The following is a 72,089-nucleotide window of genomic DNA, read 5'->3' on the forward strand; positions in this document are numbered from 1 at the left end:
CGAAGCTTTTTTTTTCATGCGGCGATTTATTCTCCTTGCAAGTATGAACAAGCGCCACTCGACAATCGAACTATGAGAAACATTTATTAGAACTTTTGCAACATCCAACCGAGACTGAGAGGCTTCTCCTCTCGGTCTCGACACTCACAAACGAATACACCACAGTGGCTAACGACCTTAATAAAGAAGTCTTGACACCAGGCATATAACGGAACACACGATAGCCGAACCCTTGCCTTTGTCTCCTCTCCCTGTCGACTCGAGTTCATCTTTTGTGGACTCGGATATTAAGAGGCGCAAAAATCATCTCCGACACTCTCCCCCCAAACCTCAAATTCCTAACATTGAAGATGAAGCAAAGACTATTATTGATTTTGGGCTAAAAATCGTTTGAATTTGAAAAAAGAAAAGGTCACATATTCGGAAGCAATTGCCATGACTACAAAATTCTCAAAGATGCCAAAAATTTGTGACTCCTCGAAGTAGCCGATTTTGAAGTTTTTTCAAGATTTTAGTCTTTCTTCTCTTGTTGTTTTTTTATCTGTTGTTCTTGTGGTTCTTTCGAGCTCTCTGTTATTAAAAAAACGAACTACGATGCGAATAGGAGGCATAATGCTAGTGCTATGGCTACTAGGGTTTTGGTCAAACTGTGTTTATGATAACCCTAATACAGTCTTATCACTTCCTTTTATACTAAAGCAATGACATGAATTATACATTGCACGTTAACCCTAGCCTATTCGCGATAATCTATTGTGGACCTCATAGACTATTATTATTTGATCGTGGGCATAATACTATACTCATCCCAACAAATTATAATTTTTCTTTAACAAGATATAATTATCCAAATAATGTAGAATAAATTTCTCAATTAACCTATTAATAGGTTAATCCTTTCATTACAGGCTATATCTTATTTGAACATAGCATGCATCAACCTCAACTATATACTGTCCTAATATTATTCTTTCAATTCCCTAAGTAAACTGTTAAAACGAACAACAGTGCTAATAACACTTTATATATGTTCATTCCAATATGATTATACATTTTCTTAGTTTTACTTAATCAAACGGCCTAATATCTATCTATCGAGAGTAACAGGTCCCGATTGTGTAATCACTACTCCTCTTAAATCTCATAGTGTACGACCATAACTTTTATAGTCATCCGATTAAAGATGTACAAGTTTTGATCATGTCAAGACATAATGATCAGTATGTAGTAACTATATATGACACACACGTGTATAAGGTATGACAATCACAACTATCACGAGAATCACTAATGATGTTAACATACAATGATCTCGTAAATGGTAAGTAAAGTATATTGTTCTCTAATAATTAGATACTAATTTGATTTGTATTATATACATAGTTATTCCATAATTATTGATCAAAATCGTACTAATATTACATCATCCATTATCGTATTATAGATGAACAATTAGAGATACATTTTGTATAACATACAAATTAACAATATAATAATTACAGTAATAATAAACATAATTTATAAAACTAAAATGTAACTAACATTAAGCTAGGTTCATAACGATCTAGAGCACAATCATTAACACATTTTGGCATGCTTAATTCTCTCAAGTTTAGTTACAGTACATGTTCAAAGGAATAACTCGCCAGATAGATTCCGAAGAGCTTAAGGGAAAACCAAAAAAACCATTGCCTAAAATAATATTAAAATTGACTGATGATGGACGACGATGAAGCCCAAAAAAGAAATTTTATGGATTTTCAAATCTTTGAGAAAGAACTGTTTATTCCATTAAAAAAAAACTGTTTATAGTTATATCTAAGAGATTGGGAGAGGAAGAAGAAGAATTAGAAGATGTGATATCGGAAATTAAGGGAAAAGATGGAGAGAGAGATCGGGAATTAAAATTTATTTTGCCAAATTATATTTAAGTTACATGTAAAGATGAGTTATCAAACTTTACACATGTCAAAATATTACTTGCATTCCTAAATACTTATGTGATGGGAACCTAGAATTTTCTCCAAGAATAAGTGTACAGCCGCAATATATTTTGTTGTATTTAAGTGTCTTGTCTTAAACCTTTAATCTGGGAGAAGTTTCCTTTTATATGTGGCATATATAGCACACTCTGCTAGCTCACACACAAATGAAATGGGCTTACCAATAGATAAGCTAATTAAGTCTGTACAAAACTTCAATGAAAAATATAACTGAAATAAACTTCTCCTGCAAGGCTTCTTTCTTCTCGTCTAAGCTTCAGGCGCTTTTGTTGTTCCATTTTCTCACTTCCTACACAGTACTGATGATTGAAGTTTATTCTTCAAAATTAAGCTTTAATTCATCAAACTAAACAGTTTCTCCGGATTTCAAAACAAAATTATTATTCTCTTCCATTTTGGTAGCACTCAAAACACTTTTGAAAACCTAGAAAGGAAAGACAGGTTTCTCGATTAGTTACAGATAATTACAAGAATTAATTACTTCACTGCATATATAGTAGGATTAAGTGAAAAGAAAGAGTTTTATTGTGGGAACATGGAGAAGCAGGAGCAAAGGGCGAGAGAGATGTTATCCTGAAGCACAGACACTGGGGATTATTACTACCTCTGTATCATAATAGATAATGTTTTTGTATTTTTATATTCATTCGAATGGATATGTATCTAATGAAAATTATTGACTAAATACATATATATATATATATGAATGAATTTGAAAATGCAAAACATCGTCTATCATGATATAGAGGGAGTACCTTATTTTGGCAATTTCTTGATTTAATTTCGGCCCTAAACGGCGGTTTGATTTGATTTCTCACGGTTCTTTTTGATGAATTACACCAGCCTCTAGTCAGACTAGCACCCAAATACTATATAATATAAATGCAAGTGTATACAAAAACTAATAGCATTGACTCTAAAAAAAAGCATTTGCTTTACACGAGACCAGCTAGCAGAGCAATTATAAGAAGTTAATTAATCTCGATCGGGTGATAAAAACTAGGAAGTCACAGTCTATATATAACTACAAGATTTGAATATTGTTAACGTATTACTGTTACAATCATTCTCAGTTTAGAGAAAGAGAGATGGCAAGTCATGTCTCTCTCTCACAATTCAACGGCCTTAGATCTCTCAACACCGGTCTTCAGAATAAGCCAACAATATTGAGGAACACAAACAGCTACTTATTCTCATCTACACAAGGTTCGCTACTGCTAATTCCCTCTGTTAATAACCTTAATATTAAATCTTATTGTTTGAATACTGGAAAAATGTAGTTAAACCCTTTTAATGATTATTTATTGGATTTGCTTGCATTGCAGGTCTAAGGGGAAAGAAAATAGTGGTGAGAGCAATGGCAGCCCAATCTGCTCCGAAATGAGAGAAAGATCCAAAGAAAAGAGTTGTTATAACAGGAATCCGTAATTTCTCTCCCGATGGCTACATTGATAAAGAGAGCGATCGTCGACTTGACGATTACATAAGATATTGCCTAGTTGCTGGAAAGAAAGCCTTTGAAGATGCTAACCTCAATCCTCAAATCCTACAAACTGTACGTAATGTATATTGTACAAATTAATTACTCTTCCGTATCACACACTTTAAGCCTCAATTTTTTTAAAAACTGCATGTCTTGTGATACGGATCCGAGGAGGAAGTAAAGTATAATATTTGTAATATACGAGTAATTAATAATTATTTCGGTTTTTAGATGGACAGGAGCAGAATTGGAACACTTGAAGGAACGGGAATTGGAGGATTGACGACATTTCAAAATGCAAACGAGGCTCTCTTTGTAAAGGAAGGAGGGCATAAGAAGATTAGTCCATTTACCGTTCCCTACTCAATAATCAACACGGGCTCAGCTTTGTTAGCCATGGATCTCGGCTTAAAAGGACCTTGCTACTCTATCGCAACTGCCTGCGCCACTTCCAATTACTGCTTCGAAGCAGCCGCCAACCACATCAAGAGAGGTGATGCTGACGTAATGATCCCAGGCGGAGCGGAGGCTAGCATCATTCCCATAGGAATCGGTGGGTTCATAGCCTGCAGGGGGTGCGCCACTTTTATACATGCAAACCTTAAGATGTAAATACAAAAAACTTGTTTCGGAAATGAGGTTTCCGAAACAAGTAATCATGATTAATTAAAAAAAAAAACTATTCTCGGAAATCAGACAAGCTAATTAATGACCGGAACTTAGGTAATTAATTAATTAAAGATTAATGAATTATGGACAGTGAGAATATTTATATTATTAACTAATTGTGGATTCTTCCATTTATTTGCGTAGTCAATGATTGGGCATTCACTTGGAGCATCTGGAGGACTTGAAGCCATAACAACCATTAAAGCAATAAATACTGGTTGGCTACACCCAACCATAAATCAATATGTAAGTAATATATACTCTCTTCCAATATCTCCTATATATCAATTTACTACCTACCACCTTTCCAAATATTTGTCACTTTTACATGTCCATCTATATATAATAATTGACAACTATTTTAGGTTGGAAGTAATTTCAAACTTCATTAGAGTTGATTTTTTGATTACTGACATGTCGAAAATAACTTTACTCGTAGAACCTGGAGCCAGAGGTAACAATTGATACCGTCCCAAATGTGAAGAAGCAACATCAAGTTAATGTTGGTATGTCTCAGGTTTCTAGGAAAAATCTTTTTGATTGGAAAAAAGAATTTTAAGTTGATTTATTTACTAATTAATTTGCTTATTGTGAATTATTTTCTTGCAGCAATCTCAATTTTTTTTGGCTTTGGTGGACATAACTCAGTGGCGGTGTTTGCTCCCTTCACATCATAGATATATGATCTATATGTCCCTTAATTTGGATGGATAATTTGTTTACTATTTTTAAATAAAATCTGATTTGTTATTCTTCTTCCTTACAAACACAGTACAGGACCCTATCTACGTAGTAGTACAGAATTTGTGAAAATGTGATTATCTTCATATATCTTTTTTGTCTCCGACAAAGTTTAAGAAGAATAATAATTCTATAATTGCCAGAACAAAAAAATGAACAAACTTCAAATACAGTATCGTCATAATCAAGTTTCTCTTGTTTCTAAGGCTACAAAGTCTGGCTGGCCCTAGTCAGATCTGATGCAACGTATCACATTCCTAATTTCCTATAACACAGAGAAAATACTCCAGTAACAATTCTGTTACTAAGGAAGAAATTTTAAAACGAATATTATCTATTGATCTTGTCTCGGTTCCTAACACTATCACCAATTCTAATTTTGTAAGCCCTCATCCTAAGCTATTAGTAATCTTAATGGGCTTTTACGGTAGAATCACTGCTGGAAATATGGCCTATAGAAACAGACTAATAAAGTTTCAGAAGGCTTAAAACCCGTTCTATAAGGCTGATGGAACCGTTTTTTGGCCTTTTAGAACGATTTTAAAACTGTTTCGAATTCGGTTGTTCCATTAGCTTGACGGCGCCCCGGAGACGCCGATGACGAAAACCAATCGGATTTTAAAACTGTTCCGAACTCGGTTGTTCCATTAGCTTGACGGCGCCCCGGAGACGCCGATGACGGAAACCAATCAGATTTTGTTAACATGGTCGGATTTTGGTTTAAAACAGAGAAAATTCGTAACTTTAGAGCTTCATAGCTCCCAACCGATGCAGAATTGGAGGAAGGTTAAAAGAGATGAAATGTAGATGAGGATGTTAAAAATCGAATGCAAGTGATTTGAGGATTTTTGATTGAGAAACGGATTTATTATGAAGTTTTGAGTGAGACTGTACGAAGAGAAGTGTTGGTGGCATGAAAGGAGAAAGCTTTAGGGAATATGTGTGTATTTTATATAATCTAAGATTTAATCAAATGTAATTAAACTTTAAATTAAATTGAGCAATAGTAGAGATCGGAATGAGAGTTGAAGCTATTGTCCAATGGTTAATGAGGAGAAAATACATGAATTTTTAGAAAAATTCATAAATCCAAAAATTGTAGAAAATACTCATAAATCTTAATTTGTGGACATAAAACCCTAAAAAAAAAACAACAACAAACACATTAAAATATTAAAAGCTCACATGGGAGACATTATTTCAATTCATCAATAATGTCTATTACAAAAGAAATATAGAGGACAAACCCTCTTTAGCACACGAATATTAACATAAAAAAAAAATAGTACACGAATATAATTTAGGGACTAAAGCATAGCGCAATAGAAACATAGAAATATAAGTGCTAAACTGTAAATAAATGGAAACTGCAAAACGGCCTCAAGTTTAGGCAAGTTTACAGTTTGATCCTTGAATTCCATAACTGATGGCTGACGTCCTTTCCAAGTGAATCAAGCATTCTGCGCGTGACGAATTGGTCCCACAACTTTCGTGCTTCTTTATAGACGTCCCTGCTCTCGTTATCCAAGCGATCATGAAAACCCAGACAATGTCACGACTTGTCTTGAGCTTTGGATCAAGAATTATGGCATTGACTGAACATTGACATGCTGTAAAAATCATCCGGGATGCTCCGCCATCATCCTCCCCTTCTTTGGAGAGTTTTCTATGTAGAAAACTCATTCCCACAAGTATATTCAATACAGCAATGCATACAGGAAGGACGCCATGATATACTATAAATGTTAGTATGGTAGTAAACTGAACAAAACGAGGATGGTACCTCTTGTCCATGGATATTTAAGAAATTTTTCATATAATGCACGCCTGGACAAGGCATCAGGATGCCCGAGTACAGCATCCCGAACCTATAAAATGGCTGCATGAGCAAAGACAATCAAATCCACTCAGGTTCAACCAAAACTAGTCAAATTATTATCAACAAATAGGCATTCTTAGAGCAAACGCTTGAGACAAAATTAGTTACCTCTATATTTAACACATGCATTACCCAAGAGCAGAGTTACAAGAAGCTGCTGTTGCTTTTAAACAACAGGTAAAATAGCAGCGCATATAACCCAACAAAAATGAGACCAAGATTACCCGAAGATCAGTTTACACAGTATAAGCTCAAAATGCAAGCCATAAGAACATGAATAATAAATGAAACATGGTCTGATCAACCCAAACTACAGACAAACTAAAAAAAAAAAAAAAATCCATTAATTTCAGTAGTAACCTTGGGTAATCCTCCAATTCCAAGGACTTCATCAAGCTTTGATTTCAGTAGTAACCTTGGCTAATCCTCCAATTCCAAAGGCTTCATCAAGCTTTAATCCAGTAGGTATGACAGGAGCATGTCTTCTGAGGAAAAACAGTTGAAAAGATAACATAGACTCATGTGTAAAATCTCCATAAAGTTGTGTGAGAGCCTGTCGTAAAGCAGCATCCTTTTCGATATATTCTGCTTTATCATGTAGATGATCACGTTCGAAATCAGGAACCTCAGCTGATAATACAAAAACTATCAATGTGAGAGAACCGCAAAGCATAGTTTTTATACCAAATCATTGTCAAATCCTTAACACTAAACATATTTCATAATCAAAGTGAAAACCACAGACTAAGAGAACTGATTAACATCTAAACTGTAATGTTAGACAGCACACAAGCTGGAAGCTTACAAACTTAATTTCCATTGTGTTCAGCAATTAAAAATTGATGGGCAGTACTGAGGGCTTAAACAAACACCAGGCACAAAAAGTTACCTAAGAAGAACTAAATTTTCTCAGGAAACAAGCAGCCCTCGGACACTTCTCACTTATCCTTTGAGCTGTTGCAACAAACCATTATACACAATCCAGTTCACATGAAAACTTTTGTGATCAGTATTTTCGCAAACACTTTCACAACACAAATTAAACCCATAGCTATCTAATCTTCACATGTAGTATCTTTCATAAACCACACTATTCTAATTTTCTTTAGACCTTGCCAAATTGGAAATTTTGATTATAGACACATCTTTTTTTCACAAAAGCATGGAATTTTTTTGTTCTTTTTTCCATGCGTTTGGCTTGCGACACTAGTTTCCTCATGAATTTCAATTTTATTAACAATATAGTATCAACCAAATACCAACCTAATCTCAAAAGAACATAGTCAACCACTGGGCGACTAACCTTATGCGACAAAGAACGTGAGATCCAACGCATCATGAACACAATGTCAAACACTTCGATTCTCCTGAAATCCAGAGAAATTATTACGAAAATAGAAGAAATTACCTCCATAGAATGTCAGATGAAAATACAATTAAATTCAAAACAATAGACCAGTAGAGCAGATGAAAATCTAAATGAACCGAAATAACAAAACCCTAAATTAGTCTTGCGTCATTCCTCAATACCCAAATCTTCATTGAGTGGACTGATAAAGACGAGGAGAAAAGTAAAAACGGAGCGAGAGGTGCGAAACAAAGGTCGTGAAATCTTTTGGCGCTGCAGATCAGTGATCCGCTGTTGCTGATAGGGGAGGTCGACATCGACGAGAAAGAACATCGAATAAAGAGAGAGATTTTGAAGAGACGATTTGGCTTCGGGAAGAACAAAGAGAAAGAGAGATCGATTTGGATTTGGATTTGGATTTGGGATGAATGAATGGGATTCCCCACATTGCTAATTTGTTTATCAGTCAGCGATTTTTGGCGAGAGAGTGAGAGACGAGCTTCTATTTTTTTTATTCGTGAGAGACGAGCTTATTTGAATTTTGCGGAAAAAGACGATGAAAATTGCAAAATTAAGGTTTTTTCGAAATAATTTTATTTTATGCATATGAAAATACATATGCAATGGAATGAAACTGTTCCGTAAACTGTCTGGGAGAACGGTTTTTTGAATTTGTTATGTCACGATTTTATAGCCGTTCCATCCGAGTCCAATAAGAACGGTTTAGCGTACTTCAAATATTTTGACCCGGATTAAAAGAACACTACAGAAAATCGTTCCTTATAATTGTTTTATAGAACATTTTTTTACGCGTTACAAGCCACCCGTTCCACAAAACCTTAAGTTTCGTTTGGATCGATGGTTAAAATAATGGTAAAATTAAAATTATCTGATTCAAAATAAAAATTGTGTTTTTTTTTTATGATAAAGGGTATCTTGTATTTCATTAATGGATAGTGAAACAATACAAGTAATAACCAAAACATAAAGTAGACATCCCAAGAAAATCGATTGGTTGCTTGATCGAAAGCCAATACCCAATATCTAAAGATCCGCAGCAACAGCTTTTTCTTACTCGAGAGTAAGAAAAGCATGGCATGAAAGTCATAAAAGCAACGCAGTATGCGTGCACAAATCTGCTTAAGCGGCTCGATCTAAACAACTTCTCAAGACTTTTCTAGGGATGGACTTTAGCTTGAAGCAAAAACGTCCAGAATTGAGGGAATATCTCATAATTCGGCCGACAAAAACTCGAATTCCAACAAAGGAATTGAGAAAGCATCTGCTCAAAATAGTAAAGCTGAATTGAGAACTGAACAAGCTCATAGCCAACATGAGAATAAACCGAAGAAAACACTAGACAATCCTCGCTAAGCACCCTTAATCTAAATCTAAAAACTAACATTAAACAGCTAATACATAAAAAGCAAAACACCTCACCAACCAGAGTCAACCCGATCTGGTCAGTACTCAACCTTCTCGTGCGGGAGTCGCCGCAAAACGAAACTCTACAGCCTTCTGGTCCTCTCAGAACGCTGAGAGAAGTCGAAAGAGCCGACGAACTCCTAACTCCGAAGACACCATAAGTAGGATGTCTAAAGCCCCCTGGTCCGTTCAAGTTGCCGAAGAACATCACTGGGAGAATTCGAGCTCCGGCCAACCACCGCTGTCCACCGCTCCAAAAAGGCCCAAACAAACCAAGACAAGGAGATAAATCCAACGACAAAGAGAAATCAAAACCCCAACAAACTTTGGTCCGCACAAAGAACGAAGAGATGGTCAAAATTCGAAGGTTGCCGCCAGTAGCCATCTGCTTGTCAGAGAGAGAGCTGAGAATTGTTGGAGAAGATGGAAAAGGTGTTCGCTGCCGCTGTGGAAGTTGAAGACGAGAGCCGGTAGGAGCAGATCTGGGAGGTAGCCAGCGAAAATTACAGGAATTAAAAAAGTGAAGGCCCCACCGTCGTCGGAAAGCAACGAACGACGGCAGGGCCCGAGAGAGGCTGGATCTAAACTTTCTTATGAAGGAAGGATGATGATTATGGCTTGGAGGGGAGGTAGGAGGAGGGGTTAAGGGCGGCGGCAGAAAGGATGGAGGAATAAAAATTGTGTTTGGAAAGATAGATATACTTATAATAATTTGGTTCGGAATCAATTTGATAAATAAATCTGTCTTTAGAGGGATGTCTTATAAAATTATCTGTCGAATGAGCAAATACCGCGATTTCAAGAGTTTGTATGCTTTGTCATTTTTACCCTCATTTCATTTCATCAGATTACTTAAAATACCCTCATGGTAATACAACAAAAAAAATTTCTCTTCATCTCTTTCATTTCATTCGTGACTCCCACTCTCCCTTCTCCCGATTCTCTCTCGTCGACCACAAGGAGACCACTTCGGGTCCGGCGAGATTTTCGGCGTCAACGAGCACAAATCAACAAAAACTCGATCGTTTCCATTTTAATTTGGTAAGATTTATCTCTTTGAAGCCTTTATTCCATCGAAATGCAAGAATTTGAAAATTTAGGGTTTCAAAAGATTTAGAGCTTTTTTGATTCATCGGATTTTATGGTTTGTGTGGTTTATTTCTGGTGCTTAATTGCTGGTTTTGGCTTAATAAACTATCAATTTCATGATTTGATTTTAGGGTTTGTATTGTTTTTCTCAGAGGACGGCGGCGGAGGTGCTATGGAGTCTGGGTAATAGAACGAACAAAACTAAAGAGCCATGATTTCACATCGGAGCAAAAGTAGAGGGAGAAGAATTGGAACCAAAATTTAAAATCAATACAAATTTTTTTTATGTTTAATTGAGCTGGTTGTTTATGGCCAAGCCAGCAAACAATATTGTGTGGTAAATGGTAATTCTGGATAATTATGTAAAACATCAATTACCTTTAAAGTTAGCTGTACATCCAAACATAAACAACGGATTAAATAAATTTATCCGTTAAAAATTATCTATCGTTCCAAACGTTAGAAATGGGTTGTTATAACACTATCCATAATCATGCTATTATTATTTCTGTATCAGTTAAATTTTATCCGACGTTTCAAACGAACCCTTATTTCCAATAGTGAATCCTGCAAGGAAAATAAACTACCATATATTCATGGAAATATAATGTCGATAGGGTTGCAACTTTGTAGCTCTCGCGTTTGATGTCGAAAAAGCAACAAAACCTAATAACAATTCTATTGGAAAAATGTCGAGGCAGTGAAAGATTGGTTTTTGCCTCGATCATATGATAGACTTCCTCGATTGTGTGAGAGATTTTTTGCCTTGAGCACACAAGAGATTTCATCGATTGAGTGAGAGATTATTTTTTGTCCGATCACACGAGAGACCTCCTCGATCGTATGAGATTATTTTCCGCATATGAGAGACTTCCTCGACCATATGAGAGATTATTTTCCATGCCTTGCAACTACATCAAGGTCTTACGAGCTTCGCCACCTTGCAACAAACATCAAGATTTTTCTTGCCTCGATCATATGGGAGACTTCCTCGACCGTATGAGAGATTATTTTCCACGTCTTGCAACTATGTCAAGGTCTTATGGGCTTATACACCTTGAAATTATGCCTAGTTTTTTCTTTCCTTGATCATAAGGGAGATTTCCTCAACCCTATGAAAGATTCTTCAAAATTTTGGTGTGTATATATACACGATCGACAAATGTTCGTGGTCTGCGTATGTTGAGTTTTGGTCGTGCTCGGACACTTTGGTGAGTGGGTAAGCCCTATTATTATATTTATATGTGCCCTCATACACTTTGAAGTGTGGTTGGCCCTCTTAGGGTGGAGGTCGTCGCTCGGGTCAGAGCATGTGACTTGCTGATTTTGAGGGTCAAGTTGTACCAGTCGGAGATATTTAATGATTTCTACTGATATATATGTAGTCACGAATAAAAACAAGAGCGGAATATCCGGAATACACAATAATTGAAAATAAATTTTATTAGCAATTCAATGAATTAAAATTTAAATTTAATAAAAGGAGAGGATACTACAACTATTTTAACCCTTTGATCAACGCTAGCTAATCTTCGTCTTCTTTGTCGTGGTGGAAGTTTCTTCGCTTGTGCCTTTGTGCTTTGTGTGAGGCAGTAGTTTGATCTCTTGTGCCTTTATGTGTTATGCGATGCGACGGGATTCTGACAATGTGACGATGTCTTCTTGCCCAGAGCTTCTTCAAAATATTTCTGTATGTTAATTATGGAGGAGATGCCTCTATTTATAGTGTTAGGAGGCTTGGAGTAATAAATGGCCTGAATTTATTTTCCTTTTGAAGTTGATTATGTGGTGTCAACATTATATCAACATTCTCTCTTGTTTTGGAAAGTATTTGACGTTTTCCTAACTCCGAAGCCAGGCAGCTTGTTTCCCTATCTCTGAAGCTAGTATATCGAATATTCACTCCATTTTTTCGTCTTCATTTGTTTCAACCATAAAGATTGCATAACATAATTAACCTTAAATATTTTTTTCCCGATAACATAATTTTGTGATTCTTATATTGGATTTTATACTTTTCTTTTGCACCAAATCATTCACGTAGATACAATCTTTCATGTTTCCCCCTTAGTTTCGATTTGGTCCTTAATGTTTGGATGAAGTCCATTTTAGTCCTTACTTTATAAATTTCGTCCATTTTCATCATTCTTTCCACATTTGACCTTTTTTGTATAATGGAAATATCTTGAGCTCCGAATCTCCGATTGACTTGATTCTTGCGGAGTCAGAAACCTAGGAATTAGCGCTATAATTTTCATTCTTCACCCTAAGGTTAATTATCGACTCATTATGATGTGTCATAATCTCATTGGTTGTCAAAAATTTTATGCCTACAATACCCAATAAGAAATTTATTTTCTTGGCTCAAAATCCTCACAACACATTTTTCCAAGTAGGGTGTCAAGTTGCGACGGCGCTCGGCTGAAGTGGTTTGCCCCGGCAACTTTGACTCGATGGTTTAAGACTATGAAGGAGGGATCAAAGCAGTCATAGAAATTTGATGATTCTTGCCTAACCACTCACTGAATTTTTTTGATATTCTTTCCATATACGCTCCGAGCACATTTAAATGCATATGGATCAAGGTGGTCGGCACTTTTTGCTTCTCAACGACCTGTTAAGAAATCTCAAATTAAGCTCACCGTTTATTGACTAGCAATGTTCAATAGACTCCCTCCTTTGAAACTTAAATATTATTAACCACAACGGCTTACTCGCTCCTAGTCTTGGCGTAGAAGGGACCATGATGCTGACTATTTTTTTCTTCTATTTGTAATTTGATTAATAAATACTTTAGTCATGTGTTTTTTACTTTGATCACCCGTGTATGTAGATTGTCCCTTTTACTCCTGAATTAATTATCACGTCTACAAAACCATTAATCGTAGTCAATAGTTTGAAACTTGTCAAGCTGTAGGTTTTTCTTTTTTTGCAATGTGTTACTTGATTTTGCGCTCTAAAATGCCAAGAACAAATCATAAAAATTAATCTCTCCAGCGAAAATCTAGAATACAAGGTTGGGATTTACAATTTATGTTTCCGTAAATCTACTTTTCTAATGATGGTCTTGGATTAAAAATTGGCTAATTGGCTTTGCAAGTATGTTTCCTCATAAATGGTTATTGTATAAAACAATCCGTAGCTCTACCCTGCAAGTACTAATAGCTCTACTTTTCATGCTATGGTCGTAACAATGCATGGCAGGATAAAGGATTTTCATTTCCTCTGTAAATGTTTTCTCTCGCAAAGTGTAGTAATTCTCTAAGTAAAATTTTATAATTTGTTCATGACTCATGAGCTTTCAATATCTATTTTTTCTTGAATCATAGGGAAATTCTATACTAGAAATATGAAAGATGTATATTGAAGAATATAAAAACCTTCCAAGCAAATTTTAGGAGCGAAATAATTATTTCTCTCCCAATTCGGTGGCCATTTGATGTCATCAGAAAGTTACATGCTCTCCTTCGATCGATTGAGCAATTGTGTGTCGGTGAAATTAAGGCAGGTGATCAGAATATGGATTGAACCTGACTTATATTAGTGGAGCTGCGTACGAATCCCATCTATAGGGAATCAAGTCATCCGTAGTTTTTTTTTTTTCGGGATGTGATCGCCAGGGTCTTTTGGCTATTTGGAGTATCGGAGAGCCTTCTTTCTACTCCTTTGTGGTCATTGCTTGAGAGCATGAGAACTTTTTTTTAGTGCAATTATCTTTTATGTTCTTGTCTATCTCTTGTGTCTCTTCTTGTGCTTATGTAGGAGATGGATTAGCTTGACCCTAAGTAATTCTATGTATTAAAGATGGGGTTATAGAAGAAGGAGCAATGAAGAGTAAATGAGGTGATAATGCTCTTATACATAGTCACGCGTCTTTCACCATTGACCCTTGGCTTTGACTTTAGGTTGATATATTTTATCTAATATCTCACTATTTTGAACACTTGGAAAGGAAAAAAAGGCTTTCTCGATTGGCAATTATCAGAATTTACTCCACTGCATGGGAGGATTAAGTGAGGGGAAAAAAATTGTGTGAACATTACATGGAGAAGCAGAAGCAATGGAGTAAGGACGAGTTATATGTAAATGTAATAATCGTGAAGCATGGAAGCCAACCAAGGCGTGGGCCAATAGTTAGCTATTGGAAACGGACTTTGGATTGGTAGTCTGTAATAGGAATGTATCAAAAAAAAAAAATGCCAATGCCTAAGACAAACACTCTCATCGTTTTTCATTTTATTTTTTTCATATTTTGTTTGCAGTAACTTGATTTAATTTTGCCCGAAATGCAAAATGGGGGTTTGATTTGATTTCAAACGGTTTGTTTTGATGAATTACACCAGCCTCTGGTCAGATTAGTACACTTTCTATCAGCGAGATGACGGGCGGTTAACACATCCGGTTTTCTAACAAGAGGAGAGCTTGAGAGGTCACATAATTAAAAATGAAAGAGCTGGATGGGATAAATTGTAGTTGGAGGAGCTACGGAAAGTGTCATAGTTGAGGAGGGCAAGGGTGATTACCTCTTTATTTTAATGCCATATATAGTACCATGTTCTTGACAATTATTGCAAAATACTATTTGAAAACCAAACATTATGTAATTTAATAAAAGAAAATACTCTATGATTTTATCAATGCACATGTATACAGAAACTAATAGCTTTGACTTTAAAAAAAATTATAATAATAGCGTTGCTTTGCACGAGTCCAGCTAGCAAATCAATTATAAAAATCCAATTCCCGATCCAGTGATAAAAACTAGGAAGCCACAATCTATAACTACAAGACCATTCGAGAGTTAACTACGCTATTATTCTCAGTTTAGAGAGAGAGAGAGATCATAGAGATGGCAAGTCATGTTTCTCTGCCACAATTCGATGGTCTTAGATCTCTCAACACAGCTCTTCAGAATAAGCCAACAATATTGAGGAACACAAACATCTACTTCTCATCTACAAAAGGTAAGCTTCTGCTATTTCCCTCTGATCTTAACTTTTAAATTAAATCTTATTTTCAGTGTTTATGTGTTAATTATGCTGTTTTTAGTTTTGCCTTGAAGAATTAGATGATATATTTTTTCTCACCAATTAGTAATATATAATGCAGTATGTAGTTCACCATGCTCTGTTCCTTAATTTATTTATACCTTTTATAAGATTAATTCTTTAATGCGATCATCCTAACGTATGAATATTTATCATTATTTATCAGTATCCGACTTTTAGTTCTGCGTCCGGCCCTGTGCGACGCGTAATTGATCGCCGATGTACGGAGTATATAACAAAGTTCATAGAGTCATAGGATTTACGCTTAGCTATTCCCGATTAGACACCAAGCAATAATTAAATGTTATAATAGGGCTTGGTTGCTGCTCTTGAGCTGGAGCATTTGTTGGTATCTGCTTGGAGTTATACTTGCATTTTATAAACAGCTCTATGAATACGTACAGGTGAAAAAAATGTTTATTTTTTCCTATAATAAAAGAGAAACTATTTTTAAGTTAAAGAAGATAAAGAAAATACTAGTACTACATCCGTCATCCGTCTCTAATTAACCGTCACGTTTCCTATGTAATCGTAGGGAGTACATAGTAGTAAAAACTTTTAGTGTAGTAAAATGAATTATATATAAATTAACATGGACATTGACAAAGTATCAGTTAAGCTCTGTCTCGGAATTCATATCACAAAGTGATGTACTCATTTGTTCCTTGAAACTTTTGGTCCAAACTACATATTTGTCCCCCCTCACATTTTATAAATTAATTTACTCAAAAAGCCTTAGGGTACCACAAAATATTCTCTAGTCAGACAAGATCACAGACTAACGAGGAGTGATCCCAATCAGGGTACCAGAATCTTATCAAACAGAGCATCGACAACATGAGAATCGGGCAATCGGCACAATATTCACCAGCGTGCAAAGGCTTGAAGCGGCCGTTAATTTTGTGAATTGATCATCGGAACTAATTAAGAAGAGGAAATCGGAATTATCAACTGAATTTTACTTGAATTTGTTTAATTATTATTTATTGTATAATTGCATGCATTGCAGGTCTAAGGGGAAAGAAAATAGTGGTGAGAGCAATGGCAGCCCAATCAGCTCCGAAACGAGAGAAAGATCCAAAGAAAAGAATTGTGATAACAGGAATGGGAGTTGTATCAGTTTTTGGCAATGACATTGAGAAATTCTATGATAAGCTTCTAGAAGGAGAGAGTGGTGTCAATTATATCGATAAGTTCGATGTATCCACCTTCTCCACCAAGTTTGCAGCACAAATCCATGGATTCTCTTCAGATGGCTACATCGATAAAAAGAATGATCGTAGACTTGACGATTACATAAGATATTGCCTAGTTGCCGGAAAGAAAGCCTTTGAAGATGCTAACCTCAATCCTCAAATCTTACAAACTGTAAGTTATATATATTACGTACTAGGTCCGTCTATTTAAAGGAATTATATTCATAAATTAAAACACACAGACCTCGGTTAAAGATAACCGATAAATTAATAACTTAAATTAATTAATAAATTATATAGTAGTCACGACATTATTAATTTATAGATGTTTAATTGTATGTGTATTTCATTTCTTTAGATGGACATGAGCAGAATTGGAGCAATTGTAGGATCGGGAATTGGAGGATTAACGACAATGCAGAGTGCAAATGAAGCTCTCTTTGTAAAGGGAGGGTATAAGAAGATTACTCCATTTTTCATTCCGTACACAATAAGCAACATGGGCTCAGCACTGTTAGCCATAGACCTAGGCTTAAGAGGACCTTGCTACTCCATCGGAACTGCCTGCGCCACTTCTAACTACTGCTTCGAAGCAGCCGCCAACCACATCAAAAAAGGTGATGCTGATGTCATCGTCGCCGGCGGCGCAGAGGCTAGCATCGTCCCCATTGGAATCGGCGGGTTCATAGCCTGTAGGGCTCTGTCTTCGAGGAACGACGAACCTATGAAAGCTTCAAGGCCTTGGGACAGAGACCGCGATGGTTTCGTAATGGGGGAAGGCTCCGGCGTGCTTGTCATGGAGAGGTTGGATCATGCTTTAGCGAGGGGAAGTAAAATCTATGCAGAGTACTTGGGTGGTGCTACTAATTGTGATGCTCATCACATGACGGAGCCTCGTTCGGACGGTTCTGTGGTTGGTGCCTGTATCGCAAAGGCATTGGAAAATGCACACGTGTCACCTGAGGAGGTCAATTACATCAATGCTCATGGTACTTCTACACCGGCGGGAGATTTGGCTGAGGTTAGAGCCTGTAAGAGGGTGTTTACAAATACGGATGAGATTAAGATGAACGGAACTAAGGTAACTAATTATTTAATCAGAGATTATATATATATGAAGTATTGCAATTGAGATTATATATACTAGTATTAATTAATAAATGAATTATTTCATTTGTTTGTTGTAGTCAATTATTGGGCATGCACTTGGAGCATCTGGAGGACTTGAAGCCATTGCAACCATTAAAGCTATAAATACCGGTTGGCTACACCCAACAATAAATCAGTATGTAAGTAATACTCTTCCGATATCTCCTATATATCAATTTACTATTTCCGTCCCAAATAAGTTTTCAATAGTTACGTCCATATATTGTATAGAAAATCAATAACTATTTTGAGATAGAGGTAATATTAAATTTAATTAGAGTTGACGCTTTATTTACTGATATGTCGAAAATAACTTTGCTTGTAGAACCTGGAGCCAGAGGTCACAATTGATACAGTCCCAAATGTGAAGAAGCAACATCAAGTTAATGTTGGTAAGTATCACGATTCTAGGAAGTATCTTATCCATGAAAAAGGAAAAATGGATTCTTAGTTATCTTGCGTGTTTAAAGTGCTGAATGATACTAGTATATTTGTTTATCAATCAATTTGTTTATATATTGTGATTTTATTTTTTGCAGCAATCTCAAATTCGTTTGGATTTGGTGGACATAACTCGGTAGCTGTGTTTGCTCCCTTCACATCATAAATAACTTAGCTGTCCCTTAATTAGGATGCAAAATTCGTTTACTATTTCTAAATAAAATCTCACTTGTTCTTTTTTTTTTTATTACAAACACATGACTCAATATGTAATAGTACCGATTTTGTGAAAAAAAGGATTCATAAAATGATTTTTCTTTTCTTGACTAGTCTTAATTTTTTTTTTTTTTATAATTGAAGTTAAGTACTGATTTCCATTAATCAGCCATGTTCAGCAACATGATATAATGAAGATGTCAATCAATCCCTCAAATTCAATTTTAAGTTTGCGATCGAATGTGCAAGGCGATTGTGATGAAATTTACAAGAATTGAAATTACTACATAGAGTTTTAATCTTAAGAATCAATTCCTTGCAAGACAAAAAGCACATGGTTGAGAAGTTCAAAGCTTGGATTATTATGAGTGCATCGGATTCAACGATGATGCCCGTTGCTCCCATCAAGGCTGCCAAGTAAAGTCCGAGAGAAATAGCAGAAGCTTCTGCTAGATAAATATCTGGAAAACCAGGTGCAAAATCAGATTGAATAATATTAACCCGATAATACCCAGGAAATTTTTTTTAACAAACTTCAAATACGGTAGCATCATAGTCAAGTTTCTCTTGTTTCTAAATCACAGTTTTGTTGAAGCTTCAAATTAATGTTACCATTAAGGTTCAAATTTGGTAAAGTTTGAAAACGGTTCGTTTTGTCCTAGCACAATAGCAGAGGCCCACGAGGCCCAAAGTTATACAAGACCAAACACCGTTGAGGCCACTATAGCAAATTGGAGGGAAAAGCTGTTGTAAGTATTGCTGAGTCGGCATAAGGCCCGACTACTCAAGCTCTGGATGTGCAATCTTTCATCAGTTCTTCTAAGGAGATTTTCCAGTTGAATCTTTAGTATTAAGAGCGATTTCAGATGTCTGAAAGACAATTAATTTACATTTGTGAGTGACTCGACAGAAATCAAAATCAATTGTTTTCAAGTCGATGAGGTAGACCGATCGATAAATAAAATCTGAATCGCCAAATTCGATCGACTACACAATAATTTAGTTAGTACGATTCCTCTTTACAAAGACAGGTCGTGTAAAAAGCAGGAGTTTCACATGAATGCTTCGTAAACTGAAGTTCTATAATTAGCAAAAAGGCCTGCCCTAGTCAGAACTGATGCAATGTATCACATTCCTATCTTCCTCTTAACACAGAAAAAAAAATAAAGATATGAAAGAAAAGATTCTTGCTACGAATTAAACCCTAATCTATATATATATATATATATATATATGCTCCACCGTAGTCGACGAGAAAATGATCATAAATGTAATCTTCCAAAAATAAAACAATACAAAGTAGTGGTGGAGCCATATTGATTGTATTAGCATACTAAACTTCACATTTTTTTGGGTACCTTCCAACTATATGAAAAAGCATTATAATGAGTACCTATTTAGTAACTCTCTCGCAATCAATTTTCAAAAGTGAAAATCATTTTACACTAGCAGTCAAAATAAATAATTTATGAATAGAGTTGATTCATGATCACGGATGTACTTCGAAATTTGTAATGACCAACTACAAAAAAAATCTCCCATCTAGATATCAAAAGATTTCTTGTAATTTGTCCACAATTTCAGTGCAACTTGGTGTTGGAAGTCAGTTATATAAACTTTCATTAATCATCTCCTTTTGATATTCAAGGGAAAACAAATACTCCATATATATTGAATCTCTCAAGAAACATAAATTAAAGAAAGTCACTTAGAATGGGTCCTTCTAAAGTTATTGCAACATTCTTCATATTTATGATTCTCATGTTGGTGGCATTGCCTCCAATTCAAGCTTGTGTTCCTTGTACACATCCTCCACACCCACCAAAGCATCACCAGCCGGCCAAACCACCATCCAAACGTCCACCTCACCATGGCGGAGGCGGCTGCGGCTCTCACTCAAAACCACCTTCCACTCCGAACCCTCCGGTGATTCCTCCTCCCGTCATACTCCCACCTCCTACTACTTTTCCACCTTACATCCCTAGCCCTCCATCAGGCGGTGGCAGTGGAGGAGGTGGAGGTGGAGGAGGCGGAGGAGGAGGTGGAGGAGGCGGAGGAGGAGGTGGGGGAGGAGGCGGAGGTGGTGGTGGTAGTGGTATTGTTCCATATCCTCCGAGTTCTCAACCAACTTGCCCTATCAATGCTCTTAAATTAGGGCTTTGCTTGGACGTTCTTGGAGGACTGGTTCATATAGGGTTAGGCGACCCGGTTCAGAATGTTTGTTGTCCAGTGCTACAAGGATTGCTTGAACTAGAAGCAGCTGTTTGTCTCTGCACCACAATAAGGCTTAAACTTCTTAACCTTAACATTTTCATTCCTCTAGCTCTACAAGTTCTCGTTACTTGTGGCAAAACTCCTCCACCTGGATTTGTCTGCCCTCCTCTCTAGTATCGACCGAATAATTTCTTAATTTCCACATTATTAAGTTAGTTAATTCCGTTTCATGACTTGATTAGGGTTTTTGTCATTGATGTTGAAACTCAATTATGTGTTTTGGGTTTTGGAATGTTTGTTGTAACTTTTGGGTTTGGATCGATCATCGATCCTTTATTGAGTCGAAGCAATTATCTAAGTTGCATTATGTGTTGTTTCTTGACTTTTAATTATCACCAGTATTTTCTTTATTAATTTCTCTTGGTTACAGTTTTGGATAAAATTTTCTCTGTTGTTTTCTCATTATATATTGACGTTGAATCTGATTTCTCATATAGTCATATATCCTGCAAATTTAATAGTGTTTACTTTGGATCAGTCTATAAACTTTGTCTAAATTAAATGGCTCTCGGAATTAGCTTCCATTACATGTGTTCTAAATTTAGCTTCAAAAAGCCGGAATCAAAATTAAATTAAATATATAATTCAAAATCGAAAGCAAACGCAATTATATATAATTCCTCCATTCATTTTTATGTTAATATCGATGAAACTCTATTAACAAGTCGGCTAACACCGATCTGCGAGAATATGTACATAATAAGGGGAGCGTCGTTCGAAAACCGACTACCGTTTGGGTGAAAACCCTATTATAATGATAATGTAGCAATAAATGGAGGAATTGAAAAGTGAAATCTAACTATTACAATTGATATGATCAATAAATGGTTCTAAACTTCCGGGCTATAAGAGATGTGTCGGACCTTGAAAATGTAGCTTTCCTTTCTTCAAAATGTGCCCAGGTCCGTGAAAAATGAAGAGAGAATTGATTGTACCATTTCATCCAAGTTGCACGATGAACAACGACATCGGTTTGGGCACGTTATAGATATATTTTAGGATTAATTACACCATAGCCTCTTACTGAAATCACATCTGACCGTTTAAAGCATCAAACTTACATCTGGCCACTTAAACTACGGCATGCCTAACATTTTTGGGTCCAAGACATTACGAATGTTGATGTGACGTTAACAGCTTCCTTTAATCATCCAACTGGAGCGTCATCGATCTCGCCGCCTTCGGATGGTTAGCGGAGACGTTAATTAGCGACAAAAGATCATTCCATAATGTCTTCGACCCAGATATTATATGGAGCATAGTTTAAGCGGCCAGGTGCTAGTTTTGAGACTTTAATACTGTCCACGGATGTGATTTTAAATATAGTATAATTATACCTAGATTTTAAATAAGAAGGTTGCTTGTTTTAGCTGCTTAATGGAAGAGTCACGGGCACCATTAATGGAACTTACGTGGGATCCCTTTAGAATCATATAAATATGCCGCGACCGAAAAGTACAAAAACTTGTTGTCAAGATATATTTTTTCTTGAATTCACACACTTAAGTGGTGTGTCATGCCATATTCATTAGTTTTTGAAATATATATTTTATAAAGTCTACATTGATGATTCAATTCATTTGAATATCTGTATCTTAAGTAATTATATGGTGATGTAAAGATAAAATCCAAATTAATGACTGAATAATTTATTACATACAAATATGGCAATATTACAGTAGTACAAGCCGAATGTAGAAAGTGTTGACGACAATACTTATTAATGATCACACTCACACGACATTGCTAAAAAAATAGTACAGATGGACTTACACTATGAATATTAAAAATACAATATCCATTATTGCTATAGCATCATATATATAGAAATAGGAATGAAGATTTCAAGCACATTGGAAGCCAGGAGGAGTTCTCCTTGAACAGACATTGAGTAGCAAGCTGAGTGATATGGGAAGGTTTAGGTTAATACCTAAAATGTTGGCTCTTAGTGCCGTGCATAGACAAATCGCAGCTTCCAGATCGACGAGCCCTTCGAGGAGAGAGCAGCATGGAACCACTGGAGGTCGTCCAAGTGTCACATTAAGCAATGAACCCAACACATTTGCACAAATTCCCAGTTTGAGGGCGTCCCTAGGGCATGATTCTTGTGGATACGGATTGTTGGGGTCAGGATTCGGGCCAGGGAAATTAGGACCAGGGTTAGGGTTGGGGTCTGGTGTTGGTCTCGGATCATGACATTGGCCACAACCATGACCAGTGACGAGAGTAAAGAAAAGAATGTTGAGACAAAGGAAGAGAGCAAGAATTGATGAGCTCTTTCTTGAAGCCATTAGGCTTTTTAATTATTTTAGTTTTCTTATTAAACAAAAGTGTTTGTGATGAGAATGAAATCGAATGTTGGACTTTATATATAGAGTTCGAGGAACACAGTATCTTCTTATATATAATAGCGAGAATTTTAATTTTAAATATATTCTAATTGTAAATTTAAATATAAATTTTATTGTCAAATTAATATCCGACACATGAAGTTTTATTAACGAATAGTAATTTGACATATATATTTTAAAATTTTGAATTTAATTAAATTTCAAGTTATAATTTTATATCAATAATATTTTTTTCCTATTCTAATTAGAAAATCAAAACACAATAATAATATATTGATTCCTAATAAAATTCTACCAACTATTTTTTTCTAATATAATAATTTTATTCCTAATCAATTTCCTACTTATTATTTAAAAAATTATTCCTAATAAAATTAGGATACACTATATTTTTTTTAATTTTCTTATTAAACAATTTTTCTAATGAAAATTCATTATATTATTTTTTTATATTCTTAATTAAAACGAGTATGTAATCTTTTTTCCTATTTAAATGGACATATAATTAAAAAAATTATTCCTAATCAAATTATAAAATATATATTATTTTTTCTAATTTTTTTATTAAACTATTATTCCTAATAAAAATCCGCTATATTTTTTTTCTTATTCTTAATTAAAGGAGCATATCTTATTTTTCAAATAAAATTTTTTTTCTTAATTAAATTCATTTCATTTTTTTTTTCTATTCCTAATTAAAAAAAAAGTATATCTTCTCTTTTTCCTATTCAAACGGACATATTATTAAAAATATTATTCCTACTCAAAGTATAATATATATTATTTTTTTTATTAAATTATCCTTCCTAATAAAAATTCTCTGTATTTTTTTTTATATTCTTAAGTAAAATGAATATCTTATTTTTCAAACAATAGAAATAACTAAATTGATTAGATGCAATTATAAATTTTATTATGAAATCAAATTTTGATATACAATTTTTATTTTTTTCCTATATTTATTATTTTTGAAAATAAAATAAATAATTCTAGAATCGTAGATTTTAAAATAAAATCAAAATAATTATAATTGATATAGATTTAAAATAATTACCTTCTATATAATATTTGACATATATTTAATAATGTTTAATACGAATAATTAATATATAATTTTTCATATGATATATTTAAATCATTAATTTTTTAAAACACGGACTTTCCGTCTAACTAACGGATCCACTGACTTGTACTAATCAACTATACAATAATTAAATTAAGAAACTAGAGATTCTATTAGGCATTATACTATTCCCTCCATCTCAAAATACATATATTTTTTTATGATTTAATAGGGAAAACATCATGTATTTTTAGACGAGTATCTTTTTTTGGATTTTTGCAAAGACTAGGAAAAAGATATTGAATCTTTCACTATACTTGTAAGCTGCCCAAAAAAAAGATATGATTACCCAAATGCATAAGAGAGGAAGTTATTTGAGAAACATACTTAATACATGTAAAAACATTAATGGCTTAATTAATACGCAAATTTTAATTAGCTAGGTCCTTATCCTAACCATCGCCAATTATTACTTACAAGTCACTTCTAGTATTTTCTTAGAATTAGACTAGTTTTAACTTCCCACATAAAGTCTAGGTCTACACAAATGTTAGTTAATTTAGATTAATGTCTCCTTGTGAACATTGTTTACTCACGAGAGTTCTCAAACGGTGTCTGGAAGCATATGCAAGGTTCATATTCTTTCTCAAGGTCGTTTACAATCCAGCTGAGCTCTTTAGTTATTTCACCCATTAAACGTAAAGATTATGTATGAAGTTAGATTAGTCCTTTTTTTAGGAATTATTTACCGTTAAACCCCAGTTCCATAAAGTGGTATCTATATAACAATATAAAAATGAAGAGATGACATTTTAATAAATAATTTTCCAGTCATTCATAATGTAGTGTAATACTACCTCAGTTCCAATTTAATTATTATATTTTTTATATATTTTATATAAAATTATGACAGTTAAATAGAGACAGAGAGAATAATTATCTATTCTAAGGCCTGACGAGCATTTTTCTGAATAAATTGCAGATCTACATCAATAACTATAGAATGAAATCGGGGAAATGTTTCCATAAAGATAATATATTAATATAAGCTCCATGTACAGCCATTAAATTGTTGAAACATCAATATATTGCAAGAGCGATATATAGTTTCATATTTCTTGTATATTAATTTGGAATCAGTTTCAATTTGCTTTAATTTTTGAAAGAGACACATGATCAGTAACTAAGACAGTAACCATTCTGCCAACTAATACTTACCTATAGTATTCATTAAAAAAAAAAAAACTTTTCTGTAGTAACTAAAAGTTAGACGAGTCATTGTTTAGGACAAAACTTACCAACATTTCCTTATATACTTATCTATTTTTCGTTATCAAAAAGACTAAAATATCCCTTTTCCTAATTTCTTTTTTATTTTTCTCTCACCGTCTTTCATTTTCTTCGGCCATTCTCTGGCTCTACACGTTCTTAGCTCTTACCCAAATCTCCACTTTCGATCACCACTTGCCGCCAACCTTTGATCAATTGACCGATTAACTTAATTTATCATTTGAATTTTAGTTAATAATTTCAGTTGTTCCATGATTTAAACTATTATTAACTGAATTAATTTAATTATGTGTGATGAATAATCTCAAATTCTTTTTCTCCGATTGTCATTAATGACAAGCCCACATTTATGCCACCAGCCTCGACGAGAATCGATCCCACCACTGACTATGGGCTAGAGATATCCATCATCGATATTGGAAAGATTCAAAAATGAATTTGAGATATTTGATTTTAAATTTTTGTCGCGCAAGATCGCTTGATGAACACCACAAAATTCACATTGTTCTTGATAGGCTGAAAAAATACATAATATTTCGCACCCAAAAAAATCGGGAACTTTTAGATTTGTCGAGCTCTCAAAGAACAAAAAAATTACGGAATATATCGAAAGAGAGCAAGTGACCAACGAATGGAGGAGATGGATAATTAAGTTTTTTTTTTTGAAAGAATAATTTTGGCATTTATTTTTTTAATGGCTGAGTTGGATTCCATGTCAGATTGAAACTACACGTATAACATTTTAATTGAGAGAACAGTAGATAAGATATATAGGGAAATGTAGGTAAATTTTGTCCCATTGTGTAGAATGGGTTTAACTATTTAGTCTAAACAATTAAAAAACTTTGGCAAAAGTAGCACAACATTAATTAAAAATGGTTGGTATTAATATTGCTTAAGATAGTGTGATGACAATTGATTAAGATAGTGTGATGACTATTAATGATCCAATATAACTTCAAAAAATGAATGACGTTGACTACGCCATTTAATTTGATGAAGGGGATTGAACTTTTGGTCCCTGCAAAATTCAATTTTATGTACTTTTGGTCCTTCAATTCTGTTTTTCTTCAAAACAGCTCCTAATTCTTCTTTAATCACAAAATTAAATCTCAACACAAATCTCAGATCATAATTACGACTCCAGATTTTAAGATCTAGCCAACCGAAGCCAGCCAGATAACATGTACGGATAATCCTATTAATTTTTGAAATTTAGTTTTGTTTTGATACAAATTGTTAATTTGTCTATCTTAATCAGCTATCACTAGTTGTATAACCCTTCATCATCAATCAATATTAATTAATCTTATATATACAATACAATATCGATCCAATTGTAAATTCAATTGTAAATTCAATTGTAAATTTTATTGTCAAATCAACATCGACACATGACGTTTTATTAACGAATAATGATTTGACTCATGTATTTTAGAACTTTGAGTTTAATTAGGTTTCAAGTTACAATTTTAAGTCAATGATATTATATTTTTTTTCCTATTCTAATTAGGAAATCAAAACACAATAATAATATAATAATTCTTAATAAAATTTTACCAATTACATTTTTTCTAATATAATAATTTTATTCCTAATTAGGAATTTATTCTCTACGAATTCTATTCTCATTCATCATAATTAAAACGAACATATATAAATATATATACGTGTGTATATATATATATATCTTTTATTGTCGAATTAATTTTGACTCATAATTTTTAATTAGCGAATTAAATTTGACACATGATTTTTTTCCTATCTATTATTTAAAAAAATATTCTTAATAAAATTATAATACGCTATATATATTTTCTAATTTTTTTATTAAATAATTTTTCCTAATTAAAATCCATTATATTCTTTTTTCCTATTCTAATTAAGACGGACACATCTTCTTTTTTCCAATTTAAATGGACATATTATTTAAAAAAAAAAATTAATCAATATATATCATTTTTTTAATTTTTTTATCAAACTATTATTCCTAACAAAAATCCGTTAATTTCTTTTGTCATTAGTCTAACTAAAACGGACATATCTTATTTTTCAAACAATAGGAATAATTAAATTGATTAGATGTAATTATAAATTTTATTTCAAAATAAATCTTGACATGTGGCTTTTATTTTTTGATATGTTTATTTTTTGAAAATGAAATAAATTATTAATTTTAATAGAATTATAAATTTAAAAATAAAATCAAAATAATTTTCCGTCCAACAGACGGGCTCAGTGATGCAATCTAATTTGATGAACACCTCACGATAAATTTTTGATGACAGAATCGGTCTAAAAAAGGGTGTCTATGTCATTTTCATAGGCTTATCAAAATGTTTTGGACACTTCCAAACCATGTGTTGAATTAAAACAGGGTTATGGAGTAGTTTATATTAATGATATATGCGATAGACAAACAAGGAACCATGAACAAAACGACAGAAAAAAATGGGAAAAGCAGAGCTGATATTCGTGCCATCGCCAGGACTAGGCCACTTGGTTCAATCCTTTGAATTCGCCAAACGTTTAATTAATCACAACGATCAAATATCGATCACCATCTTCCTAACCAAGCACCCTTTCGCACCATACAATGATTCATACACGAAAACCCTTTCTTCTCTCTCAAGAATCCAACTCATTGATCTCCCTCAACCTGACCCGCCACCGCCAACTCTCCGATGGAAATGCTCCGAGAAATATATCTCTTCTGTCGTCCAAAGTTACCTACCTCAGGTCAGGACTTTCCTTGCAGAGAGGATGAAATCGTCGAACCCGGTTCGAATCGCAGGGTTAATCCTTGATCTATTTGCCTTTTCCATGACTGACCTTGCTGATGAATTTGGCCTTCCATCGTATATGTACTTGACTAGTAATGCAGGGTTCTTAGATCTCATGCTATATCTGCCGACATGGCAAGATCAGGTCGGGAGAGCCGTTAAAGAATCCGATCCTGAAATCTTAATGCCAGGTTTTGCCAACCCTGTTCCAGCAAGTGTTATGCCAGTTGCCGTGTTTGACCAAGAATCCTAGTTATGTCGAGCATGCCCAAAGGTTTAGGGATCTTAAAGGGACTCTGGTCAACACTCTTCCTGAGTTAGAGCCTTATACACTCAACTCCTTCTTACGTCCTGAAATCCCAAAGGTTTACACGGTTGGACTGAATGTGGATATCAGCGGTCAGCCTAATCCTCAATTGAATAAGTTTCAGTTTGACAAGATCATGAAATGGCTAGATCATCAGCCTGATTCATCTGCCGTGCTCTTATGTTTTGGAAGCTCTGGAAAAGGAAGCTTTGACTCTTCCCAAGTCAAGGAAATAGCTCTCGGGCTAGAACTCACCGGCTGTAGATTTCTATGGTCCATCCGGAATCCTGACGCGATCCTCCCAGAAGGGTTTATGGAAAGGATCGGGGATAGAGGATTGATCTGTGGTGGGCCCTGCAGATCGAAGTCTTGTGTCACAAGGCGACTGGAGCATTCGTGTCGCATTGTGGATGGAGCTCAATATCAGAGAGCTTGTGGGCTGGTGTTCCAATCGTGACGTGGCCTGTTTATGCCGAGCAGCAACTAAATGCTTTTGGGATGGTAAGAGAGTTTGGAATAGCAGTAGAGTTGAGGTTGGATTACAGTTATTTGAGAGTTGGTGATATTGTGATGGCTGATGAGATAGCCAGAGCCGTTAGATATGTGATGGACGGTGATAATCCGGTGAGGAAAAGAGTAAAGGATATGTCTGAGATTGCAAGAAGAGCTTGGATGGATGGTTGATCTTCTTCTAATTCAGTCAAACAATTTCTTGATGATTTGTTAGGGGTAATTAAGCTAGCTGAGTTTAGTTAGTTGTATGATTAGTATCATTGTAGCTTTCATGTCTTCCATTTCCTGTGACTCTAAATCAAATGTCACGTGGCGATATCTAATTGGTCGAGTTGAAGGCTCTTGTAGTCGTTCAGCTCCAGTAAATTATTTCTCAGGTTTGCGTCATTGATGATGAAAATCGAAAATGAATGATCTCTCTTCTTCCTGGGTCAATAAGTCTGAATGAATAAGAGTTCTTTAATACACATTATTATGGATAAATAAAATTTTAGAATTCAAATTTAACCTTTTGAAATTGTCATGTTCCAAACATAAATGAATAAATTAAATAAATCACACATTGATCCTTCCCCTACAAGTAACAATCGACTGTATCTACAGAAAGCTATCACATGAATATCAGAAATTAAGCTACTAAAGTGTTAACAAGTAGTGTCTTGTTTGATTTCACCAAATATATCAGGACAACCATCCCAATTCCCTTGCTCACGTGCTTCCCAATATCCACCCATGTAGCAGAACCCTCCATCCTCACTTTTCTTCCCAAACCACCTTGGCTGCCACCCATTTTCTTGTAATTTCCTTGACTGTGGCGTATATCATAAGGATGATTGATTATTAGTTACCAAGTAATAGTTTACTATCGATAAAAGATGTTGAGAAATAATGAATTGCATACATACCGCTCTTTGTCGTCTCTCCAACCTCTGTTTCTCGGCATTTGCCTTCTCAAATTCCCCGTTTTCCAAATGTCGTTGGTCTGGTCTTAGCCTGGAATCCGTGGGTGGGAGCTTCTCCTTGATCCATGATTAAATACTAAGGGTCAGATAAAACTATGCTATAATGGTAATAATAGACAATATTGTGCAAAGGGTTTTTTTTATGTATTTTCTGTACCTTCAATCCTGGAGTTAGCTCGTTCAGAGTGATTGCAAATGCAGATAAATTGTAGCGACAGATATTAGGAGGTGCTTTATTCCTTGTCCATAGCAGTGAGGAATTTGATGAACTAGATGAAGGATTCCAATCCTTGTGCCTTTTGATATCATCATCGCCATAAGTATAATACATGCTATCATTCCATTTCCCAAATAATGTGGCAACCTTTTTCCCCGAATCATCTTCTACAAACCCAGTAACCTATGTGTATATAATATGCATAAGTTCTATAAAAAAGGTTATGAATTAAGGATTTACAAATTATTGTCACTAACCTTATTCCGGTTTCGTTCGATAATAGACTGCTCTTTGAACTTGAGTTTGCATGAGTATTGACGATTACCACATATGTGCATTTTCCCATGATGATAGCAATTCAGTTTACCAAGGATGAGATTGTTAATACTTGTAGTAACCTGATTTCAGCACATGACAATAATTAGCACCATTGGAAAAAGAAAATGCTTAAAATTCACTGTAAAAAACAAGAAGTTGTCTACCTTGCTCCATTGAAATATTTCACCATCATCAAACTCTAGCGTTAAAACTCCAACAGGGTCGAGCTGTATCGACGTGCCCCAAAACTTTGACCGGAGGTTACTGTCGGCAGATAACTTCCATCCTCTACCATCACAGTGACAGGCAAGGATTGGTGGGTGGTGGCAGACCTGATTTAATGATAATAACATTTTACCGAAATTTTCCAACAAAGTAACCAACTTTTTGAAGATTAGGAGTTCCAATAACTGCCAAATCTTAAAAAATAACCTTCTCAGAGAAGAAGCGCACTCCTTTGTCGGGATAATCAGCTTCATAAGTTTCTCCCAGTAAAGGATTGAAAGGTTTGTAGTCTCGGCCTTCAGAGGCAGCATATCCAGAGACCGCAAAAGCTGCAACATTTAATATTCTTTGAAGACTGTTCCCCTGATTACAAATAGGATTGGAGGAAATATCAAAATCGACAATCCTTCAGATAACACTTTGAAATGAAAACATCAAGAACCATAAAAGTGTAGATGCTGCATGCAAAGATAATAGAAAAATTAGAACAGCAATCTGCTATCTCTGGAAACCTAGGAAAATGCAGAGATTTTTTATCTCTTGAATAAAGAAGTCTTTTGACTACTAATTAAACAAACTTTCAGATAGGTCCTATACACATGAAGATCTACACATCATATAGTATATCATATATGCACAACAACATGGTGCTAGAAACACAATAATGTACCAAGCAATGAAGCATTTTGTGAAAAGTCGACCAGATTATACATATTATAGTAATAGTCTTACAGATTTTCCATACTCGTATGCCTGATCCAAAAGGTGTGAGTACTCCAATTCTTCAAAGCATCTCTGAAGGGACGACGTTGGTTCGTTGAAGTAAACAGGAAGACAAACTCGTGAGAGATCCTTCCCAACATTATCTTTAATGATAGACCAAAGGCTGACTTCTTTCTCTTTCTCAGCAGGATCAGGAAGCTTCGTTCGCCGTTCAATTTGTGGAAATGTAGAATTAGGTGTCTCCTTTTCAGTTTGCATCTTATCTTCACCACATTATCGAGTTGCTTCTATAATTATACAACCACAACCAACACAAGGTTCAACAATATACTCCTTTTTTTGTACCATTCATCAGAGGCCACCTCAAGCTCTTGTTTCTCAGTATTAACAGATGAAGCAATTCTGATCCATTCTAATAAAGAGGGCAATTAGAAATTACAAAGACTCTGCAAAAATTTACTAACAAAATGAAGATAACAAGGAAGACAATAGCATTATTCAACGCACTTAAAAGTAAAAAACAAAGATCAAAACAGGTTTGCAGTCGTGATTAGAAAGCCATATTTGACTCTTGACCAGTGAAATGTGGATTCATAAACATAAATTATACACTAAGTTGGAAGATTTCAACTCTTCTGAGGCGGATTAAGTTATTGTAAATCAAGTCTTATTGAATTCATTTCAGATAAGATTGAGAATAGCAAAGGGTATATATACTATACTGTATAATATATGCTCAAAACCATAAGACATCTCCGAACAGCTATTCTACAAATCGGGAAGTCTCTCTCTTTCCCACCTACCGGTCTTACTAAAAACACACAATGGCTTTAAAACATCCCTAAAATTGACAACTTTATTGAAGCAAGTCAAATTTTATCCCAAACAAGAAGAAAAGTCAATACGAAAAACAAACAGAGAAGCTATCTTCATTGTTCACTAACCTGAAGTTTGCAGAATCAGCCATGAGTGCATGAATATGATCTCCATCATTGGATAATCAACAAAGACAAGATTGACTATTGAGGTATTGATTAATTAATTGCAACTGAAACCAATGGACCGAACTGCATCGAATAGAATCGAATTCACCAAAGCGAATCGAACCGAATTGATGGGCTCTACAAAAGACATTGCCCAAAGCAAACTCTACGGCCCAAACTTTATCAATTGTGTACACATTACAAGCCCATTTTATTTTCCTGTGCTCCACAAGACAAGAGAAGCCCATTAATTTGATTTCTACAAACTCACAAGGAAATAATTGCTGAATGAACACCAACATGGTTCCGTATCAAAATACATGATATTTTCATATTTTAAATTTATCCATCAGTTATGTATCTAATCAATTTATATTATATTAATACATAAATTAATAAATAAATTTAAAAAAATGAAAACATCATGTAAAGACAGACTAAGGCTGCCAGGAGCTTGCAATAAAGGGCCCCCGGATGTACTCATAAAGAGCGAGCAGTGCAGTAGAGGAACCGGATTACCAAAAGTCATGATTCGAATATGGTAAGCTCGTCGGGTGTTGGCGTAAGTAGTAACTCCTACCGGATTTCTAGGTCTTTCTTGGTTTTCCTTCAATGTCTGTAATTCTAAATTGAATAAGAGAAGACAAAGCTACGCATTCACTCGTAGCACTCGTTAGACCTCCCATTAATATGCCTGGCATTGAGCCATGCGCATGATTCCAAGAGTCACTGTAGTTGTTACGGCCCCGCTTTTCTTCATCGGCCCATGGGTTATTATGACGCCGTTCTCGACCTCTTACGATTGCCTTTGGAGGTAGTAATAGTATTTTGTAAGTACATTTAGTACTACAACATTAGTTAGTCGACTCTATATAATAACGTGCGGAGGTCGATCATGCCTAAATGGTAAAAGTCAATGGCGTTGACTATCAGACCTATCAATCATATAGCACACAATCATGTTCTTTCACTAAATCAATATTTGAATCATAAACCCCTCAATCAACTTAGAGTATCTCCGATGTCACTCTTGAGTCTATATTATGGTATAAATAAGAGATTCTATTTTGAGTCTTTTAAATAAAATATGTATCCTAGATAGAAGTACGATCTCTTATCTCGAGATATATATATATATATATATATATATATAAAGAGACTGTAGTATTGGAGTAAAATAGATAAAATCTATTAATTTTTAATTTTCGTTGATGTGACATAAATAAAAAAATTTTGTGTTGGAGATGGTCTTAATAAAATCGATGTTAATTGATAAGAAAGTGCAAGTATTTCATTACTAGTTACTACTATATTTATTTGCTGATGCCATAAAAATAAGGGTGAATATATGTTAAAACAAAAGAAATGATCAAGGGAATAGAACAAAAACTCCAAGAAGGAAGATTAGATGAAGCGAGCCCTTGTAATAATTAAAGTACGTAGACATAGTCAGAACTCAATTTGTAAGGCAGCTCAAACTGATAGTCACGGAAATGTGTTTCAGGTATATATACTCGATCGATCGGGCATACTATTAAAATACATTTGGTCCCCCCCAATTAATACGTACGTAGGAAAATTTGATGTCAAGACCACTAAAACCTGAATCAAACCTAGACCAACCATGCATAATAATGACCTCAAACAAAAAATCACATGATTCAATATCATATGGTTTTGATTATATATATATATATATATATTCAAAGTCTTTTGTTTTTGTCATATTATGTGTTTCGATCGTTTTCAACAGAATGGAAATATAACACATTGGATCCGAAAATCACTCCTTACCTTGCTCATGGGTTTCTTATAATAAGTATGTATATATGTCGATTTCCTTTGGTCCCACTATTTATACCTACGTACGTACTAGTATGCATTATATGCATGCATAATAAAATTATAAAAAAAATAAAAAATTATATGAATATATTTTCCTTCATCTCTAAATAATTAATTTCTTTTTTCCTTCCAAAAAAAATTAATCAAATTTCCTTTTGTTTTGTAAGACATTAATATTTTTTTACCACAGAGAAATTTTTGGGTACATAGTATGTAACCCCTAAACAATTACATATGCATATTACATTTTGACATTTGTAATACAACAAAATTTATTTGCCACGTAAATAATTAGAGTCAAAGATTGATTAATTAATTAACTTTTAAAAAAGTGGAGCACCGAGTGTTTGTTTGTTATGTGGTGCGAGGTTATCTTCGATCTCTATCCTCAAATTCCATTCGTCTTCTCCATCTCCAAACCAGGAAAAAAATTTACAATTTCAACTTCTACCGCTGCAGAAATTCAAATCTCTTTCTACCTTTTCTATATTTTGGACTCATGTGAATTAATTCATATGTATTGTTAAACTTGATTAAAAAAAAACATGACACTGAGAGTTTTTTAGATGGGAAATCGTCCAAAACGACCAACAATCATGATTTAGTTATGACTAAAAATTCAAAGGATGAGCGGAGACGGTAGAGAAGATGAAACTCCGTTAACGAATTGGGGATGAAAAAAAACCTCAATAAAAAAAAACTAAAAATGAGTTTGTTGTTCTTTGCTTAATGGATTTTTAATTTTTGTTTTATATTTTTCTGAAGAGAGATTGTTTCTGGGCGATTAAATTTTTTTCTTTTTTTAACAACGGAGATGTGTAGAAGACGATTTCTTAAATTGAATCATTAGTGCCACTATTGGTGCAAAGAAAAGAAAAAAAAGATTTTTCTTGATTGCCTATATTTTTTTGACAATAAATTTCTTACATGGCAATTAACAACCATAGATTAACATAATTTGGTATGTATTTATAAATGATGATGTGTTGTCTGTTGTGTACATAAGCATTTCTTCCATCCTTAATCCTATATTTATAAAATATATATGAGCTATTTTTGAATGGAAATTTTTTAACACGCCATCACTTAAATATGCATAGCGTTAATTGATAAGTGTATAATTTTAAGAAATTGATTAATCATTAAAAACATGCGTGATTAAAGGTGATTGGCATGTAAACCAAGAATTTCTCTCACATATATTAATACTGTCCCAAATCATGATTAGTACACGTGGAGTGAGATACGATCGTATTTCATGGAACACGTACGTAATTTGTTCACAAAGTCATGATCTATACTAGTAGTAATTACAAGTTTATTCAAAAAAAAAGTATTTACAAAAACTGCGGCGAGACTATCAGTGGAATTAAATCATATAAAGCCAAAATTTATAGCAAGCACAGAATTTGTAATACTAGAAAAGTTTGAAAAGATCTAGGTGTCAAGGTTGCGTGAGCAGAAGGCAGTTGACTATCTATCTCTATACTAAATTTAATTTATTTATTTTTGATGAAAATACTACATTTGATTGGTAAGGAGCCGCTTGTAATTCATATTATCGTATACTAGTATATATCATATATATATTCTTGATTACCCAAACGTTAAGAAAAAAAAAGATAGAATAATTCCAACCTTTAATCTTTCAAAGTGAATGTGGACGGATGCTTTAATTTAATCATTCTACTATGTATGTCTTCGTCGTCTACTTATAAAATAATCAGTTTTATATTGAATAATGTTGAAGGGAACCTGATCAAGGGTGAAAATATATATATATATATATCTCATTTGTAAGCATTTTAACTTCATTAATGAGACGAAACTCTTTGGATGGCCACAATTATATATGTGGAAGGAATATGCATGAATTCATGCATTTATTTGATGAAGAGTTAAATCGTCTCTACATGTAGCATATGCAATTATACATACATTAAATGTGTGTATATATATACATCATATACATATACCGTATATTACATCAAAATAATACATATACCGTATAAAGCATTTAATATGAATTTCATGTTACGGAAGTTGGTCAAATTTCGGTCATCCTTATACTTTCACTTAAATTAATGGTATATATGGTTGCATTTGCACGCACATGTCACCTCCCATTTCTTGAATAGACATCAAACAAGTACTCCCTTCGTCTGTTTTTTTCCTTAATTTTTTTTCGCAAAGATGAATCAATAGATAGCATAGAGAGAATCCCAATTAAGACTAGATTTTGAAAAAAAAATATATATAAATAAAAAAATTATAATATTGGATAGACAAAATATATTTAAATTATATATATTATGGATCCGTATAGAAGGTAGGAGAGCAACAACGACATTATGATTTAGTAAATATATATTTTATGTTAAAAATATACGTTAATATTTAAAAAATTATGAATCTTAACGTAATAATGCAAAGTTCATATACATTTTATGATAAAATTAAAAATATAATATTACAGAATAAACTATAAAAATTATTTATTATAACATATAGTAAATAAAAAAAAAAATATACTACCTTCATTTATAAATAGATGTTATTTTATCTTTTTAGATACCTTCATTTTTAAATGTACATAATCATTATTAGACTTTAAATGAATCTAAAAACTCAAAACGACTTCTATTTAAAAACGGAGAAAGAAGTTAGTAATAATTTTAATATTTCATAAGAAGTATTGAAAATTTGACTGAATTTAAACCTATTTAAAACTCATTTTATATCCAATATATAATTTTAATTAATTAAAATTTCATAATAAATTATATATTTAATTAAGATTTCATAATAAAATGAAATGTAATTTTTTTTCCAAATTTTTTAGTTATTTTCATTGAAAGAGGATTAGCTGAAATATTTACGTTAAATTTTTTAGTTGTAAATTTTATGGATCTGTATAAATGAAAAGTGTAATTTATGTATACATTATTATTATTTATATAAATTTATAAACTTTAGATGTAATTATTTTACATATATTTAATATTTTAACATATAAATGTTATAGATTCATAAAATTTTATTAAAATATTAATTTTTTTATATTTATTAAAAATTAATTTGTTAAAATATAATATTTTTTTAAGAAATTAAAATATTTTTGATATAAAAAAGTTCGCGGTGCGACACCATAAATTTTAAATATGTAATATATAATTTATTTATTAAAAAAAATATAGTTAAATTTATACTACATTTAATTATTTAGTTGTCTATTTATATATTATAATTTTGATATATAAATTATGACCATCCTCTAAATTTTACATGATAATAGTCAATATATTACATATCACGCGGGCTAGTTTTTCCGGCTAGATCCGTTGCTGTCTCTCCGTCTCTTTTTAAATGTCACTTTTACTCATTTTATCAAAATTAAAAAAAATAAAATAAAATAACTTACATTTGAGACAATAATATATTTGAATTAAAAAAGAAAAATCCAAATTAAAAGCCTTAACACATTGTAGAAAGAGAATGAAAAATAATAAATATTTTAAGTGATAAAAATATAATGGTCAATTTCACTTCAAATTTCTAAAAATGACATTTAATTTAATAAAAGATAAAAAAAAAAATTGTAAAAATGACAATTAAAAAGGGACAGAAAAAGTATATCTCAATATTAATGTACGTAATTGGCATTTCAAATATCGAAAACGTACATTTAAATATTCATATACTGTATGTTCAAAGTTGTATACATATTTAGAGGAATTATAAATAGTACAGTATATATCCATGCATCAGGGAAAGGAAGGAGAAACTGAGAAATGATGGATATATAAATCGGGAAAAATAAAGGAAAATGCAGTTTCCGGTGCTGAATTCAAGCTGATCATATAAGAAATTAGAAATATATAAAAGCTTCGCGTGGATAGTTAAAGCCTGGCAATAATCCACCAAAGCAACCACTCCACCGATAATAATATATATAATTTGTTAGTACTACATTTGCTATGGAATTTATAATAAACCTCTATAGTATAAGAGATTAAAAAAAAAAAAAAAAAAAACCTCTATAGTATATCATGACTATATCTTTCCCAAGTTTCATTATAAATTTCAAGTATCGCGTAATATTCATCGGTCCATTTTAATCTCAATTTATGAAATTAATGTATAATTATTTTTTCCTCATATATACTCTCCATTTAATTCCCTATATCAACATAAAAAATATATATATACACTCTATTAATAAATCATGTAATTATGTATAAAAAAATAAATCATACAATTAATAAGAATATATAATCATTTATTCGATCAATTAATTATAATTTTCTTAATATTCGCAACAAGGTTACGAAAACGCGAGCGAGGAAGTGGAAATTAAACCCGATGCTTGTCGATGTCACCAAGAAAAAGAAATAGTTAATGTACGTTGTTTACTTTGGTTTGAAGAAGCATTCAAGTAACGATCCAATCAGTGTTTAATTAGGTGCGATCAATAGAGAGAGTTTGGCTTTCAATAGACCATCCATCGACAATGATTGATGAGTACTTAAAAAAACTTTCTAGTTACTAACAAGCCAGCTAGATCATTCATTTAATTTTCCACTTTCGCAATTTAGAAACGTGCCCATAAATAAGGCCATAAATTATAAGAAAAGTAATTTAAAATTTTAATATTAATATTAATAAATTAATTAGTGCATTTGAAACTGTAAAAGAAAACTCTTTAATTGTAGACTAATTATAACCTTCCAAAAATTAAGAAGAAATTACCAAAACAAAAAACAAAAAATTCAATTTGAAAAATAAGATTCAGAATAGGATCCTTCTTATCACCATTTCCAAGCAAAAGCTGCAAAACTCCACCTATTTGTAGACTTAAATGAGTTTTGTTTTTATCACCAGTCCACGTGTTTATTGAATTCAACTACTATGACCGAACGAGGGTATAATAGTCATTTTAAAAAAACATTACGAAACGGAAAAACACATTTAATCCCCATCGTCGTGTCTATTGTCTTCTGTTTCATTTCTTTCAGAGAGATAAAACAAGTTCTCAACTGAAAACTGGGTTTTCAAGCTTTCGTAATGCTGGAAGTGGTTTGAGAAGATCAGAAAATGCCAAGCGGGTGGGTCAAGTCGATGCAATGCAAGTCGAGAGCTTTTGAAGATGTTTATGACCCGACTCCGAAAAAATCTATAACGCTTCCTAGTGCAAGTTGTAGAAAAAGCTCTCAGAGCATTGATGATGTCATTGAAACAAGGACAAGAAGACCCGGAAACACTAAACAATCACTACAGAAGCCTCCAAGACCCGACCCGAGACCGAATATCCCAACGATCCGGATGCGCTCTGCTCCTGCCCGGAATCCTGACGAGTTTTATCCTGCCTTGACGGAACTTCCAGAAGGCCACCCGTCAAGAAACGTGGTGGAGATTATATTCCAATCAAGTTGGAGCCCGATAAAGTTTCCGGGTCAGCTCGAAATGATATTCAAGATCCAAAACGGGTCGAAAATTTGGACCCGGTTCGAAGAGTATAGGGAGATTGTCAAATTGCGTGCTAAGTCTGCGAATTGTGGCGACGAAGAAGAGAATTCACGGTGTGCTGCTGATGGCAACGAGGTCATGAGGTTCCAATGCTTGGGACCCGCCTCTCGTGGATTTTACGACGGGGGCGCGTGGGCGTATACTGGTTGTGGAAGGGAGCAGTGATATGTACGTTCGCCGAGAGCCGTGGAGCACACGACAACGCTTCCGCTGGTGACGGAAAAGGTAGGAGGGCTATGCTGGTATGCCGGGTCGTTGCGGGTCAAGTTAAGACACGGGTTGGATTTGATGAATTGAAAAGTGACGGGCGGGTTGGGTTCGACTCGGTGAGTGGGAATAATGGCGAGTTGCTTGTGTTTGATCCACGCGCCGTGTTACCTTGTTTTCTTATCATCTACAAAATGTAAAAAAGTAAAGTGAAATTTTATTTTTAGTATAAATATTTTTTGAATTGGGTTTGAGGTTATTTGTATGCATCCGTAAATCAACATTTTTTTTTTAATTTATCACGTATTTAATTTCTTGAATTCCTAATGAAACGACTTTCCAAGAAAATTCCTAATGAAACAAGGATCGAACATATAAAAAAAGTAACAGTTCGGATATGTTTTTTTCGTTTAATGAGTATTTGTTTATAGACGAATCGAATCAAATTATGCTCGTTTATAAACGAGCTCCAAAAAGTTAAACTCCAATTTGTTCGTGAGCTTTCACGAATTTTTCGTTTAATTTTTAAAATATATAAAATAAAATAAAATATTTATTAAATAATTAAAATAATAAGTAAATATTAATTTATTAATAACTAATATTTAACTTTTATGATTATTAGTATTATAATTAAAAAAGTTAACATTAAATATTATGAGTATAATAATTAAGTAATTTAACTTAAAACATTATTTTATAAGTATTAACATTAAATTATCAAAATATCCTCGAGCTCGCGAACTGTTTTGTTCGGCTTTGATCTGTTCGCTAAATTATAGAAATAAACGAATCTCGACTCGTTTACTAAACGAGCTTCAAATTCTTGCTCGAGTTCGATACCGAACTGTTTTTTTCTCGTTTGTCCATTACTATATAAAATTTCCTAATTGGGCAACCAATAAACAAATACAGTAATGCATCTGAAGTTTTTGAAATTAAAAATATATATATACTCCCTCCATTTCACAATACATGTTGTTTTAAATTTTAATGACATATGTAATTAGTCAAATGTATTAAGGGTATTTTTATGAAAAAAAGTTTTCAAACTTTCACAAAACGAACAAAACATCATATATAGTTTAAGAAATATTTTCATTATAAAAAACATCTCTATTATATTTAATAATTACACATTTCATTAAAATTCAAAACATCAATTATCATAAAATGAGATAGTATATATATATATATATACACACACTTTTAAGACTTGAATTTCGTGACTTACAAGGTAGAAAAAGTAGATACACTAAAAAAAAAAGAGTTTAACGCCCTCTTGTATTTCCTGGAGATGTAATTTACATTCCTAAGCCTGGTAAGTTGGAGAAATAAACAGGCAAACTCAAATACATTCTACTACTAAATAATTGACTTCAGGATTAATTCTTTTGCGTTTTCGTGATGCAGGTAATTTCAAAAGCCTCTCCTTGCAGCCTAACATCACAAGAGGGAGAAATGCCGGCATTTGAGACTCAATCCAACAAGAATGCGTTTGCCTTTTCGATTTCGATGCATTCTCAAGTAAGATACTTTAGCTAGACACAAATTCTTTATTGATGTTTTGAACCTATGAATATCCTGGCCGGGCAATTTCTGTGCAGGATTAGAAGCACGTTGAGTTTCTTCATATGATCCACATAAACTTGTGGTTTTCCTACCAGGAAATTCGTGAAGCAGCTGCAAATTTCAGTCATTCGTGGAAAATCGGCCAGGGGATCTTACGAAACTGTTTTTCCAAGAATGTTAAGAGGAAATGTGAGGGAATCGGATTTTCCATTGATCACTTAAAAGTTTTTTAAAAAATAAAAAAATATTTATTAAAATGTATTGACCGGATTTTATTTTATTTCCTAAAATAATAAAAATTAGAAAATAGACAAGCAAAAAAAAACTCTCTTCGTTTCTCTTTGGGCGTATGAGCCTTGCTTGTGCCGATTTCCGTATGGAGGAGTAGCGATGACGGGAGTAATTAGGTCGACGGGGCCGTCTACTTCATGAGGTGAGCAGATTTCTCAGGGATTGGTACCAGATTTGTAGGAAGGGTTTCGAATTCGAAGGAGCCACCTGATAGTACATAGAAGGGGCGTCCTTGGCATGAGTTTTTTGGGGTTAATCGCACTAAGACAGTGGATCGTCTATTGAGGTTTATCCCGCCGGCAGTGGAAGGTGGGGAGAAGGTGGTGGAATTTGGGAAAGAAGATGTAGCGGAGGCTGCTGAGAAGTGGAAATATGCTCTGTTGGGATCAGTTCATGGCGATAAACCTAGATTCATGCGATTTCGTAGCTTTCTGAGGAATCGTTGGATGCAATATGGTATGGATCATGTGCATATGATTCGTGCGAAGTTGTTTTTGATTAATTTTGACTCTGAGGAGGGGAAGATTAATGCGCTTATGTTTGGGCCATTGTCCTTTAATCGGCATCCTGTGTTAGTTAAGAATGGTCTGAGTCTATGGAGTATGATCAGGAAATAGTTACGAAACTTCCATATTTGGGTTCAGTTACCACATCTGTCGTTAGCTTTCTAGACTGAGCCAATGTTTAACAAGATTGATAGTTGTTTAGGGAAGCCAATAATGATTGATCAGTGTACAAAAGATCAATCTAGATTGCGGTATGCTCATCTGTCTATTGAGATGGATATACAAGGGCCTTTTCCGGAGTCTGTTATATTGTTGGATGAGTTTGATCAGGAGTACATTCAATTTTGTGAAGTATGAATGGATTCCTTTGAAGTGTACTAAATATAAGAAAATGGGACATCTGGTTAATGAGTGTTCTGTTAATCAGAAGGTGTGGCAGAAGAAAGAAGATATGATGAAGGAAGTAGAGATCTTGCCCTCGTCCCAGTAGAGGGTAGAGGCTTTCCCATCTCTTAGTGAGTCATCTTCAGATCCCGTGAGTGAAAAGAGTCTGAATACTCCACCAAGTATCTTTTCTAAGACTATATTAGGTTCTGGATCAGAGTGGCAGCCAGTGTTGTGGGGTAAGAATAAGGGCATTGTGAGGAAGAGTATTGAGTTATGCAAAGGTGGAAAGGGATCTATCGTTAGTCCGTCGACATGGGAAGCTTTATGTGAAGATGACGGGGCTGTGTGTGATAAGGAGAGTGTGTATTTCACGAGTGTTGTTGAAGGATGGATTTTTTTACTGGACAGTTGTATATGCTTTAAATGATCCGAGTGATAGAGTGTCAATGTGGGAGGATTTAGTACGGTTTAGCAGTTCTATTTCAGGGCCGTAGATCATATGTGGGGCCTTTAATATACTATTGCGGGATTATTATGAACGTGTTGGAGGATTACCGTTGGATATGAATGCAGCTGAGGCTTTTCAGGCTTGTGTTTGGGGGTCTAAATTGCTGGAATTGTCTTTAGTGGGTCACAAATACACCTTGTCAAATAACTAGGAGGTAGAAATGCATACATGGAGGAAACTGGATAGGTGTTTCATGAATTTGGAAGCAATGTCTTTTTTTCCAGGGATTTATTATGAGGTGTTGAATAGAGGAATATCGGATCATAGTCCGTTAGTGGTTCACTTGAAAGAATTTCAGTGAGGGAAGAGGAAGGCTTTTAGGTACTTTCATATGTGGTCATCTCATCCGGAGTTTCCAGAGTTACTGTTGGGTGCTTGGACGTTACATGTACAAAGTTTACCTTTATATGCACTATGGGGTAAATTGAGGAGTACTCGTATTGCTTTGCAAGGGCTTAATAGAAGGGAGTTTTCACGGATTTCCCAACGGGTGGAACATGCCAGGTTTCACTTATAGCAGGTCCAAAGTCAAATTTAGATTGACCCCCTTAACGCCAATTTATTGGATGAGGAGCAAGCGATGGTGGCTGCGTATAGAAGACTTTTGGCTCTGGAAAAAGAGTTTTATAGACAAAAGTCTGGTGTGTATTGGATGAAAGAAGGGATGCTTACTCAGCTTTCTTCCATAATTCAGTAAAAACTAGACAGGTCCGAAGTGCTATTACTGCTTTGAAGTTGGAGGATGGTTCAGTGTCGACATCTCAAGAGGTTATTAGTAAGCATATGATAGAATTTTATAGAGTACTATTGGGGACGAATCCACATCGGCGTATATCTTCAGACACATTAATGGTCGCTTCAGGGCCGATGATTTTAGAAGAGGAAGCAGTGGAGCTTTGCCGGACAGTGACTAAAGATGAGATCAAGAAAGCTCTGGATTGTATAGGTAGCGATAAGGCCCTTGGCCTTGATGGCTTCAATGCCTAGTTCTTCAAAAAAAATTGGGAGATTGTGGGGAGGGATGTTATAGCAGGTGTTCAACATTTTTTCGAGACTGGAAAAATGGCTAAATAGTTTGGGGCGTCGGTGCTTACAATTATACCAAAGTCCTCGGATCCACAGGGGCTAACAGACTACAGGCCAATAACATGTTGCACCGTGTGTACAAAATTGTGACATCAATCATGTTAAAATCTTCGAGGAGGAATTAACAACCCTAGAGGTAAACAGTAGACCGTCACCTTTTTTAGTTCTTTCTTCTCCAATTCAAGATATGTCAACCGCTCATGAAAAAGGTTTTCAAATTAGCATTGTCCTCTACCCATCGAATGTTCGCCTTTCCCGGTTCTTTCTTCTCCGATTCAAGAGATGCCAACCGCTCAGGAAGGGTTCTTCCAAGAGGATGCAAGTAATCCAATTAACAATTAGTATACAAACTAGCAAGAGTTCAAGAAACATTAATATGAGGAAAAAAAACAAAAAGAAAAATATTGACATACTACTCACCAAAGTTAATATGCCAGCTCGAACTCTCCGCCTCCTTGTCGCAATATACCTCCCGATAGGGAAATGTGTTCTTCCCTCATCATCTCTACTCTCTTTTTTTTCCATAGAATCGATAATTGGAAAAGATTGAAGTTTGGAGGAGGAATTAGCAACTCTAGAGGCATCCAGTAGATTGTCATGCTATATACATGAAGTCCGACAATTATCCAACTCCCATGTATTGCCTCTTTTGTAAATTTATCATGTCTCAAGAAGTAATACAATAGGGGCATTAGCAGTTCTATGAATAATCCTTGTGCATATGTTGTTATGAAAGTGCTTCTTGTATATATGTGAATAATCCTTGTGCATATGTTGTTATGATAGTGCTTCTTGTATATATGTATAGATATATTTATATTTATAGAGCATTAGCAGTTCGAAGTCTACAGGAGGAATAATAACTCAACTGGCATCCAATACACTATAATGCAATATACATGGAGTCCTACAATAATCCAGCTCCTATGCATTGCTTCATCTGTAAATTTATCATGTCTGAAGAAGTAAATCAGAAGCAGCATTGGAAGTTCTACGAACAATGCTTGTGCAAATGCGGTTCTGATAGAGCTTCTTAGATGTTCGGAATGATCGGAAGGATTTTGTAGGGGGCACTGTTGCGGCTACACCTCCAATCTCCCATATTATAATTAGCTAATTTTAAGGAAATTGTTGCCGCTGAAACCCCAAATATTATGCTAGTAATCCATTCGTCTTTCACATCCTCAAGAATGTACATAAAGTACGAGGATAAAAGTTGTCCACAAACTACCGCAAAGATGAGCAAAATGAACCAATCCATCGAATCGATGTATTGAGCATCTTTCTCTTGTTTGTTGTAGTTTTCGTCAAAGTCAGCTACACATAGAAAACTGGATGCGATTTTCAGACATGTTATCCAGCCCGAAAAGATATGCGTGATATATTCTAGCTTTGTATTTTTGCTGTCAATGAAGTTCTTCAAACTAGATCTAACTTTCTTGCTAAGAAACCAAATCGGAATGAGAATAACGTAAGGCCACACCCATCGAAAAACACCTTCCAACCCAACATACTGAATCGATTAGATCGCCTAATAAAATCAAGTAAAACAAAACATGAGCAACAATATGTAAGACATAAGAAATTCAAAGATAACCAACAAACAATTTGCATATACACAACTTATGAAACGTAAGCACAATTTTGGATCTAGATAGAGATAAAATCCTCTTTGATAAAATGGTTCAAAATTAACTCATCAGCGTTCACCAATCACAACTTTATAAGTATTTATTAAAAATAAAACACGTAAACCGAAGCCGTCGAAAGGTACATTTTCATTTTATAAGCACTAAAAATCGCAAAATCAGCTGAAACCTTTCACAGTTTTATCAATAACCGCATCATAATTTTATCAATGTCATGAGCCGATGTCACAACTCTACATATAATTTTCTAAAAGAAATATAATTCTTTAAATTAACTTTTTGGGATTTTTTTTTATTTTTTTTAAATCAGGTAAGTATTAGATAAATTTTGGTTGGTCCTCATATATTGAAATTTCAAGTGATTGGCCCCTATATTTTGAAATCGTAGATATTTGTCACACTTATCTTATATATCTTATCTTATGAGAATTTTTTTAATTTATTCCAATTGCAATTCAATTGTAAATTTATTGTCAAATCAACATCCGACATGGCGATTTTATTAGGAATCAAGTTTTTGAGTTTAATTAGAAATTAAGTTATGATTTTAAGTCAATATTTTTTTTTCCTATAATGGTTTTATAAATTTCTACCACTTACTTATTCCTAATCATATGAAATTTCTATTCTCTTTTATCTTTGCTTTACAAGTATATATTTAGCTATATCCACCATACTAAATTCACATCCATAAGAACAAAAGTTTCCCCTACGATTTTCTTTTGCTAAACTAGCTTTGTTTTTAAAAAAAGCTTTGGTAGAGTTTTTTTCCTCATTAAAACAGCTACTAATTATTTAATTAATTAATAGAAGTTTCTTTTTTTATTGTGATCGATGTGTTTTTTTAATCAGAAAAGCTTTATTTTGTTTTTATTGTGATAGATTTTTTTCCCGCCATAATAACATTCTATTGTTGAGTAATCAACGAAATTAAATTATCTTTTGGATCTTTTGATTATAGATCGTTTTATTATAGGATGACGTCAAAATTTTATAGATAATAGCGAGACTTTTTCAATTTTAAATCTGTTTCAATTTATTCTAATTGTAAATTCAATTGCAAATTTTATTGTCAAATCAAAATTCGACACATGTCGATTTATTGATGAATAGTAATTTGGCACATGTATTTTAGAATTTGAGTTTAATTAGGTTTTAAATTAAAATTTTAATTCAATGATATTATTTTTTCCTATTTTAATTAGGAAATCAAAACACAATAAAAACATAATGATTCTTAATAAAATTTCTATCACTTATTTTTTCTAATATAATAATTTTATTCCTAATAAATTATAATACACTATACATAGATTTTAATTTTCTTATTAAAAAATTTTTGCTAATTAAAATTCATTATATTCTCTTTTCTTATTCCTAATTAAAACGGGCATACATTCTTTTTTCCTATTCAAACGCACATATTATTAAAAAAATTATTCCTAATCAAATTACAATATATATTATTTTTCTAATTTTTTTATTAAACTATTATTCCTAATAAAATCAATTATATTTTTTTTCTATTCTTAATTAAAACGGTCATATCTTATTTTTCAAACAATTAATAATAATAATTTTTCCTAATTAAAATTTATTATATTTTTTTCTTATTTATAATTAAAATGGATATATCTTCTTTTTTCCTATTCAAACGGACATATTATTAAAAAAATATTTCTAATCAAAATATAATACATATTATTTTTTTCTAATGTTTTATTAAATTATTATTCCTAATAAAAATCCATTATATTTTCTTTCATATTCTTAATTAAAATGAGCATATCTTATATTTCAAATAGAAAAAACTGAATTGATTAGATGCAATTATAAATTTTATTATCAAATCAAATATTGATATGTAATTTTTACGTTTTGCTACGTTTATTATTTTTGAAAACAAAATAAAATTTTGATTCTAATAAGATTGTAGATTTTGAAATAAAATAAAAATAATTATAATTGATATAAAGTTAAAATAATTCCCTTTTGATATAATTTTGACATATATTTAATAAAAATAATTATTATATAATTATTATATGATATATTTAAATTATTAATTTTCAAAGGTACGGATTTTCCATCTAGCGGACGGGCCCACGGACTAGTATAGACAATAGTGAAACTTTTCAATTTTAAATTTGTTCCAATTGCAAATACAATTGCAAATTTATTGTCAAAAATCAACATCCAACACATGGCGTTTTGTTAACGAATAGTAATTTGACACATGTATTTTAGAAATTTGAGTTTAATTAGGTTTCAAGTTTCAATTTTAAGTCAATGATATTTTTTTCCCTATTTTAATTAGAAAATTAGAACACAATAATACATAATAATTCTTAATAAATGTCTACCAATTACTTTTTCTTAATATAATAATTTTAAACCTAATCAATTTTCTATTTATAATTTTAAAAGTTATTCCTGATAAAATTATAATACACTATATTCTTTTTCTAATTTTTTTATTAAATAATTTTTTTAATTAAAATTTATTATATTCTTTTTTTCTATTCTCAATTAAAACGGGCATGTCTTCTTTTTTTCCTATTCAAACGAACATATTATTAAAAAAAAATTCCTAATCAAATTATAATATATATTATTTTTTCTATTCTTATATGAAACTATTATTTCTAATAAAAAATCCCTATATTTTTTTCTATTCTTAATTAAAACGGACATATCTTATTTTTCAAGCAATTAATATTTTTTCTTAATTAAAATTTATTATATTTTTTTCTATTCCTAATTAAAAAATGCATATTTTTTTCTTTTCTATTCAAACGGGTATATTATTAAAAAAATACTCCTAATCAAAGTAAAATATAATTATTTTTTTCCAATTTTTCATTAAACTATTATTCCTAAAAAAATCCGCTATATTTTTTTTCTTATTTTTAATTAAAGTGGAGATATAGAGTTAATTTTTGAAATAAAATGGGCATATAGATTTTGAAATAAAATCAGAATAAATATAATTTATATAGAGTTAAATAATTATATTTTATATAATATTTGACTAAAATTTAATAATGTTTAATACGAATAATTTTTTATATGATATATTTAAATTATTAATTTTTAAAATACGGATTTTCCGTCTAATTAACGGGTCCGCTGACTTATTATATAAAAAAATTAAATAGTTACCCATCAATCAATTCGTTAAATGAAAAATACATGAAAATGAAATAGCAAGAACAAACGCACAACGTTTGGAGACAAACAAATAGACCTTAATCCTCCCAAAAAAAACTTTAGGTGGATTAAATTCCCATCTCCAGTTAAAAAGAATTCAATGATAGTTCTATGCTGATAGGTAAAATAAATTATCAAAAAATTTATCGTTTGCGTGCGAAAATAACGGATGGATGGATAGATAGATATCATTAATCTTGAACAATGATACTCCCACAACCTTACACGGTGTTCATACCTTAACTATATATATGTATGTATATTTATAGTAGAATAGTACTATATAATGAACTCTTTAACATGGTATCACATCCAAGTGTTTAGTAGATGTAAGAAAGCTCTTCCACGTTTCCAATCACACCTTACAATGCATGAAGATAACAAATATGATGAACTAATCCAACTCATTGAGGTATCCAACTCCATCTCTCCATTTAATTAGTTTTTCTTTGTTCCATCACATCAATCATGCCAAAATCTTCAAAAAATTGAGCTTCTTGGTTGTTCAAATTTTGTTTCAATAGAGCTTCTTGGTTGTTCGAAATGATTGGACGGATTTTGAAGGGAGTAATCCGTAGCATATGTGGAGTACCACGTACATATATACACCAGGAGGGACATTGCAACTATTACACCCCAACCTCTCATATTGTAATCCGTTGATTTCAAGCAAATTATTGTCACTGAAACTCCAAATATTAGGCTCGTAATCCGACCGTCTTTCACATCCTCGAGAATGTACAAGAAGTATGTGGGTAAAAGTTGTCCACAAATTACCGCGAAGATGAGCAAAATGAACCAATCCATCGCATCGATGTACCGAGCAGCGATATGCATGATATATCGTAACTAGGGATGGGCACCGGTCCGATCGGTCGGTTTTCGGCCAATTTTTAGACCGAACCGATTAAATTCGATTTTGTAAAATCAAAACCGGACCGAAAACTAGAAGTGAAAATCTCAAACCGAAACCCGACCTAAAAAACCGGTCGGTTTCCGGTTCGGTCGGCCGGTTTTCATCTGCAATTAAAAAAAAAACTTTAAAAAAAAAAAAAAAAAACTTCTATATCACTTTAACAAAGTTTTAGGACTCAATTGTAAAATATTGAGAAGTTCAAGACCCTTTAGTTAAAGGACTATGATTTGTATAGTTAAAGGAAATGATATGGCTATGTATAACTAAAAAAAAATAGTAAATTTTTGAAACTAGTCGATGTAGGTTTGAAACAAATGTATTTTATAATAAAAAATAAATTAAAACATACATGGTGAAGGGAAGAATCAAACTTAAGGACAGCAGGCAACATGTTCAAAAACTTAACCACTAGACCAAAGCCCATTGTTTAACCATATGGGACAAATATTATATATGTATCTGTTCGGTTGGTTTTTTTCGGTTAACCGACTGGAAAATAACCGGTCGAAAATCGACCGAAAAACGTAAAATATTTCTGACCGAACCGGAAACCAAAAACCGACCGAATTGAAAAAAAAAATCGACCGTAACATTCGATTTTACCGGTTTCAGTTCGGTCGGTCGGTTTATGCCCAACCCTAATCGTAACTTTGTATTTTCACTGTCAATGAATTTGTTTAAACAAGATCCAGCTTTCTTACTAAGAAACCAAATCGGAATGAGAATAACGTAGGGCCACAACCATCCAAACACCTTCCAACCCAACATACTGAATTGATCAAATTGCCTAGTAAAATTAGGTAAAACAAAACATGAGCAACAACAGGTAAGACATAAAAAATTCAAAGATAACCAACAACATACCATTTGCATATATATATATATATACACACAACTTATGAAACATAAGCACAATTTTGGAGCTAGATAGCGATAAAATCCTCTTTGATAAAACGGTTTAAAATTAAATCATCAGCATTCACAACTCTATAAACATATATTAAAAAGAAAACACGTAAACCGAAGCCGTCAAAAGGTACATTTTCATTTATGATAACAAAAATCGCTAAATCAGCTGAAACCTTCCATAGTTTTATCAATAATCGCATCATTTAAACAAAATCTAAATCGGCTGAAACCTTTCACAATTTTATCAATGTCATGAGCCTGTGACTCGTCTAAGTACTACATGTAATTTTTTAAAAGAAGTATAATTCTTTAAATTAATTTTTTGGATTTTTTTTATTATTTAAATCAGGTAAGTATTAGATAAATTTTGCTTGGTCCTCATATATTTTGAAATTTCAACAGATTGGCCCCTATATTTTCAAATCATACATCTTTGTCACACTTATTATATTAAAAAAATTGAATACTTACCCATCAATCAATTCGTTAAATCATAAATACATGAAAATCAATGAAATAGCAAGCACAAAGCACAACGTTTGGAGACAAACAAATGAAACCTTAATCCATCATATAGTGGAGGTCCCAAAAGAAACTTGGGGTGGATTAAATTCCCATCCTCAGTCAAAAATAAATTCAATGCTAGCTCTATGCTGCTAGGTAAAATAAATTATCAAGGTTTTTGTTGTTTGCGTCGGAGAAGAGCGGATGGATGGATGGATAGAAAGATAGATGGATATCCTTAATCCTGATCAATGATACTCCACAAGCACATATAATGGCTTGTTGTTCAACCTCTCACGACCCTGCAAAGCAATGGATCCACAAATACTTGCATATTAGTAAGTAACTTGACTGACAAGTAATCAATTCAACCAAATTCTAGGAAGGAAGAAACAATAACTTAATCACCTTCAAGTCAGGACATTCAATTACACAAGCACATTCAACTATTTCTGCTCCAGCACGTCCTGCAAACAATTCAAACCACCACAACAATAAAACAAAAATGTAGTATAACTGAATAAAACTCTATTTCCTAAGTTTCTAGACACATCAAGATCCAAATATTTTATAGCTTGAATGAAGAGAAACAAAGTTACCAAGTAAATCCATGGCTGCACAGAGAGTCCCGCCAGTGGCAATCAGATCATCAACCACCAAAGCACGCTCCCCTGCCTTAACTGCTCCGATTTGCATTTCGAGACAGTCACTCCCATATTCCAAATCATACTTTATTGACACTACTTCACCTGTGAAGTTGTAAGTAAATCTTTGTTGCTTAAGACCAATTTCTCATAACTCTTATTAGAGTACTATGGATTACGGCTTCAAGATGCACTGCAAGAGTTCTTAAATGTATCAATGGCATCCAACGTATAGTTTGTCATTCATCCACAAGTCCTTAACTATGACGATGTGACATTTCAATCGCATATCAAACAGAGTTGAAAACTTATCCGGACTCGTGCAATCATAAGAAGAAATTACCTGGCAATTTTCCTGGTTTTCTCAAGGGAACAAATTTTGCTCCAATGGCCAAAGCAATTGGAGGACCAAATATAAAACCTCGGGCCTCTACTCCTAGAATCAGAAATAAAATAAGTTCAGAGAAAATGTATGTATGCCCTACATTAAGTAAAACCTCACATATGACAAACTTTGAAACAGAGCAGCTACTTGCATCACTAACTATTTATCATCATCAAAGAATAGATGGACTGGAATTGACCATGTGATGAATTCTTGCAATCTAACAACAGAAAAAGGAAAGAAAAGTATGCAGCCCCATTGAACTTGCTTTATAATCATGCAATAAGTAAGTCCAAAGATGTCAAATGATGCAAAGAGTTTTTTGCTGCCAAGTTTAAAATTTTACCTGATCATTGAGAAAGATCAACACAATGCATACAACCACGGAGTTAAAATTTTGCTATCACAAAACCTATATAGACTATCCATGGATGAGGATGCAATCATTGGAACAGTTGAGGGTAATATGATTGCAAAAGGGAGGGACAAAAAAAAGAAACGTGGGCTCATAACGATCAAATATAGTAAGCATATGTGTCAGACCTAAAAATAGGTTTACATCTGTTCTTCTGACAATTGACAAAGACATGATAAGCCTTATCTCCACAGGGAAAAGGCCACAACTTTTCCATGTGAAGTATCCTATGGAGGAGAAAAATCCAAATAAACACAAGACAACAAAGTCCATGTGAGCATACTAAGAGACAGATTCTAATCCTCAGAGCATCAGACATTAGGACAAAGTACATGCATAATAAATGGTAGAGAAATCCTGTTTTTATTGAGTAACAAAGAAGTTAAAAGAATAAAACCAAGGCATCTATCCCATGATGACATCATTAATCATTTTCAAATCCCCACAGGTTTGTTGGAATAACTGTATCGTATTTGGAGTTTTGCAATGAAAGCAATACCTTTGCTGTCTTGGCCTCATTATGAGGATTAATAAATGGAAAATAAATTAGACAACTTGACGGGAAAATACAAGGTTTGTCTAGCATATTATAGCTTAAATCAACATTAGATGATCAGTGAATTATCTTCAAATCTGCACAGCTGTGATCAGTGCATGATTGTTTGATTTCAAATTTCGGATAACGACGAACTGTACTATAAAATCCAGAAAAGAAAGATTTCAAAATCTTGGTCTTGGAAGTTCTGAATGTTTCTAGGCTTAGAGAACCAATAATTGTGGTTTTTGGCTCCAACTCCATAATTATATCCTATAACACTTTTATGACCGAGGGGATGGAGACTTGGATAGTAGCCATTGCAGCATACTTTTGAACGTGAATTCTAAAATGCCACTAGTATTCTAGCAGAGAAAATTGAGTATTGCATAGAAAAAGGATGAGGGAGTTTAGAATTCCCACTACCATGTTGAACTGTGGAAAACCCCACATCATAATGGAGCCAAAGAAAAATCAACCCCAAGAGAAATTTGCATCATTTGGGTCCACTTATCATCAAAACACAATTGGATCCTAGCACATGCCAACAACAATAATAAACACTCATACATAAGAACCCTTCAAGCAAAAAGGAAAGGAAAACTTCTTTTCAAGAGTAGGCAATCAATGGAAAAGTCCCACTAACAAAAGGTTCATAGTCAAACAATAAATCACTCAAAGAAAAACCACACATATATAACATAACAGTCTCCTCCATTTCACAATATCCTTTAAAGCATTTCAAAAAGGCAACCAGAAACTTAAGCAATATTGTGTATTTACCAACTTCTTTTTTAACCTGTGTGTCAAACATACCTACTTTTGGATCCCTCCCATTTGAAGTCTAACAATTGAGATTGGTTAAAAAAAGAAAAAAAAGTTTCCCACACATCTCAAAATTAATACTTAAAAAAGGTTTCTACCTGCAACAACTGAGATGTCTTTGCCTTTGTATCGCTCAACGAACAAGTCGATAGTGTCCTTAAATGCTTTGGAATCCAGTAACAAAGTAGTGATGTCCTGAAACATGATACCTACCACAAAAAAAAAAAGTCATTGACAAGCATTAATCGGAGGAAATTTTGAACCTTTAAGCTAATTGTCCACAAAAATTAAAAACCCAGATGAGAAAACCTCGGATTTTGCCATAAGCTTAAGAAATTTTCATTTATTTATTTTTTTTCTCAAAGCAAAAAAAAAAAAGGAAGGATAATATAAAAACCTGGTTTGGGGAAATTGGGGACGACACTAATCTTAGTTTTGATCCCATTGATACGAGGATCTTCGTCTCTGTAAGCTGACATTCTTTCTTGTGTAATGCAATAAAAAAACACTATACAAGTAAAAAACCCAAAACTATAAAGAACGAAGAAATAAAGTTGAGTCTTTTGATGTGCTCTGGTTTTCAGTTATGAACGAAAGGAAAAAGAGACGATGGGAACAGTGGAGCTAGTGAGAGTGTTGGCTCAGAGGAGGGAAATGAAGAAGATGAGAAAGAAAAAAGACGAGTATTTAAAGAGGAGAGATCAAACGTCTCCAAACTACTCAATTAGTCCCTCCAGTTTAAGTAATTTGACTTTATAGTCCTTTTATTCTTCATTAAGGCTATTTGGTGACATTATTGGTTCAGTACTTTCACACCCTACTAATCAATTTGGGCTTTGGCCCATAACTAGCTTCGGCTTCTAAGTCAACTATTCATTAGTAGTCCAAACTAGGTTTTTTCATAAATTGATTCATTACTTGACTCACAAGTCAAGAATACCAGAATCTATTCTGCTAAACAGCAATCTAGAACTACACGAATAATTTAGTGCTACCACACCAATGTTAATTCCAGCTAACGAAATACATAATAGTATTAATAAAGTCATGCATTGTTGGCAACTAATAGCAAATTCAAGGGATTAAAACATTATTGGGTGGTTATAATGTACAAATCCACAATCAATTGTAAAAAACAAGAGTACTAAACATGCATGTCAAATTTCATGAGGATCTTCTGCGTCTTGAGCGCCTAGTACCGAGTGAACACCATTTTCCTCCATCACCCTTTATTCCATTCATCTTCCGATACTCTCTCGATCTCAGAATACCTTCCAGGATGTTTATATCCTCACAAATTTCGTGTCTGGAAAGAGATGCTAGACCTGGTAATATGTCCTTCTGGAAATCTTTCAATCTTCTTCCCCTCCTAAGCTTACAACTGTAATCCTGGTTCTCATTCACTTCCAACGGCTTTGATGTTATGTCTTCTTCGTTACTTTCTGTTAGATTTAGAGCAATCAGTTCATATGAATCTTCAGAAATTTGTGGCTGCTTCTCAATCCTAGTCCCGTGAGTCTCGTCGAATCCTACTTTAGCCGATATATCTTGAGGATGGCTGAGGGAGATATGGATCAGAGATTTGGCAGCACCTTGGATAACACCATCCACTAGTACTTGGTCAGGGACATTGTCTTCTTTACTTTGCACCAATCCTATGTTTCTACTTTTATGACTATTTGGACTGTCCAAGTTACCAAACTCGGTCCCGGATTGCATGGTCTTTATGCTCCACGAATCATCATCGGATACAGAACGCGGCTTCGAAGGAGAATGAGACTTATCACTACATTCTGCATTCTGACTACATGAATTCGTGCTGGCAACATTTACAATATCCTCAGCTGAAATTTCATTTGAACAGTTAATATCGAAATCTTTTTCTCTCGAAATAGTGATTGAGCAGTGTCCGTGAATCTTCCCAACTTGTCCTTCTAAACAATTTGAGGAGCTGTCTGCTGAAGGATCGATCACATTACAAGACGAATCTTCTGGTAGAGTTTTGTTAAGGTCCAGCAATTCACCTTCAAAAGACACAATTCTTTGCTCCTTAGTGAATAAGGTTTTGCACTTGGCGGTAGCATAGCATTCGGTCAAATCTGCACACATGAAAACAATTTGAATCAAAAGAGCTAATCCCAATATGCTTGAATTAGATAACGGCATAAAACGTTGGTTCTCGAACAAGGAAGCGCACCTCCATTAAGAGAGTTCAGCTTTTGATAACCTCCATTGTCACCTACTATAAGACAGCTACTTTCTGCAATCTCTTGAGATGGATCTTTGTTCACATTTTCCCAGATGACTGGACGAGATACAGTAGAAACTTGCGTCTCATTGTTTCCATCAAAGTTGACAATTGGTGGAACACAGCCAAAAGATGGTCCACGCTTTGCATCCTGAACAGATATCGTCTCAGTTGACTCTTCTAAATCAATAACCACAATTTCAGAGCAGTTTGACTTTTCCCGGGTTGGTTCTTCCAGATCAATGACAGTTATAGGAAAGAGATGAGTTTTCATATCAAACCAACTTCTCTTACGACTCTCCTTCCGTTTATTCCTCCCTACCATACTTGACGAAAGTTTTAAATCCAAAGGATCATCGTCAACCTTGCTAATGTATTGATCTGCAGGAAGTTGAAGATCAAGAGTCTTGTGCTGAATATTACGGTGCATTTGTCGGCGGCCTTCAGAAATTTCCCAACTTCTAAGTTCCTTTGATCCAGATGCCTGCTTTAAGACGAGGCAACCATATAATAACAAAGAAATATGCAAAGGACGAGAAAAAAAAAATTTACCACAAAAAATTACCATTGGAAACCATCTATCTTTTGCCAATGTTTGATGACTTGGCGAGCTCATAAAAGGTACAGGGTATGATTGTCCAGCATACTTCCTTGAATTGTATACATCAAACTCATCTGATGGCCTACCCTTCATTAATGTCTTCTGCACACTATATAACTGGTGGAGATCATGCACCTGAAGAAAAATTAATAATTACGTAGTACTAAAGAGGAAATGATAAAACCATGGTTTTTCTTTATGAATGCTACTTTGATGATAGCATAAAAGTGTAATGTTGTTATTCCTGGATGAGTACTGTACAACCCAACTAAGGTACGAGACTGTTGTCACAATTTGATCTACTACAGTATCAGCCACAATACTAAATAAATATCAAGCAATTCATGATTCATGCTAGAGCAAGCACAGTAATTGGACGAAACACAAAAGTCAACGTTATGCGGATAAAAAATCGTACCTGCTTCCTAAAGACAGCATCCTGCTCTACTATAGTGTGCTTAAAAGCTTCGGTGACTGAACCATTGGATCTCTGAACTAAATTTAGATCGAGATCTCCTCGCACCAGCATTCTGCTTTCTCCGGGGAAATAGATAGACATCATGCATTCACTAGATGAAGTTCACTCTAACCTCGTCTAGCAGCGAAGAATTTTCTTTCTGGCTGGGTAATTGTTTACCAATCCCAGCGAAGCAGTAATGACAATCACGATAACATGACAGTTATTCCAGCTAGTCTAAACACAGAAACATATTACTGGAGTTAGGCCCCACTCAATAATTAACTCCATACAACCAACCATGGAAAATGTACTGAGACAAACAATAAATAAAAACTAACAGAGTTAATATGTTTAACTACATCTTTACCATGGAACAAAAGTACTTTCCGGGGACACTTTGGCCCGAAAACGAACAACGGTATGAAATGAAAGCTTAGATGAGCTATTTATATAATAAGACTTTCAGGAGAATGATGTTAGTATTTACAAAACAAACATGATGATCATTTCCTAACTAGCATGCGATTGATTTAGCTTAGCTTGTCTCATCAGTTTCTCATTTGAATACCATAAAGAAACAAAAGCAATTAGATGACCCACACACATGTGATGGGGGCTTGGTAGATCTGACGATTCAACTTAATTTTCTCTCATAAGTCATAACATGAGCATGATATATGCATATAGATAGATGTACATAGAGATGCTATCTAACATTTAATTAAATAGTAGTATATAATATAACCATGAGCATCATGAAACTCGAATGAAGAGAAAAAAGCTTGTATTTTTATTAGTGGGGTTTTGTTAAAGTTTGAAACTTTAGCTTCAAACGTCGGTTTTATATAAAAAATGAATCATGGTAATTGAAATTTTTCAATAATCACACTAATCATAATAAATCAAGATGAAAAAGCTAATTAGATATTACCTGGAATAATCTAAAAAAGAAGACTGGAGAGAAGAACAGAGCATTATTTATAATTCCACACCAGAAAAAGCTGATTGCTGCTTCATGAAACTCTCATTCATGAAACAACAAGATGAATACTTATGAATTTTGGATAAGCAGTACTAGTAGTAGTAATAGTTAAAGAAGGATGAGAGAAAGAAACTACACACACACAATGAAGAAACCCACAAAGAAAGAAAGATAATATCTTATTAATTTCAGTCTCTAGAGAGAGAAAATGTGGAATCGATCAACAACCAAACCATTCTGGTATTTATAGTCGCTTTCTGTCACTTCAATCACTCTTTCTCCTCTTTCAGTCTTCTTTTTCATTTCCCTTTTGGCAGTTTTGATTTCTGGCTAATGAGAGAGAGAGAGATAGAGAGAGAGGACCAGTCAGTTTTGTGGGCCAAAAGAAGAGTCTCACCAGCAAAAGCAAACATGGGGATTTTTTATACTATTGAGTATTTTATAGTATTACCTAGTACACGGGAGATTTAATATTTATTATTATTATTCTTGACTTTTATACCCTTTAATTACACAGTGCATTGCCTCAATTTTACACCAAATATCTTAATAAATTTTAATTACTCGTCCAAACACAAAGTAAAATATTTCTGGATACAGTGTTTATGTTTATGGCGTTAAAGGGTAAAAAGGTCAACAGCAAGAAAAGTTTTACAAAACTCGTGTATCTAGTAAAACAACCGTGAAAATAGTCGTGCCCGTAATTAATTAGTTTTCCTTTTTTTGGATAATGACATTTTAGATCCATAAGTTTTTTCATTGCTTTTGTAGATGACCCTTGTAACTATAATTTTATTCAATTGGATCCCTTGACTTTTGTTCAGTTCATTTCACGTCAAGGACTCAGATGGTAAATTGAACTTTAAGGATTTAAATGAGTGAAGGTATAGCTCCTGGAGTCATTTGAAAATATGTACTGATTATGAAAGATAGGCCAGCCTCCAATTACAATCTACAAATCTAATGTACTGGTTAGAGATAGAAATGAGTGTTACTATCGGTTTTTTTTTAAGGTCTCTCGTATTTCTTATGATGCCAAAAAATAGGAAAATAATTATTTATCCTCTTATTAAATTTCACCATATAATCTCCCATTCATCCTCATTTATGATTTTGAATATATATTATTGTAGAGTTGACAAATACTTTACTAAGACAAACATTAACTCACTTCTACTTACATATTAATAACATTTAATCAATGAAAGCGACATATATAAAAAAAAATGATGCACATTATTGCATCAAGAGGATAGAATTAGTATGGACAAACTAGCGAAAATATCACACAATCGATAAAATTAGTACTCCTTCCGTCTCAAATTAAATGTTAATGTAGGAAATTTCACAAAAATTAATAAAATATATTTTTTAATTTATTTTTCAACATAATAATTATGATTGTATAGATTAAAAGACCCTCATAAAGAATATATATGTAAAGATGGTGAAGTTGGTGAGGGAAGATGGTGAAAGTGGTGAGAATATAATGGAAAAACATAATTAATGTTCCTTAAACTTATAAAAACTTGTATGTAATTTGAGATAAAAAATTATGTTTATATTAGTATTTAATTTGGGACGGAAGGAGTATTATTTTTTTCTATCTCACCAATAGAGATGGCGACACCTTTTAAAAATACCTCTTTTTTTTTTTTCCCGATGACAAAAGGGACAATAGCTGAAACTGTTTACAGTTGCAAGAGTAATTTTCAATGCTATGTGGAGATGTGGTACTGTATTAGTGCATTGTGTAAAAAAGGAAAAAGAGATGTGATATAATACAAAGTTAGTTGAGTAAATAGGAGTAATGAATGTTTAAAATAAAAATAGTATTAATTCTTGGGAAGAAACAAAAATAAAATGGCAAGAAAGAAAGAACCGATGAGTTTTAAGATTGGGGACCATATTGGAATCTGAGATAAACTTTCACTGTTATTGGGATCCATGCCTTAGCTGTCTGGTTTTATTTGTTGGGTGAACTCACATTAAATTCATCGATCATCACTTTAATTTTATAATAATTTATTGTACTTTGTTAAATTACGTTTGTTTTGTCACCTAAATTTAGTACTGGGTTTTTTTCTTAATCGAGAGTTGATATGAATTTCATCACAATGAATGATAATAAGTTGTGTTATTTTAGTATTTGGAATATATACGCCTTCTGTTTTAAACATTTTTAAAAATTGTATTTCTTATTAGAAATGATACATAAAATATGATTTTAAAGATGTATAGGATAAGATAGAATATATTTTAGACACAAACGAATATAATTTATATACGAATTATGTACATGTAATTTTTTGAGAAAGATTAAATTCACAATAAAATATATTAAATTCATGGGAAAAAGCTTTTTATCATTTAGTGACGGGAAATTCCGTCACAAAAAACTTTTTTCCGTGGATTTAATCTCACCCTAATTTTCTCAATGAATTCATCCATCTTTCATTAAATGTATAATGATAAATGGACAAATAGACAAAGTGAATAATTGCAGTGAAATGACGATTTTATCCTCAATTTTATTTGAAACAAAAATAAATAGAATAAAATTGGAAACGATACGATCATTTCACGATATTTGTTCATTTGTCCAAATAGTATTATCTCTAATCCTTATTATTTGTCGCTTTTCTCGAGGAGCGACAAGTGAGTACATCTGTTACTTAGTTACTATACCTCCACTTCAACAGACATACAACTCCAGAATAACTCCAAGTTAGAGACAATCGGAGAGACATGGCAAACCTCAGCTTAAATTACTTAATTAAAGCAAACTTTGTCAAGCATTTCCCCTTTTTTGTGCTGACTAAGTTCCTTGACATCACACCCAATGTTTTTAGTAATTTATTATTTTTACACTTAGATTTTCATATCACTGTCTGTCAGTCCCTCCACCTTAATATGCATCGGTATTTGAAATCCCAATTAACGAAAAACTTTTCTAGAGAATTTTTTCAGTAATTAAAAAATAGAAAGACTTTTACTAATTGTAAAAAAAAATAATAATAATAAATAAATAAATAAAAATCTTTAATTACAAAAAAGAAAAAAAAAATGAATGATATATTCTAAAGTGCTGTGTAATTCTTATAGGCCCATTTACGGCCCATACTCGCATCTAAAACCCAGTAACTAACTTACCAGCTAATCCACTCTAACTTGTGCTTCACGCCAACTGATCATGGGTTGTGGTTTCCTCTCCTTTCCATTAATTTTTTCAATATCTGTTTTAAGTAAGGTAAGGCACGACATGTTTTTGCAAGTCCTTTCTGGAAATTCTTAGATGAGATCCTTGCACTTTAATAAACTTGACCTTTCCAGCCTCACACAATGTTTTTAGGCCGATCCAGTCCTCCTTGTATAGCTTTGTCTCTTCTAGAGGCACAACTCTACTGAAGTCTCCATCCGGATAATATCCAAACCATGAGCTTTCCTTTGGTACTATCACACCGTCATTCTCAACTGCATATCTCCAACAATTCAACTCTATTTAAATGATGCAAATTAGATCGATAGATTACGAGAAAGAAAAGAATTGACCGGTGGTACTATTCCCACTAACTTTCCGGCTAAATCCACGAAAATTGACATTATGCGTTAACTTTTACAGTCACGAAGCACAAAAGACAATTTTCGTGGATTTAGCCAAAAAAATTCCTGGGAATAGCATCATTACCCAGAATTAGCAGTCAGTCACTAGTTATACCATTATTAGGACCAAGTTGTGCAACCTAGTGAATCGTTCCTTGTAGGTGAAGTTTCGCTTTTCAGTGATCTCGTTGTTCAGTTTTGGAAGGTACTTGCATTTTTTCAAGTAGTTGCTTATATCCTGCTCATTATCACATTAATTAATTTAGATTATAAGCATAAAGCTAGTCACTAGGATATACTACTATAACAATTACACGACCTTTGCAGATCGGATAAAGAAATGCAACTCACATTTGGTATTTTTAGATATCCACTAGGAGCCAAATTCGCCTGTGATTCAAGCATATATAGGAATTTGTATTAAATATTTGGTATTAAAATTTTATTTTCCATGAAAAAACCAATCGAAGGCTCCATGTATGATGATGGCCGAAGACTTACTTGCACGTACTCTGAATAAATATCAGCCTTTTTCAGCATGATGGCCAGAAGCTCGCATAAATTCCTAGACCATAAATATAATTAACAGATCAGAAAAGGAAATTAATTAGTATGTCATATTAATTTGAAGGAATTAATTAAAATTCCAAAAAGTTTGAATGAAATTATAAGGTACTGGTACATACTCCGCAGAGAGGTACAGAGGCTACACCGGCATTTGGTCCTCCCAAAGTGATGAAATTCTTAACCTGTCTCGAAAATTTGAGGCAATATTGATCATTTGATAAATTACGATTTCAAATTACTACCTTGTTGGAAATATTATGCAAAATTGCGATAATAAAAACAAAATAGGCGATATTTATTCTGGAAATACATCACTGAATTTTATTGATCACATGAATCATAATAATTGAATCGACAATTTAATTTTACAGAAAATTAAATTAATATGAACATACATACATAAGCGTCGAATTTAAACAAATAAACAAACATGCATATCATAAATCAAATATAAAAAATTTTAAGGGAAGAGAGACGCAAACTTGATTCGGAGGCACGATTGGATCGCTTTCCTTAAAGCGTATTACGTCCCGTACTGTGCTTCGGTTACAATGGCGTAGAGCTTCCCAGGATACAACCGAATGAACGACGATAACCAGCACAAGATTTAATCGTAGTTCGGGCGAGACTTACGCTAGCTTAAACTCTCCGACGACTCGTAGAGAAAGAAAGACAGAAAGAGGTGGGTTGTTAGCCGACCTATTTGCTAGAGGGTTTTCTGAGTGTTTTTCAGTGTGTATGAACCCGTAATCTAGCAAGGTATTTATAGGCTAAGGGTGACGATTGGAATAGGAAAAGATCGACCGGAGTGGACGTCAATATTCTAACATAAAGACGCCTATTAATGACGTACACTCAAATCATAAACGATTCTGATTGTGATCCTTTTCCATGGCTTGCACATTTAAAATTCCAAGTCAAATGGGAGACAATTTCCTTTTTCAATATTTGCAATAATCAATCCGAATTTTACATTGAATTTTTGGAAATTTACATGTCATTACAGTTGACAAATTCCGTTACAAATTAGGAGACAAAATCTCTCTTAATTACGGGAGTCAAAACGGTGTGCAACAATAATGGACAGTTTCCATTATTCACATAATACCAATTAGGAAATAAAATCTCCTAATTAATTAGACATAAAATCAAACCGGCTTCATTCCAAAAAGAAACGAACCGAACCGGTATGATCCGCGAATTGACAAATCTGATCCGGGTCGGGTCGTGCATGCGTGGTGGTGTGCGCGTGTGGAACCTTGTAGACTTCCTCTACAACACACTTTAAATTTCAACACACAAACAACTATATAAATGGCTTATGTTTCTATGAAATTTCCAATGTGGGACTTAGTACACTCATGCACAAAATACCCATATTAATACTACCATTTCTCATTCATCCTTGACACAAATTGTCAAATAAATGATTCAACATTAAACTTTGTACTATAGATAAACTATAGAATAAGTTTCAAATCATTCCGTCACACGGATTAATCTACACGCTTGGTCAAACTACCATTGACCACGTAATTTGTCAATTTTTGTCTAACATATCTTACACTTGCCACAAAAATCAGGACACTATGTATTTTGAGACAGAGGGAGTATATGCTAAGACTAAATTCTTGTGACTCAAGTTACAATACAAATTCTTCTTACAGGCGGACCTCCATCACAAAATTCTATCAGCCCACGAGCAATGAGGCTACCCTGCGAGAGCTCTACTAAATTGTATCCGTCACGCAATTCCTTTATCTCCTTCGCCTGCCAGAATTTTTATATATATACGACATATTTTAGAATTTCAGCCACAGATAAATATTAGGAGGGATATCTATTGATACTCGAGAAGTCAATTTGTCATTTTGACACCATATCTTCACCGTCCATCCAATTTAAATCAACAGACATGTCGACAAATATATAATCTTATAAGTATCTGTGGAGAGAGATCGATTTATGATCACCTTGTCACAAACAATTCTTGCCTGTTTGTCCATAGGCATAAACCATGATTCCCACACTCCACCTCCGATTTCTCTGCGTCAAGGGAGAAGGACAATTTAAAAAATTATTTCATGCATGTTAGCTCCAAAAAGGTTTTAAGAAACTGAAAAAATATCATATAATATTGTACATGCAATATCCTTGGACGCCAGAAAGCTTGGGCAATTGTTTCATGAATGGCTGGACCTTTTCGCCGTTGCAATCATCGTTAATGCCTGCATGCCATCGGTAACTCATGGCATTAGAATAATATTAGGTGAGACTTGAAAGAAATGTTATATATTAGATGATGGTCATTTACTTACCATGGAGTAAAACGAAGGGAATAGATTGAGAAACATGAACAAAAATGGCTAACAAAATGCAAATTGAGCTTACAATTGAAGCTAGATCCATGTTAGGATATGGAGAGTGTGTAGTGTATTTTAATCAGTATAGCTTCCTTGTTGTCCACTTCACTACTACAAAAGAGCACTTAATAAAGAGAGATTGACTCTACAAGCGTGTAAGAAATTAAAGAAGCATTCTGAAAATTCGCCGGTAAAGGCTCCAATTGTATAATTAGCCTAGACCAGCTTCTTTAGGATCTATGTTTGTCTGTGACTATGACTCAGACTTGTAATAATCCTTCAAATACGAAATATATATGATTCCTAATTATTGGTCGTGTCGGAAAATAAATTGCACTCCAAAAATCATGGGATTGATCCTTGACAATAATAGTTTTGTCGGGGATGAATTTGAATTTCAAAACTAACGGGGATGAAATTGGAGTTTTTTTTAAATATTATGACGCGTGTAAATGTTGATAACTGGATGGCACGTCAGACAATTTAACGACGTTATGGATTTTGGGCCGTTTACACGTAAACGGGCTAACGTGAGGTCCCTTTTACGCAAAAATAATACTAAAGGGGCCGCGGAGATCAAAATATATTAAGATGGGACAAATATGAAGTTTTTTCGACCTTTTGTGGAAAGGGTAAAAGGGTCCAGACATGTAATTCCGTGGCTTTAGTAAAAAGATCCGTGGATTTAGACTCATCCCAAAATTCTGGCTCCAATTATTTACAAGTACATTTCCGACAATGACATAAGCTTCGACGACTGGTGGCCGCCATTACTTTATAAATAAAAAATGAGTTCAAACAACTATCCCAATTCGCTTCGTCTACCATGCCAACACCCCTCACTCCATTCGCCTCCCGCCACGTGGCAGTCATCGGAGCCGGAGCCGCTGGATTGGTCGCCGCGCGCGAGCTTCATCGGGAAGGCCATAAAGTCACAGTCTTTGAGAGGCAAAACCAAGTCGGCGGTACATGGGTCTACACTGACCGGGTCGAACCAGACCCATTAAGCTTGAACCATGAACGACCCATTATCCATACGAGCCTCTACGAGTCGCTCCGGACGAATTTGCCGAGAGAAGTGATGGGTTATCGGGACTACCCCTTTGTGTACCGACCCGGAACCGAGTCGCATGACCCGAGAATGTATCCGGGTCACGCAGAGGTGTTGGCGTATTTGAAGGAGTTTGCGATTGAGTTTAGTGTTGAGGAGATGATAAAATTTGAGACTCAGATTGATGATGTCAGGTTAGTAGATGATAGCAAGTGGAAAGTGAAGTTAAAAAGGATTAGTGGTGAAAGTAAAGAAGAGGTTTTTGATGCTGTTGTTATTTGTAATGGGCATTACACTGAGCCACGCCTAGCTGACATCCCAGGTTTAGTTTTTTTATGTCTGTGTTGGGTTTCTGATTGCCTGATAAGAAACTTCATAGTACTTGTGTTATTCTAAAAGCTTTTTGAAATTCATTTGTGAATATAGTTATGGATGTTAATCTTATCCATGTTTCTGACTTCTCGTTGTATTGATTCTCTCCCCAGGTGTTAATTTATGGCCAGGGAAACAAATGCATAGCCACAACTATCGTGTTCCTGAACCTTTTCGTGATCAAGTACGTGCAAGGTCTCTCTTATGCTTGCTATAAAAAACAAAGTTCTAAGTGATTCAGAGAGAGTCGATTCTTACTCCCTAGCTTGAAATTCTAGTTTTCAATTCTGTTATAGAGTTGAAATTGTAGCAACTGTTTATTGAATACAGACTAGTAGAATGCTACTGTACTTGTCCTGCCGGGAGGCTACTATTCTAGCAGCTTACTTAATTGGGACATATCTCGTCCTACTTAGTTCTTTCACTTTATGTAGTTGCTTAATGTATGATCATCCTCTTCGATATATCTGAACATGTTATATTTTGTGTGCCCAAGGTTGTTGTCTTGATAGGAAGTTCTGCAAGTGCGGTTGATATATGTCGAGACATAGCTACAGTTGCCAAACAAGTGCACGTTGCGTCTCGATCAGTTCCAGATGAAACATATGAGAAACAGCCTGGACATGATAATATGTGGCAACATTCAATGGTTAATTCATTTCAAATTTGTTTTATTTGTTAGAAATATTGTGAATCTTTTTTATTTGAAATGCTAACTTTTTATTGCATAAAAAATACAGATTGAAAGTGCTCGCGAAGACGGTACTGTGGTTTTCCGAAATGGGAGGTCTGTTCGTACTGACGTTATCCTCCATTGCACCGGGTAATCGTCAGTTACTCCTTTAAGCCTTCATTTGGAAACAATTTTCCATCCCCAGAAGAATCAAGAAGCTTTTAATTTTTAATGCCAATTTGTTTTCTGTTTCGTTTCAGGTACAAATATCACTTTCCCTTTCTTGAAACCAATGGCATTGTGACAGTGGACGATAATCGTGTTGGACCGCTATACAAGCATATTTTTCCACCCACTTTGGCCCCATGGCTGTCCTTTGTCGGGCTACCATGGAAGGTCGAACCTCTTCCTAATTCTCTAATTTCCAAATATTCAATTTAGATGCTAAAAGATATTCTATGAATCTTTTGTTTCATCCAGGTCATTCCTTTCCCCCTATGTGAATATCAAAGCAAGTGGATTGCAGGCGTCTTGTCTGGTCGGATCTTGCTTCCATCGCAAGAAAGAATGATGGAAGATGTAAAAGCTTTTTACTCAGAATTAGAATCTTCTGGCATACCAAAGCGATATACTCACCAATTGGGAGATGCTCAGGTAAATAAATTATTATCAGTAAGCTACTCTGTCCTTAATTCCATGTCTATTTATTCGATTTATGGACGAACTTTCCATTGGTTGTGCAGTTTGAGTACAATGATTGGCTTGGTGCTCAGTGTGGATATCCAGGCAGTGAGGAATGGAGGAAAGAAATGTACATTTTAGCAGGAAAGTACAAGCGCACTCGACCAGAAACATATCGAGATGATTGGGATAATGACCATCTTGTTTTGCAAGCTTATCAAGACTTTGCTCAAAACATCATTAACAAAGCTGTTTAAAGAACATGATCCAACTTCCAACCTCTTAATATTAGAAGGTACAAGAGCCGTCTATTGCGTTCTGCATATAGCATTATCCAATTCTTTACGATCTTCCTCTGTAAGTTGTCAGTTCTGAATAAGAGGTTGAATTAGACATGAATGACATTTCTGTATGTTACCTTTGGAAGAATAAAATTGCCAGTTACGTTTGTATGTTCCAAGTTATATGTTTCCGGATATTAGGTAGGTTTGGTTTTTTTGTCATTGATTGACAAATAAGATCAATCATTGGATTGAAAATCTTAGGTTCTGGCATCTTAAACAAGTCTGCCAGTTTAACAATACCTTTTCCAGATTGTTTTCCTATGAGGGTCTTTACGGAATCCTCATCCAGCTCGGCCAACGAGCTCGGTTGAGAATTTGGTGAATATTCCGTTGGTGCCGGTGAGGAAGAAATCGGTGAATTTGCCTCTTTTGTGAGCTGTTGCAATGTCTCCATGCACCAAACGAAGGCATTCCATCCTAACTATATCACATGATTGAACCTAGAACTACTTGTTGGGATGGTCAACTTCAAACGCCTAGTAGAGATTCTCCCCAAGACAAAACATCATAAAGATATATATATATATATATATATATATATTGCTTCATTTGACCATATGATTCTTCGCTCAATGCTGATTCATTCAATCATTAACTGGTTTTATAATTCGATACATATAATCTATAAGTAAAATATTTTTTTGCGTGGAACTCGTGAGTGGATATTTTATAGGATCGCAACTTCAAAGTGGAAAACAAGGAACCAAATTTGAAACTACATGCCTTCATAAGATTCATAATTAACCTCGAGGGCACGTTCTTAAATTTAATGTATATAGTTGTAAGCCGACTAAAATGTCATTACATAATCATACTCATTATATATTCCTTCTGAAGAATAAATGGTATTATGGAAAAATAATAATTTAACTTCAAAATGAATTAAATATATATATGTTAAATTAATTAATAGAATATTTATAACGTCTTAAAAACTGGCGAATATTGTATATTTTAAATTGAAAATTTTGAATGTCTATAATATTTTTTTTGATGGTTGAATGTCGATTATGTGATGGGGGAAAAAATAAAAATAAAATTGTAAGCTTAAGATAGGATATATAATATGGTAAAAAAAGTTATAATTGAGGCACGAATCTTGAGTGAGAATTGAATTTAGGCAACCAAACTCAATAATTGAAATTCAAAGAATTATGATTCTTAAAATCATACATTGCTTAACTTTACATAGGGTTATTGACAAGATCAGAATTTTAATATATTTGTTCATGTTGATTGAAAAAAACAAGATCAAGTCTTTGTTATTTATTATCAAAAAATAGTCTTTGTTATTTAAAAAATAAAATAAATAAATAAATAAAATCTGGCTTTTTATCCTTCGATGATATCAAGTTCAAATCTTTGTTGGTGGGCGTCGTAATTCGTAAAATAAAAGGCATCTTCCTTACAACTTAAGGGCAACTGAAGCCCATATATAGAGTATAGAGAGACAATTGTGGACTGTCTTTGTGTATGGAGAGAAATTGAGAGTGAGAGAGAGAGACGAGTTTACAGTTATCTTACAGGCATCCACCCCGACGAACTTTGGAATTGTCAAAATTACAACTTTTTGAATTAATTATTTATTTTTCTGCATAATCATAATCGCCCCCTCTCAATCCTATTTCTTTCTTCCCCTCGTGTCGTCGGGACATCCAATGTGCTTTATACCCAAATACTCAACTGCCAGTGTTGCTCACAAATCTGAATTCAATTTCATTGTTTTATCACATGGGGCTCTGACAAAGTTCCATTTTTTAAACTGCATTCTCGTTTTTTCTCATTCGAGCTTAGTGATTTTGTAAAAATATTCGTCATCCCTCCTTCTACAGCAAACAAAGTTCAGTCCTTTTTGTGTCTCTCTCCGTTAACTATATTGGGTTTTCTGAGTTTATATACAATGGCAAATGTATCTGGTTTGCTTACGCCAACAGTTCCAAGTCTAAGGACGAAGATTCAGTCTCCAGTAAGGATTTTTCGATCTGGGTCTTGCTTCCCTAAGGTTGTTTTCAAGACGGTAGTTTGCTCTAGTACCATTCAAGGTTCTGACAGAAATTTGTCAACGTCTGAATCTAGACTGCCCAGGTGAACTTTTTAACCTGTTGACTCTTTTTGTTTCAATTTGCTTTATTGGGTTCCAGATGCGATTGGGTTATCCACTGTATTTGATTCCGGAAATTTTGATTTCTGGGAATCATTTTTGAATCAGATTACTTGGTATTGAGATGACAGAACATGCATCATTTAGTCTTGTATGTCTAGTATTAGTCTACATATGTTGCTGCTTGTTCTTATTCAATTTGGAAATTCATGTTATGAGGTTATATAATGAGCTGAAAACATATTTTCAGAAGTGAAGCTTATTTTGAACAAGAAGGATGAAGTCAGTTCATTATCAGGTGTCATGGTCTGACCATTTAGCTTATTGGACTCTTAGCTTATCTATAGCCTATGGAAATGATCGATGATCAATGCTATTCACCTTTTAAATTTTGGTGCTCATGAGTTTAAAAGTTATTCCAGAGTCTTGATTAATGTAGCTACAGATTGGTATCAGCTTCTAGGCTAGTCAGTGAAATTGTCTCAGTACACTATAGTCTTAAAGGATGTCTTGATTGAGTTAAGAAACATATACATCAAATGACTGTATTGTCTCTTCTAAAAGTCAGGAATCTGGCTCTGTTGAGGGAGATAAAAACTAAGCTACTGATTTCTGATGGAAAATTTTGCAGTTTAAATGTTGGGAACATGTAATCACATAGGCTGATTGTAACTTAAACTTTCAGGCTATCCTTAAATGATAGCAAGAATTGATTTTTTCCCCCTTCATATAACAGCAGGTTGGCTGATGAGTATATTTTCTATGAGATTGATGTTCTTTCTAGTAGTCTTAGGTCGTCTCCCTGAGTTTAGGCTGATTTCTCATGCATGAAATCGAAGAGTTTCCGGTAAATTGTGATTATCTATCACTTTCAGGAACGCCTCCTGCTTAATAGCATATCTAAATGGCTTATTTATGTTCATCTTTCATGATGCATGTCCTAGAATTTGCAACAAAACTTATAATGTAGGCAAATGTCTGTGGGTGCTGGCAGTCTTACAAGGCTGATTCCGTTTTCTGTGTTTGCGTGTCGTGTCCTAGTTCAGCCTTGTATTTAGGACATCTGAGTAAATTGATTATTTGAGTTGAAGAACATCAATTTTACTGATCTGCACATTCGTTTGCTGTTTCCATTTCAACAAAAGCAGACTCGTCAGTAGAGGCTGCAAGTTAGTTGGATGCGGTTCTGCTACACCAAGTCTTGAGGTTTCCAACGATGATCTTGCTAAATTTATTGATACCAATGATGAATGGATTTCTGTCCGCACTGGAATTCGCAATCGCCGAGTTCTTTCAGGTCAGTACCCGTTTGCAAACTTAGTCATTACTTTTATCTCATTTGCTTGGTGAATTAACTCTTTTTTTTTTTTTATCTTTGCTACCTTAGGCAAGGAGACTTTGACTGGCCTAGCAACCGAGGCAGCAAG

General features: G+C 33.8%; 7 protein-coding genes and 4 pseudogenes across 8 annotated transcripts in view; 7 read left to right on the forward strand and 4 right to left on the reverse strand.

Annotated features, from left to right (window-relative positions):
- Positions 1 to 3,091: 3,091 nt before the first annotated feature.
- Positions 3,092 to 4,098, forward strand: LOC139883267 (3-oxoacyl-[acyl-carrier-protein] synthase I, chloroplastic-like; annotated as a pseudogene).
- An 11,388-nt stretch (positions 4,099 to 15,486) lies between these two features.
- On the forward strand, positions 15,487 to 18,637 carry LOC139883270 (3-oxoacyl-[acyl-carrier-protein] synthase I, chloroplastic-like). Its single transcript, XM_071867474.1, has 6 exons — positions 15,487 to 15,601; positions 16,695 to 17,053; positions 17,240 to 17,962; positions 18,069 to 18,170; positions 18,356 to 18,422; positions 18,570 to 18,637. The coding sequence occupies exons 1-6, from the start codon at positions 15,487 to 15,489 to the stop codon at positions 18,635 to 18,637; spliced, it is 1,434 nt and encodes a 477-aa protein (XP_071723575.1).
- Positions 18,638 to 20,400: 1,763 nt separating this feature from the next.
- Positions 20,401 to 21,075, forward strand: LOC139883271 (uncharacterized). Its single transcript, XM_071867475.1, has one exon. It carries the CDS (start codon positions 20,401 to 20,403, stop codon positions 21,073 to 21,075), a length of 675 nt encoding a protein of 224 aa, XP_071723576.1.
- Positions 21,076 to 22,805: 1,730 nt separating this feature from the next.
- On the reverse strand, positions 22,806 to 23,252 carry LOC139883266 (14 kDa proline-rich protein DC2.15-like). Of its 2 annotated transcripts, XM_071867472.1 has the most exons (2): positions 23,117 to 23,252; positions 22,806 to 23,065 (listed from the first exon to the last, which is right to left on the reverse strand). In XM_071867472.1, the coding sequence occupies exons 1-2, from the start codon at positions 23,250 to 23,252 to the stop codon at positions 22,806 to 22,808; spliced, it is 396 nt and encodes a 131-aa protein (XP_071723573.1). The 2 variants fall into 2 exon arrangements, with proteins under 2 accessions (XP_071723573.1, XP_071723571.1); XM_071867470.1 differs by having other exon boundaries at positions 22,806 to 23,252.
- A 4,864-nt stretch (positions 23,253 to 28,116) lies between these two features.
- Positions 28,117 to 29,511, forward strand: LOC139883272 (UDP-glycosyltransferase 71K2-like; annotated as a pseudogene).
- A 401-nt stretch (positions 29,512 to 29,912) lies between these two features.
- LOC139883274 (oxysterol-binding protein-related protein 2A-like) lies at positions 29,913 to 32,703 on the reverse strand. Its single transcript, XM_071867476.1, has 9 exons — positions 32,658 to 32,703; positions 32,045 to 32,125; positions 31,723 to 31,976; positions 31,198 to 31,353; positions 30,930 to 31,097; positions 30,705 to 30,845; positions 30,388 to 30,630; positions 30,174 to 30,287; positions 29,913 to 30,077 (listed from the first exon to the last, which is right to left on the reverse strand). Exons 1-9 carry the CDS (start codon positions 32,701 to 32,703, stop codon positions 29,913 to 29,915), a joined length of 1,368 nt encoding a protein of 455 aa, XP_071723577.1.
- Positions 32,704 to 39,635: 6,932 nt separating this feature from the next.
- On the forward strand, positions 39,636 to 40,474 carry LOC139883268 (uncharacterized; annotated as a pseudogene).
- Positions 40,475 to 52,060: 11,586 nt separating this feature from the next.
- Positions 52,061 to 55,095, reverse strand: LOC139883269 (adenine phosphoribosyltransferase 4-like). The gene is made up of 6 exons (XM_071867473.1): positions 55,014 to 55,095; positions 54,715 to 54,825; positions 52,800 to 52,892; positions 52,412 to 52,561; positions 52,221 to 52,279; positions 52,061 to 52,114 (listed from the first exon to the last, which is right to left on the reverse strand). The coding sequence occupies exons 1-6, from the start codon at positions 55,093 to 55,095 to the stop codon at positions 52,061 to 52,063; spliced, it is 549 nt and encodes a 182-aa protein (XP_071723574.1).
- Positions 55,096 to 62,148: 7,053 nt separating this feature from the next.
- On the reverse strand, positions 62,149 to 65,486 carry LOC139883275 (uncharacterized; annotated as a pseudogene).
- Positions 65,487 to 66,260: 774 nt separating this feature from the next.
- Positions 66,261 to 68,474, forward strand: LOC139883276 (flavin-containing monooxygenase FMO GS-OX-like 4). Its single transcript, XM_071867477.1, has 7 exons — positions 66,261 to 66,813; positions 66,977 to 67,047; positions 67,360 to 67,512; positions 67,604 to 67,686; positions 67,797 to 67,932; positions 68,017 to 68,190; positions 68,280 to 68,474. The coding sequence occupies exons 1-7, from the start codon at positions 66,267 to 66,269 to the stop codon at positions 68,472 to 68,474; spliced, it is 1,359 nt and encodes a 452-aa protein (XP_071723578.1). The 5' UTR covers positions 66,261 to 66,266.
- A 1,987-nt stretch (positions 68,475 to 70,461) lies between these two features.
- The window catches only part of LOC139883277 (beta-ketoacyl-[acyl-carrier-protein] synthase III A, chloroplastic-like), a gene marked incomplete at its 3' end in the record, with an annotated part of 2,266 nt that continues 638 nt past the window's right edge, over positions 70,462 to 72,089 (forward strand). Inside the window, exons 1-3 of the mRNA XM_071867479.1 lie at positions 70,462 to 70,646; positions 71,811 to 71,959; positions 72,050 to 72,089. The exon at positions 72,050 to 72,089 is cut by the window's right edge and continues 97 nt beyond it. Coding sequence (XP_071723580.1) covers positions 70,462 to 70,646; positions 71,811 to 71,959; positions 72,050 to 72,089 — 374 coding nt within the window. The remainder of the gene's footprint in view (positions 70,647 to 71,810; positions 71,960 to 72,049) is intronic.

This window comes from Rutidosis leptorrhynchoides, unplaced genomic scaffold, assembly GCF_046630445.1.
Source record: "Rutidosis leptorrhynchoides isolate AG116_Rl617_1_P2 unplaced genomic scaffold, CSIRO_AGI_Rlap_v1 contig377, whole genome shotgun sequence".
Taxonomy (NCBI): domain Eukaryota; kingdom Viridiplantae; phylum Streptophyta; class Magnoliopsida; order Asterales; family Asteraceae; genus Rutidosis; species Rutidosis leptorrhynchoides.

Coding starts and splice junctions, on each gene's coding strand:
- LOC139883271 (XM_071867475.1), top strand. CDS start 20,401: ATGGGTCCTTCTAAAGTTATTGCAACATTCTTCATATTTATGATTCTC.
- LOC139883266 (XM_071867470.1), bottom strand. CDS start 23,252: ATGGCTTCAAGAAAGAGCTCATCAATTCTTGCTCTCTTCCTTTGTCTC.
- LOC139883276 (XM_071867477.1), top strand. CDS start 66,267: ATGCCAACACCCCTCACTCCATTCGCCTCCCGCCACGTGGCAGTCATC. Junction 67,513..67,603: donor ATATGTGGCAACATTCAATG/GTTAATTCATTT, acceptor TAAAAAATACAG/ATTGAAAGTGCTCGCGAAGA. Junction 68,191..68,279: donor ACCAATTGGGAGATGCTCAG/GTAAATAAATTA, acceptor TTGGTTGTGCAG/TTTGAGTACAATGATTGGCT.
- LOC139883269 (XM_071867473.1), bottom strand. CDS start 55,095: ATGTCAGCTTACAGAGACGAAGATCCTCGTATCAATGGGATCAAAACT. Junction 54,826..55,013: donor CCCCAATTTCCCCAAACCAG/GTTTTTATATTA, acceptor TTTTTGTGGTAG/GTATCATGTTTCAGGACATC. Junction 52,115..52,220: donor TTGAATGTCCTGACTTGAAG/GTGATTAAGTTA, acceptor ATTGCTTTGCAG/GGTCGTGAGAGGTTGAACAA.
- LOC139883274 (XM_071867476.1), bottom strand. CDS start 32,703: ATGGAGATCATATTCATGCACTCATGGCTGATTCTGCAAACTTCAG. Junction 31,098..31,197: donor TGCGCTTCTTCTCTGAGAAG/GTTATTTTTTAA, acceptor TCATTAAATCAG/GTCTGCCACCACCCACCAAT. Junction 30,846..30,929: donor AAATATTTCAATGGAGCAAG/GTAGACAACTTC, acceptor TGCTGAAATCAG/GTTACTACAAGTATTAACAA.
- LOC139883270 (XM_071867474.1), top strand. CDS start 15,487: ATGGCAAGTCATGTTTCTCTGCCACAATTCGATGGTCTTAGATCTCTC. Junction 15,602..16,694: donor CTACTTCTCATCTACAAAAG/GTAAGCTTCTGC, acceptor CATGCATTGCAG/GTCTAAGGGGAAAGAAAATA. Junction 18,171..18,355: donor ACCCAACAATAAATCAGTAT/GTAAGTAATACT, acceptor CTTTGCTTGTAG/AACCTGGAGCCAGAGGTCAC.